We start from the raw sequence: 70,348 nt of genomic DNA, 5'->3' as shown, positions 1-70,348 counted from the left end.
GCTATAATAAATCAGAACCAAAGTCCACTTCAGTTACAATTTTGAAATGTGCTGAGTTATGTTAAAGTTCTCTCAGTAACTCCAATACTCAGGAAAGCACCTTTGGAAATGAAGCCTCTGAATCAATGTTAATCGTCTCTAAAGAGTAAAGATGTCCTTTGGCTTAACGTGATTTTTTTTCAATATTCTCTTTTTAATCAATCAGCCATTTATTTCTCTCTTCCCCACCCCACTCCTAACTTGTAAACAGAGAATGGCAAAATGGCCCAATTAAATGCATCAAGTTATATAGGCTAAATCTGAATTTAAAGATTTATAAGAGACATAAACTTCCTGTGAGTCATTGTTCTTATAAAAAAACTATAAGGAGAACAGAATATGGCATAAAAATCTATTCACTTTCATGAAAGAGGCCATTCATTAGGACAAGATAAAAATATATACTTCATTCCCATTTACAATCATTGAAGTTTAAGCATGCTGGAGCTAAGTGAAAATTTTCAGATGCACAAAGAGACTTAATTGGTCTTTAGTTCAATATTTTGGGTTTTTTCTTCTTAAGAAATATAGCTGCAATCTTAATTGAACTCTAAGAGACATGGCAATTTCCAAAACTGCTAGCATGGAATAATCTTATGGTGGATTGAATGTATGTAGCATGGTTTTAAGCAAGCAAGCAAGCAATAGTTACTGATTGAGATTGTTACTGTATCTAAGATTGTGGATCAGATATAGGAAACTTGTGGCTCTCCAGATATTTCTGAACTTTTAAGTCTCAGCAGGCCCTACCATCACAGAGAGGAGCAGAAAGTGTTTGTTCAGTTACAGATTCTGAAAGGGTACAGATGCCCCAATCAAGGCAATCAAAACCAAAAAAGGAAACAAAAAGACTAACAAAAAGGAACATCAATACTGATAGGGCAGTGGTAACGAACCCATGGCACGCGTGCCAGAGGCAGCACTCAGAGCCCTCTCTGTGGGCATGCGTGCTGTCATCCCAGCTCCACCTCCACCCACAGCCCCCTCCTCATGACCAGCCCCCTCGGTGGAAAGTTGCCCCTGGGCGTGGCCCATGCAAAGCAGCACAGTCAAGGACATGGCAGCCAGGCAGCAGGGACAAGACTCCACCCTTGCGCCCCATCGCAGGCAGATGATGCTGCGGGGCACGGGTGGAAGCCGTGGCCATCATGGTGCTGCTGGGCTGCCTGGGCAATCTGCTGCAATGGGCCCTGGAAGCGGTGGGTGGCCCCGTGGGTGGGGTGGGGGGTAGAGTGGGGGGAGGCCGGGGGGCAGGGGTGGAGTGGTTTTTGGGCGCTTGGTCTCTCAAAGGTTCACCATCACTGTGATAGGGCAAGCCACTAGTACATAAACAAAGAGCACTCTCTTTTAGCACTGATGATATTACCAAGTTGGCTAATGAAATGTCTGCAAGAAAATCATCAAGCTCAGAGAGCACCAAGGACCCCACAAAAGGCAGTTTCATGTACAAATTGGTAAAGGAAGTGATAGATTGCATAGAGTGTTGTGTGAAAATATAAATATACACTTTATGCAATCTATGGCAGTGCTTTATTAGTGGATCACACTCTGGATTTGCTAGTGCAGCCTTAGCAAGATGTGTGGGACTTCAATTCCCAGAATTCCCCAAACATGCTGGCTAGGGAATTCTGGATGTTGAAATCTACACATCTTCAAGTTTTCAAGGTTCAGAAACACTGTGCTAGAGAGTAGCTCAGAAGTCTGAACGGCTGTGTGTGACTTCTAGTGTCCCCATTCCTTATATACAGGAAATTGCTTTTGATTGATGTATGTGTTTATTACTGTGACTTAAATGCTCCTTCAATTTTATGACTATGATTTAATTAGGAGAAAAGCCAGCATGTGCAAAATCCGAGTCCTCATTTCTGGATCACGCTAAATCTAGCCTTCCAGGACAGAAAGGAGTATGTAAGTCAAGTTGTGCAAAGGTAGAACTTCCAAGCCTGCTAAAGTGTTCCTAATCTCACATTTTAAGGACATAAACATAAATGAAGGTCATGAATTCATTTTTCTGATGATGCCAGAATGGCAATGCCTGGAAAAGGTTTCGGAACATCTTCTTTAGAGAGAAGGCTGATGACACTTTTAGATTTGCTTGCAAACTGAATTTTGAACATGCAAGGGACACCTTTGTTGGCAAATATTAAAAGCAGGAACTTTTCTCGGGATCTGTGGTACCTGTGGAGGTGTCTGCACAATCATGGGGAAAGACCTTGCTTTTTTAAAGAGCTGCAAAAAGCTGCTGTGATCTGTGTACTCCAAAGCAGCTCCAGTATGAAGCCCTGCTCATCTCTCATACATACCGTTTGTTGTGTCAACAATGAACAAATGCAATTTATTTCAGAGATGACATTTGGTGCTGTCAGAACATGTAACTTGTGCTGCTCTGTACTGTGAGCTGAATATTCAGATTGTGTTTATTGGATATGATTGCTCTTACTTACAGCCTAGTCACCTCAATCTTTGAGTTGCATATTAAACCAGGAATTTTGCAGCTCAGTGTGTGTTTGGAATAGTCAATGAAAGTAGGAAAACATGCTTTTTATTTGTTTTCTTAGAGAAAAATTTGACAGGAGTATATCTTCCTTTATCTGGTAGTCAAGATTAAGGGTTAATAGTTAAGGGTTGTGGGACTAAACTTCCAGAATTGCCAGCCAGCCAAAGGTCCTAATAGCTAAGAACAGTGGTAGGATTCAGCCGGTTTGTACCACTTTGGCAGAACCGGTAGCTAATTTTTTTGTTGCCCAGACCCAGAACGGACTTCTGGAAGCGGCTTCCACACAGAGAACCGGTTGTTCACATATTGCAGGGGTAGGCAACCTTGGCTCTTTTATGACTCGTGGATTTCAACTCCCAGAATTCCTGAGCCAGCCAGCCAACTCTTAGTGACTACAGATAGATGTTCTTCATGAACTGAATTGGGGGGCTGTATAAATTTGTTAAAATAAATTTTAAAATTCATCACCCCTGTAATTGAATCCATCTATATTGCTTCTGTTTATCCTCTTCTTCAATTTCCTTTCAGATCCCAAATTCAGGTGTTGGTATTAACTTCTAACACCCTTCATAGCTTACAATCATATTATCAAAAGACCTTTTTACATATATTCCTACTGATATCCTAAGGTCAACTTTAAATGATCCTTTCCCTGGTGTCTTCTTATGCTGAAGCGTAGTAAAAAGACTATTCAAAGGTGGATCTTTTCATTGGCAGCCTCACTACCCTTTTAAATATGGTGCCATCTTGATGATCAAGAGTTGTAACGGTCTCCTCAAAGTCTGATAAAATTCATTTGACAGTTTGCAAAACAACTAGCAGGAGAACAGACACATTGCAAATACATTTTAAAAACCATTAGGAAAAGACTGAAAAAAAATCAAATAAGCTGAAAAATAAATTTGGTTCTAAAAGGAAAGTAATCTAATTGTTGAGATTTCCATAACTATAATACTATGTTAACTCCCTCTGATATTTTCAAATTCCTTACTGCTGTTTTATTATCTAATAGTTTTATTATTTATCTTGTTTATTTTGTATTTTACCATGTTGTCAGTATTAATTTGTTTAATCGTTTTTAATTTTACTATTAACTTCTGGGGGTTTATTTGAAGAGGGAATAGTATATTTATTTATTCAGAGTTTTTTTATAACCATCCAGCTCCAACATATATAATTTTTTTATACATTATAAGTATATAATTGTTTTAAAAAATAAATAGCCATCAGATCATCTTCTCAGACCAGTTCTGATGAAGTAAAACCTGAGGGAATGGATATGAATCATAGCAAGGCTGAACTTGCATTGCAGCTTAACTAGAGTTTTAATATTAACAACAGAAAAGAAGACAATAGTTTTATAAAATGAAAGGTCTGCACTGTCAAAGTTTTGTGGGGTTGGTATAAAGTTATTGGAAAGGCAAGTTAAGCAGCCTGTTTTTGGCAACAGATTTATATTTGCTTTGTGGGAGTAAATGTGAACTTTGGAGCCACTTGATACAGTTGTACTGCTCTTGAATCAGTTTCTGCAGCCATGCAATCCCACGAGTTCAATTTTCCTTTGGCAATTCAGCCCAAGTTCTAGCTGGCTGGCAGTTCACCAAAAATCACCTTGACCCTACTTTTTAGGGGAAGCAGAAGCATCATGCACAGTTTTGGAAAGTTATTCCCATTGGCAGAAACTCTTACTTTTCTCTTAATTTTCCTGTGCTCTCCCTCCTCTTTGCAAAGACTAAACTGCCTGGTAAAACCCCAAGTACTTTAGACTGAGCAAAGAAATGGTGTGTTACAGTTTTGATTCCCTCCTCTCAATGTGAAAGCCTACATTTCCCCAAAGCACAAAATGATAAACAAAGCATGAATTATAAACATGGAAGAGGAGGAGATAATGGTAAGATATCTTTGGTGTGCATCCTTCTCCAGATGAAAGAAGCACTATGGAAGTTACCTTGCATGCTGTTTCCTGCAATCCAGCATTGGAAAGAGTGAGGACAACTGGGTTGTATTGAAACAGGTTCTGGGCCTTGAGGAGAAAAAAGGGGTATAGAATTCCAGAATTATAAAAGCAGAAAACTTAAGAGACCTAGAGATGTAAGTAGCGATAGATTTTGTAGGATTCCAAATCATGATCCAGATACTCCATCAACTAACCAGCTTCTCCTACCTTGGCACCCTCTCGGTGGACCAGCTTTCAGTGCCAAACATCCCCAAGAATCAAAGGCAAAAGAAAGCAAACCAAGGCTGTGCTCATAGTACCACTGTTCATTATGAGTTCTATAAAAATAATAAAGGTGGGATATAAAAAAAATAAAATAAAAATTCTGGGTTTGAGAAGGACTGCGAATAGTCCTATGTTAATACACTTTAGCTGACTGTGTTCAGCAGCTCAGCAGTTCAAATCTCACCGGCTCAAGGTTGACTCAGCCTTCCATCCTTCCGGGGTAGGTAAAATGAGGACCCAGATTGTTGGGGGCAATGTAAATATATATATACATTGCTTACTGGTGTACACCGCTTAGAGAGTGCTTGCACTTAAAGCGGTATATAAGTCTCATAAATAAATAAATAAATAAAGTCTGATGATCTCCTTCCAAACAAATCCACACAGGATTGTGCCATTAGAAATCTGGGAAAAACTGAGGAGAATTTGATATTCATTCATCCATTAATTTCATTTCATTTCATTTTCTATAGCTGCCCATCTTGTCAATGACTTTGGACAGCTTAAAGGAGTCCCTGTGGATTTTGCTCCATTAGCCATTGCTGATTCTAAGGGGTGGTACTCATCTCTGTTTCCGGGCCATTGAGCCAGTGCTGTCCAAAAACATTTCTAAGTTCATGTGGCCAGCACTGTTACCTTCCCCACCAAAGTGGTACCTGTTTTTATCCGAGCAACTTAAGAAGTCATAAAATATATTATAATTGTACAAAAACAGTTTAAAACAATATGGGATCATTTCTTGATCGCAAACAGAATTTTCAATCAGGGCTACTTTCCATTTAGGCTTCTAAATTGTCATAGAAATCTTACCTTCTTACTCTTTCAGTGTTATATTCTAAAAGAAAGATGCATCTTGTGTTGTATGCTGATCTTTGTACAGTCCCTCACTCTCAATGGCACTGACTCTGAATTTTAGTACTGACCTTTCTAAGGACAGCTGTGACAAAATTATTGCCATTTCTCATTGAACTGTGCATGAAAAATGTTCGTGGAAAGGATTATGCTTTTTTTTAAAAAAAAAAGTTTTTTGTTTTATGGAAAAAAAAGAATAGAGAATCATGTTGCTGACCTTTCTTTAGTCTTAATGAGGTATTTTCAGAGCAGGAAAATAATCATGACAAAAAGAGGATGTCTACTTGTATTTGGCTGCAGGGTGATTTCATTGTAGAAGATTTGATAGATTTCATATATTAGAGCAACACAAATATGTCTGTGGAGAATTCCATTATGCTCAACGATATATACAGTACATTAAATCATAGCAGCTAATCTAAAAACAAAAGGCTAAGCCTGATTAGTATTTAAATGTAAGACTACCTGAAAATATCTAGATCAGACAGGAAATCAAAAGACATATTGGAGGAAGGCAATCACAAGCTACTTATTTACTGCTGCTAAGAAAGGTATTAAAGATTTATCGTTTTCCTTCCTCAGTATGGGGAATGATATGAATGCATTGGATAATTTTTTTATCAACACTTTGTCTTCTTTTGTTGACTCGCTTTGTTTTTCATTTCCATTTTATTGGATCTTATTGCTATTTATTGATAATGTATGCCCACCTAAGTCAGGTGCCAAGGGGTGGCTATAAGAATCAAATAAATAAATCAACCAGCACAAACATGTCTTTGTAGTCACCAAGAGTGAAGCTCAACTCAAGGATATTTTATTTAAGTATACTAAATAGCAGAGCTCGGTGCTGGAGGAATACTGCGTTGATATTATCACCCCTTGGTTGAAATTGAATTTATTTAACGCTGAGATTGATCTAAGTGCTGACACAGAAATGGGTGATTCAATTTTGAATTAAGGTATTCAATTTTATGTCAATAGCATCATTTTCCAGAAATGTGTTACACACCATTTTCCGTGTCCATGAAAAAAAAAGAGTTTAAGTTTGCTTGAAAGTTAGAATCAAGTCACGACTGCTGCTACGTCATGTCCAGGTGCTCATCCTTAGCATTCATAGTTAATATTATATATTTTGTTCTCTTCTCAATACCCAGCCCCTACAAAAGCTCACAGAAACCATGCCTGGTCAAAATCTTTACAAAATCATGAAATCCTGAATGCTCAAACCAAATTGCATTTTAATCATGCCATCTTCAAGGGAGATGTTGGATTAATTTATAAGCAAAAGTTAATACTAACTGGGAATGCTGGGAATGAGATAGATAGATAGATAGATAGATAGATAGATAGATAGATAGATAGATAGATAGATAGATAGATAGATAGATAGATAGATAGATATAGATATAGATATAGATATAGATATAGATATAGATATAGATATAGATATAGATATAGAATTCCCAGCATGGAATTAAGCATACTGTCTCCCACTTCAATTCATAGTAAGATCCCAAAATCTTAGTAATTTGTATTTTTCAAAGAAAGAAATATTGGTTGATTTCATCATCTGCATTAAACACATTCAAGAGGACTTGCACAACCGTCTGTTTAAAAGAGTTTCATCTGACACCTTTAATTAGATTTGTGGCAGTCACTCCACTCCTATGTAATAATCAAAATGATTATTAGCATTTAACTACTTAGGAAAAAACCGGTAAATGTAGTAAAGTGTGTGTTTAAAAAGCCAAAGGTCAGGTAGTGAATTAAAGGCAAAGTTCATATACTAAGGAGAATGTCTAAGGCAGCACAAGATTGAACTCTAGTGGTTCCTTTTAAACACTGCAAACAGCTTTGAGCATTGTCTCCAACAACAGATATTCCAGCTCTTGAGGAACACATCAGGCTAGTAGTCAAAATGTTTGTGGAGAGGAGTAACATATGTTTTCCAAAATAAAGGTAATGAAAGAGAGGTTTTCTAGTGCTAGACAGAAATCCTCTCATTCAGAAATCAAAATCAAAGAAGCCTCTGTTCCATTTGGGCCCTGTTGTCTTCCTTTGTTCTCTCCAGGTGATCAAAAAACAATATTTTCCCCTTGCATGCATATTAGATTAATAGCTAGCAGGGTTCTTTAATTTCTCATCCCCAATTTTATTGACTCGGCTTGAATTAAATAAAGGCACGCCCTTATTTACAGCTTTCAAGCTTGTGATTTATTTATTTTATTGATATCATTTTCCCAAGAGCTATAGCTAGCTTATACTGGTATTAGGGATGTCTGCAGAATGTGGTTAAAAAAATAAATCCAAAATGGCAACCACAACAGTGCAATCAAACCGAATGATACACATAAATGAAGCAGTGGAGACATTTTGAGCTCAATGGCCAAGGTCTACTTTTCCTAGCAGCCCAGTCAGCCAGTCTCATTTGCCTATGACTTGGCCAAACGTAAGCTACAAGTATACTAATTCTAGGCCATGGGCCTATAGTATATTATACTAGGCCACAGCCCTAGCATAACAGCCAGGTTTACAGGGCTCATTTGAATGTGAGGGTAGGGGAAAATGGGTATCTTGGAAGAGATGCTATTCCAGAGACCAGGTGCTACAACAGAGAACGCCCACTTCTGGAGTCCTATCAGATGTCACAACAAGATCAAAGCTGACAACTATGTTAGATCAAATACAGGAATACAGGGGACAGATGGTCCACAGATAGCCATAGATACCCCAATGCCATGTAAGGATTTATAAGTGATAACCATCACCTTGAATTGTACATGGAAGCATACCAGTATGGCATATCTATAATATACCTATAATAGTATAAATACAAAGATGGTTAAGGGGACTGGAGGCTAAAAAATACAAAGAACAGTTGCAGGAATTGGGTATGTCTAGTTAAATGAAAATAAGAACTAGAAGTGACATGATATCAGTGTTCCAATATTTAAGTGGTTGCCACAAAAAAGAGGGAGTCAACCTATTTTCCAAAGCACCTGAAGGCAGGACAAGAAGCAATGGATGGAAACCAATCAAGGAGAGAAGCAACCTAGAACTAGGGAGAATTTTCCTGACAGAACAATTAATCAATGGAACAACTTGCATCCAGAAGTTGTGAACACTCCAACACTGGAGGTTTTAAGAAGAGATAGGACAACCATTTGTCTGAAATTGTATAGGGCAGAGGCTCTCAACTTTTTGGGCACCAGGGACTGGTTCTGTGGAGAAAAATTATTCCACGGACTGGAGGGAGCGTGGTTTCATGTGCTGCCTGCATCTAGCAGACGGGGCTTCACTTGTTTGCGCGGCTTGGTTGCTAGTAAGCCACGGCCTGGTGCTGGTCCATGGACTGGGGTTTGGGGACTCCTGGTATAGGGTTTCCTGCTGGAACAGGGAGTTGGGCTAGAAAACCTCCAAGATCCCTTCCAACTCTATTATTCTGTTAGTATGCCTTAACATGCCTGTGATACCACATTCTGTATCAGCTGTAGCTTCTGAATAGTGTTCAAGGGGAGTCCTTTGCAGAATATGTTTCACCAATTTCAATGCAACATGATATGTTGGATTGATATGAAATCTGGAGGGCTTCTCGGTACAGAAATGGCACAATTGGCACACAAGATGGAAAGGTTGCAAGAATGTACCCTTGTTATTTTAAAAAATTGGGTACGGTGGCTATCTGTGTGATCCAGTAGTAAGAAAATTGGGGTTTTGCTCTGTTCCTTGAATACCAGTTGTAATAAAAAAGCTAACATTTTATTCTAGTGTAGTCTAATATTGAAACTCATAAAGAACATCAGCATGCTATTTCTTTGATGCTTGCATAACAGCTGTTGCTTTCTTTGAAGTCTCTTACCCAATACTTGCCCAGGTTCTGTTCCGTTAGCACTCAGAAACATTTGCATAAAGAAGGGGGGGGAAGATTGATGTATACATTATCAAGAATATTCCACTTCTTAGACTGGGTGTGGTACGTGAGTGTACACATATGGATTGCATTTTTATTTAGGTCAGGCCATTATGTTATAATGCAACAAATGTAGGAGCCTCAGTAATATTCTAGTACTGACAGAATCACCCCTATACAAATTGCACAACTCCTGGGAAGCCATTTATAAGCTACAGCTGGCAACCACTTAGAAAAAAAAATCAGATACTCTACTTGAACAGCATGTATACATTAGATGGTGAAGTTTCTTCACATGAGGGAGATAAACATCATTTGCCAGTATACCTTCACCTCAGCAAGCCCTAAGATTTAGAACTACAAGAGGTTTAAACCCCCTATAGGGAAACTATGTATTTACTTTCTTTGAGATTATTTTGAAATGCTTTGTTTTCCTGTTACAGATTGTATCTGATTCTGATTTTTCATTCTATACAAATACATCTATTTTCCGGTCACGTCAGATGTGATGAGTACTCAGTGAGTATCCTAGGAGTAATTAAACATTACAAAGCATGGAAAGAAATCTCCAATAAAAAAGAAAGCTTGCAGGAATATATTTATAAGAGAGTTTAATTTGAACAAGGACTCTCAATACTCAGAATTAATTTTGAATATTACAAAAATATACCAAACAGTTAAAAATAATGACAATATCAGCAAATGTGTAGGGAATACATTTTCCTGCTTTGGGATAAGAAGACAAATTCAAAAACTAAGGGCAGATCTTGCAAATTTTAAGCCAAGTGAGATTCTAACTATTATTATTCCTCATGGCAAAAATATTTCATAAAATTCAGCTTCTATGTTAATATCATAACAAAAACCTCCATAATAATAAAAACCATAGTTGCATTAAAAGTATATTTCATTTGTAATAACAATGTTTATAATTTGTAAAGTTACATAAAACTGTTCTGGAAAAAACTCAGTGGAATGTATATTTTGCAGACAAGATTTACTATAAAACATATAATGGAGTTTGTTTTAGTCATACTATAATAATAGGACAAATTGTATTAACCAACTAGAACTATGTGCTATTCCTCACTTGTACCTACAAGTGATAGAATATTAATCTTAGGTGGTGAAGGAAAAACACCAGCCTTCTCATAAGTAAGCCACGGTTTCTGATTGTAAGTCCTCAGGCTAAGCTTGGCTAAATTGGCTAAGCTTAAAGGCTGCTCTGCTGAAAGGCCAGATGTGGGGCTGGAGAAACAGACTGAGTAAAATGATAAATATCAGAATTTAACAAAGCTTGCAGAGGAGGTACTGGAAATTCTCTTACTGAAGCCTGTATAAACAGACTTTTCCATCTGTCCTTATACCTGGTTGGGACCCAATTTGTCAGGCACTAAATATAACTGGTTCCTTTTAATGCAGCGTTTCTCAATTTTGGCAACTTTAAGCTGGGTAGACTTCAATTCCCAGAATTCCCCAGCCAGCATTATTGGCTCAGGGAATTTTTGAAGTCCATCCAGCTTATAATTGTCAAGGTTGACAAACACTGCTCTATTGGACTTCCTTATCAGAGTTAAGGAAGGGGCCAGTCTTCCCGAGTGGGGAATTACCTGTTTGCTGAGGATGGGGGGTACCCATTTAATCTGCCAGTGGAAAGGAGTATAACAAGTCTACAGCTACTGCTACCTATCCCATTTGTCTCCCTTGCTTTGAATGTTTTGTTTGAGAATTTTTCTTTAGTATGCTTGGCTTGGATTGTTGACACACCAAAGAGTGAAGAAAGAGAAGAAGAACAAACTGCAGCAGGTTTTCTACATCTTTGGAGTCCAGTGTTTGTTTGCTGGCTCTCATGAGTCAGCTATCTGTCTACAAAGAATTTCGCCACATCTTGATAATCATTTTTTTTTCTGCCATGTCCTCATAATGTTGACTTGGTCTCTGTCCCAGGCCACACCTTTCTTAAGACTTAGGGCCACTTGTGCTATACAGGACATGGAGCAACAATTGTTCTCCAACAATTTTGATCTGCTGATCTTGTTTTTTAACAGGGATGAATTGCTAGCCCAACACCCAATCTTGCTCTTTCCTGGTCTGAGTATAGGGCTGGCAATGACAGAGACCATACCTGAAGCAACTTTAAGTCATCCTTTAAAGATTCTAGCTTTAGTAGAATGGAGAAAAATAAATTTTACTTTGAACAGAGAAGATTTTATCATGGTTATATCAATCCAGTATTAATTGTTAATTCTCTTATATTGCTAAAGAAGCTACTGGATCTTTTTTTTTCATATTTGGTGGCAATGTTGTAAATTTCAACATTTCTGGAAAATAAGTTGTACTAGAATGAAACAAAATTTAAAAGCTGAATTCCCATTTTAAACTGAAGTAGTCTTATTAAAGCTTACTAAAACATATATTCCCCCTAGCTATACTGAATTAACTTTTATATATTAGGCAAGGTTATTATGTTTCTTATTGAAAAGGCTGTCTAATTCCTTATTAACCAACATGAGGGAGTATGCTTCAACGTCCAAAATAATTTTAAATCTGACAAAAATTTAATTGAAATAAGACACCAATTCTGGACTAACTCAATATAATATCCAAAATTTGAATTTTTCTATATATACAGTCAATATTTCAGTCCTATGGGATATTTAAAGTAAAACAGATTTTTAGTTTTGATTGAATATATTGTAATTTATGATTTTATTTTATTTATACTTGATCATTGTTATTAATTATTCTTGGTTAAAGCTTAATTATGATTTTAGTCATTTTAAAATGATATATTCACTCATTCAAAATTCATTTACACCAGGAAACTACCATTTCTTTGATATTTTTAGGTCCCTTGTTCATTTTGCTTTACTCTTTTCATTCTCTTTGTGTTTGTTTTTATGTATATTTTTTCTCAAAAGCTTAATAAAATAAGTAGAAAAAAATTAAGATTATAGCTTCAAAAAGCTTTCTCTCTTCTTCCAACTCAGTTTTTGTGGTGGATTTGATCTGCAGGCTTCACTGATTCTTTGGCGGCTGATGCAGTCAGGGGTCAGACTCTGCCCAGCTTTTAATGGCCACAGCCCTCCACTAACATTTTGGCTTGCAAAAAAGAAGGGATAACACTTATCTGTGTCATGCCATCTGGCATATTCCATAACACATAGCCTATCCTACATGAGCACCTTATAAATATCAGTATAAGATTTCTAGTTACAAATCTTACCTAGTTTCAAAAATAGACCATCTGACAGGTAGTAGGCATAGGTTATCAAGAGCAATGGAAAGCTTTTTGATTTGCCACTTCCAGTCCCTTAGCAGTTCACACTTGTTTGTTAGGTACCTTGTCAAATACATAAACCACCATTTTAAGCATCTGTCTACAATCATCTAACCCTGCTGCAGCTGTTAAGAAAGAGTGATGGTAGTTTCATCTCCACTGGCAGATGACGATTGGTAGGATGAAAAAGATGCTAGGAAAATCAACTAATCCCTTTCTTTAAAATGCCTCACAACAAATCAGTAAGAATAAAACCATCCACTGACTTAGTTGTAGCTGAAGAGAGATCAGCAGTAGGGGCTGCACAATTTATGTCACCTTTTTTTTCCAGTAAGCTGGAGGATTGATGGTTAGCACTTCAGCTATCTTGAGAAACAGCTGTGTAAAATATCTTATTAGGACAAAGAATCACTTGGAACTTTTACCTTTGCAGTTATCCAAATATGTCTTCTTTTAATTAGAAATAACAAGTTCTTTACAACAAATATCTTATTATAGAAATAGCAATAGCACTTATATACCACTTCACAGTGCTTTACAGCTCTAAGCGGTTTACAGATTCAGTATATTGCCCCCAACAACTTGGGTCTTTATTTTACTGACCTTGGAAGAAGGCTGAGTCAACCCTGAGCTGGTCAGAATTAAACTCCAGGCAGAGTTAGCCTGAAATACTACATTCTAACCACAGTACCACCACGGCTCCTATTATTATGGTTAGTGACACAGTCAGCCAGATGTTTACATTTAACTTGGCATTTTTGTTCACCGGTCATCATGTCATTCTTAAAGACTGGAATAGACAGATGTTGATGTTCAACACTATTAATGCTTTTGTCACAGGATGTAAGTTGTTCTGAGTCAAGTTGCTTTCTGCAATTGACTGGTGGTGCTTCCAACATTTTGGGATTGCAGCTAAGACACCTATTATTATTGGTACTATCTCTGCTTTATTTTGCGACAGTAGTTCTACTTCAATTTGCAGGTCTTTGTATTTTGTGATTTTCTCTATTTTTCTTTTATACTGCTGTCTTCAGGTACTGTAAGATCTACTATACAGTCTTTTTTATCTTTCTTTTCAACAGTTGTTAAATCTGGGGTGTTATGGGGAAGTTACTTGTCTGTCCCAGAGCATTTTAACTTCTTCGTTTTGTTATTTTTACTATTTTGTGGTCTTACCAGTTCTGGCTTGCAGGCAAATGGTATTGACTGATGATGCAAAGTAGAATCATATCATACATAGATGGCTAGGTATAAGATTCACTCCTTTGAGAAGTGAAAAATTGGGGGGGTCCCTTTTTTAATCTGCAGTTCCTGTATGCTTATTCCTTAAACCAGAGGTCCCCAACCTTTTGGGCACCAGGGACCGGTTACATGGAGATAAGTTTTTCTGTAAACCGGAGGGTGTGTGGTTTTGTGTGCTGCCTGCATCCCACAAATGAGGCTTTGCTAGTTTATGCGGACTGGTTGCTGGCATGTCACGGTCCAGTACCGGTCCACAGACCAGGGGTTGGGGACCCCTGCCCTAAACTATGTCGCTGATTTTGTGGCAACTATGGTTGATGGGGTCCTTGAAGAGTTTTAATTTTGCCAAACCCACCAGATAAAGTCAGAAGTAAAATGGCAAATGGTAAACTTAGTGCTTAGACATGAACATTTGATCTTTTTTTAGATAAGTGCATTATATTAAGTTTTTATAGGCTTTGATCTTTATGTGTTTGTTCAAATCAGTAGACTTATTAATATTCTCAAAAAGCAATTGGATATGTCTCTGAGTTCTCTGTTAGCAAGCACATCTCATTATTTTATTCTATGTATCTTCAAATACAAAGCAAATAAAAAATACCTTGAAAGAAAAATATTTTTTTTTACTTCTCTTGAGATTATTCTTATAGAAACTTTTTGCTCACGTGATATTTTTCACTGGAATGTTGAGGAGCAAATCATGGACTCCGCAGTGGAAAAAGTGCTGTGGGTATTTATTGCTGTGAGTTTTGTTAAAAAAAAATTGTATCTTCTATTATACAACAATTTTCTACTCTTCTATTTTTGCTAAATAGAAACAGGAGTACAGGTCAAAAATTCAAGTATAAATTACCCTAAAAAAAAATTCATCAGCTGGGACAGTTTTTTAGTCAAAACAAGATAAGATTTAAGTGGATTTAGATTTGCAGTTCTGTAAAGCCAGCTCTAAGAAATTGTCATGTATCCATATAAAATGTGACTAATTATTTTAAAATTTGATTTCATACTACAGATAGTCCTCAACTTACGACCATAATTGAGCCCAAAATTTCCTTTGCTAAGCAAGGCAGTTGTTAAGTGAGTCTTCCCCATTTCACAACTTATTTTGCCATGCTTGTTATAAGCAAATCACTATAGATTTTAAATGAATCATGCGGTTATTAATCTTTCAATTTGGCTTCCCCCATTGACTTGGCTTGTCAGAAGCTTCCTGGGAAGATTGCAAAAGTCAACCAAAGGACCCTGAGATGCTGCAACCACTGTAAATATATGCTGGTTACCAAGCAACCAAAATCTGATCACGTGACTATGGGGATGCGTGAGAACTGCTCATAAGTCACTTTTTTTCAGCGGTGTAACTCTGAATGGTCATTAAACAAATGGTTCTAAGTTGAGGACTACCTGTATATTTTTAATCATTTTAAGGAACAATTTTCCATTCAGAAAACTCTGAATTAGATTTAGGCTTCAGTTGGGATGCTTGCCCCATTCTTTAGTCCATTCTCATCACTCTTCAAAGGAGCTGTTTCATTAACATCTTGGATTTTTTCTACTGCTTTTAAGTTTCCTTCGTTACTTTTTGTCCTTGCAGGCTCATGATCTTTCTTTTCTCCGTCTTCCTGCATCCTTTTCTTCTCTTCTTTTGCAAGCATTCTGTAGTTATAGTAATTCATAATGAAGAGGAATATCCCAGCCAAGACCATCACTGCCCCACATTTAATGAACATGTATTTGTAGTCTCCAAAGGTGTCAATAAGAGTACCTATGAATGGAGAAATGACATTTTAATTATTAGTGACACTTACTGATCAAAATAGAATAAGACCATCATATGAGAGAGAAGCAACCTAGAACTGAGGAGAAATTTTCTGACAGTTAGAACAATTAATCAGTGGAACAACCTTCCTCCAGAAACAGTGAATGCTCCAACACTGGAAGTTTTTTTAAGAAGAGACTGGACAGCCATTTGTCCGAAATGGTATAGGGTTTCCTGCCTGAGCAGGGGGTTGGACTCGATGACCTCCAAGGTCCCTTCCAGCTTTACTATTATTATTATTATTATTATTATTATTATTATTATTATTATTATTATTATTATTCAATCATCGCACAGTCAGCCAGATGTTCAGACTGGATTTGGTATTTTGTCTACCTATCGAGTCCTTACCCAGGACCTGGGATAGGCAGATGTGGATGTTTGATGGTATTACAGATATCGTCGCAGGATGGAAGCAGTTCCTAATAAGGCTGCCTTTTGCAATTGACTAATAGCGAATTTGTCAATACCAATGGTGTTCAAGTGGTGCTCCAGTTGTTTTGGGATTGCACCCAAGGAGCCTATGACTATTGGTACTACCCTTGCTTGCTTTTGCCACAGTCTTTCTATTTCTATTTGTAGGTCTTTGTATTTTGTTATCTTCTCCAGTTCTTTCTCTTCTATTCTGCTGTCTCCAGGCACTGCCACGTCCACTATCCAGACTTTTTTGTCTTTCTTATCGACAATTGTTAAGTCTGGGGTGTTATGTTGCAGGTGCTTGTCTGTTTGAATTCTGAAGTCCCAGAGCAGTTTAATTTTATCATTTTCTATGACTTTCTCTATTTTATGATCCCACCAGTTTTTGCTTACAGGCAAATGATATTTTTTGCAGATCTTCCAATGCACCATTGTTGCTACTTTGTCATGCCGCTGCTTGTAATCAGTTTGTGCAATCTTCTTGCAACAGCTTACCAAGTGGTCCACTGTTTCTTCAGCTTCTTTGCATAGGCGGCACTTACTGTCTGTTGCTGTCTTCTCAATTTTGACTTTGTATGCATTTGTCCTTAAGGCTTGGTCTTGTGCAGCCAGAATTAGTCCCTCGGTCTCTTTCTTCAATTTTCCTGCTCTTAGCCATTGCCAGGTTTTATTATTATCTGCTTTCCCAGCTATTTTTTTTCATGTATTGGCCATGTAGTGCTTTGTCTTCCCATGCCTCTATTCTGTTCTTCATTTGGTCTTTCTTGAAGGCCAGTTTGGTCTCTCCAGTAGTTAGTAAGCCTTCCTGATATACTAATTTCAGTGCATCTTCATCATTGTTCTTCAGATATTCTTCCAAAGCCATTTTTTCTTCTTCAACCATCTGATGTACTTGTAGCATTCCACGCCCACCTATTTGCCTTGGTAGATAAAGTCTATCAATGTCACTGCGTGGATGAAGGGCATGATTCATTGTCATTATTTTTCTGGTCTGCCTATCCATTGCTTTTAGTTCTGCTTGAGTCCAGTCCACTATTCCAGCTGTTTTATTATTATTATTATTATATTCCAGGAAAATTTTGAATCTAGATTGCTAAAATGGTTAGAGAAAATGGTATCTACTCAATTCCACAATTAAGGATGGGCTTTCCTTAAAATAAGAAATATCAGCAAATCCTAGGCTAATTTTGAATCAATATTTTGCCACCTTCTTTGCTTGCAGTCCATGCATTTCATCCTCTGATTTAATGTGCAATCATGGGTTTCTTTGACAATTTTCTTGTCTTTGAGATACAATGCTTTTAAAAACCACCATGGTGATAATTTATTAAAAGTATGATACTTAATTATTCTAATGTCTAATCAAACAAACTACACATTTTGTAACAAAGATGAGATGCTTCCAGTTTGGTTGGATAAAAATACTGCACCAAGGAGCAACATAGCCCACATCCGTGCTTTAATATGGTGGCATTAGCAAAAACATCAAGCAGAGGCTAATTGCAGCTATTCTAGATTTCTGCTAATCAGGATGACCTTAAGATCTGCAAAATACATTTCAATGAGAGTTTTAATGAGAAGAGTACTGGAAAAATTAACAGTAGAAGAGTCTTTCCACCTCCTCCTTTGAGAATAAGAGAAAGTCATAAAACACACCAGGAAAAATTACTTAGTCCATTAAAGCAAAACCCAGTAGTAGGTTGTTAAATGCCAAAGAACCAATCAATTTGCCACTTATTAAATAGGGAGCAACACACTGAACTCATATTGCAAACTATTATAAAGCACTTTCTAGCCTCATTAACAATCTTCAGCAATTAGCCCTAATCTGCTTCTTAAAACTGCATGCTGAAGAAAACATGCATGCTGACCTCTCACTACAGTATAAGACAGGAAGAAAGAAGTGAAGTGCTCTGATTAAAAAAAAAGGATAATTGAATAATAAATATATTTTTCAAAGCCCTTGAAATCTGAGGTTCCTTTTCACTTATTTGACAATGGTCATCTGGTATAAATTGAAGTATCAACATCAGTATTTCAACTATTCTATATCACTTATACCACATGCATTTAAGGTTACAGCTTTTTGTCCAAAGCCATTTTAGTTCCACTACAGTCAACAGGGTTAAATCAAATTAAATCCTGTGGAGCAATTATTTTCTTAACAGCAAACAGCAATAGCTTAATGTAGATTGCAGTAATTTTGAACCTGCCACATATTGCCCTTAACTTCCTGGATTCATAAATACTTTTCTTCTAGAATAGAAACAACAGATACATCCCGTATCTAATAATTGTGTAAGGATTTAAAATCTAGCTAAATCATCCTAAAACAAATCAAAAGGAAAATGGGCACATGAAAGCTGTTAAATAGTGGATTCTCTCTTGCTGACAGTTTTCAGATAAGGATGGCTATTGGGGATGGATTAGTGGATATCTACATAAGTAGATCTGTAACTCAAACATTCTATAATTTTAAAGTGATGCTGTTACCAGCAGTGATCTCCAAAACTTTATTAAGAAAATCAAACATTTGTATTTTACCTGGCTACATCTATTTTGCCTTATCTTAGCAACATCGTCTGATAAAGATTTCAAATGTTTTATGAAATTGCTAAACATGTATTATAATAATTATATTTCTTCAGGATGTGAATAGTATTATTGTGAATATTCACATATTTATTTGAAAGCCACCCAGATTTGCCTTATCAGTGATATGGGAGGCATATACACGTAATCAATAAAAATAAATGAACTATAAAAATCTGAATGATTGCTAGGTCATGAATAATTAGAACTATCCATATATTTTAATGTCATCCAATGTTCATCTGGGTTTTTCCATTTTAGATATGGAAGCACTACTTCCAGGATAGCGGGTGAAATTATTGATTGTATTTAATTTTCTCTTTTTCTCCAAGAACCCAAGACAACTTACATGAGAATCTCTTTTCATTTTATCTCTCCAATAGCAACCTTGTTAGATTTTTTTGGGCTCAAGGAGAATGGCTGGCTGAAGACCTTAAACATACTTCCATGATGGTGAACTATGTCTGCTCAGTCCTAATCTAATACCTTAGCTATCATGAAGACAGGTTTTAATCTTATGACTGCTGTTTGTTTGTGTATTTTGTATGTTTAATTTTATATTAAGGACAATTAACCACTGAGCAGTACAGAAATATAATGAACTGAGATCCTTTTTATAAATTTACTAAAAGAAATTACATGAATATATTATGTTAATCTTTATCCAAAATCTAGCCAGCCAAGAAATTTGTGGTTTTGTAAGGCACAGAACATTTAGTTAGCAAGGTTCATCTAGACTGATTTTTAAGCAGCCTTTGGATAGTTTTAACAGTTTAGTTCTGCAACATCCATTTTAATGAACAGAAAATTTCAAGGGACTGAATTTTCTTGTCGGGTGATAATTTTATTTCTTCAGGCATACTCCTGATGAACCTAGTTTAAATGAAAATTGAAAACTTCGGTGAATGTGGAATTGAGCAGGGCAGTGAAGAATCAAGAAATCAGATTTTAAGAGTGGGAGGGGAAAGCATTAATATCTGATGCTTCTTCCTTGAAATTAAAAGTAATGATTTTCATTATTGAGCAGACTAATGGAAAGAAGAGTATAAATGTTCTTACCCCCAATAGGTGGCCCAAGTAATATGGTGCAACATTCCACTATGGTAACTAGTCCTACGGCACTTGTGAAACGGCTGGCACCAACAAGATCCATGAGCGTTTCGAACAGCATTGCACACACCATACCAAAGGCCAGGCCAAAGAAGATAGAATAAATCACTAGGCCCACATAACTTGTTGCCAGTGGGCACAGCAGGTGGCAAACACCATTAAAAGCAATGGAGAAGCTGAAAAAATACTGAATTTTTGGCCTCACCCATTTGCTATTTGCAATGAGCCCTGTAGCTGGCCTGGCTATCATGTCAACTATTGCTAGAATGGAAAGGAGAAAAGCTGCTGAATATTCATCAATCCCACGGTGCTTTGCATAAGGAGCCAAAAAGACAATCGGTGCAAAAAATCCTAAAAACATCAGCACGTTCCCTATCAGATAGATCAGGAAGCCTCTGTGCTTAAAAAGCGATAAATCCAGGAACTTGTTGAAGTTTTCACAACAATCTCTGTCTTCCTTTGTTTCCATATCCTTATCCCCCATTTCGGCAATGCCTCCATCTGGTTTTTCACTTATAGTTTCTTTTGTGTCTTTATTTTTTTGCCTCTCAGATGTTGGTCCAATTGGTCTGAAGAGAGCTCCAGCCACGCAGCAGTTCAGCAGGATTGCCCCAAGAATAAAAAAGCTCCCCCTCCATCCAAAAGTGTCAAAAAGAAACTGGTTCAAGGGTGCAAGGGTGCAAAGCATGACGGGACTTCCTGCCATGGCAAGTCCATTTGCAAGGGGACGTCTTTTCAGGAAATACTTCCCAATGATGATTACTGAAGGCTGGAGGTTCAGGGCAAGACCGAGTCCTGTGGTGAGAGAATAAGAAAGAGGTATGTTACTTCATTAGATTAAAAATGCATGTTCTGTTATTATTGAGACTAACATGAGCCAGCAATGTGCTGTAGCTGCCAAAAAAGCCAACACGGTGCTAGGCTGCATTAACAGAGGGATAGAATCAAGATCACATGAAATGTTAATATTACTTTACAATGCCTTGGTAAGGCCACACTTGGAATACTGCATCCAGTTTTGGTCACCACAATGTAAGAAAGATGTTGAGACTCTAGAAAGAGTGAAGAGAAAAGTAACAAAGATGATCACGGGACTGGAGGCTAAAACATATAAGGAACGGTTGATGGAATTAGGTATATCTAGTTTAATGAAGAGAAAGACAAGGGGTGACATGATAGCAGTGTTCCAATATCTCAGTGGTTGCCACAAAGAAGAGGGAGTCAAGCTATTCTCCAAAGCACCTGAAGGCAGGACAAGAAGCAATGGATGGAAACTAACTAAAGAGAGAAGCAACCTAGAACTAAGGAGAAATTTCCTAATAGTTAGAACAATTAATCAGTGGAACAACCTGCCTCCAGAAGCTGTAAATGCTCCAACACTGGAAGTCTTTAAGAAGAGATTGGAGAGCCATTTGTCTGAAATGGTATAGGGCAGTGGTTCTCAACCTTTTTAATGCTGCTACCCCCAACCGGTCGTAAGTCGAGGACTACTCAACCGCTCGTAAGTCGAGGACTACTCAACTGGTGCAGCACCGTTTGCAGAATGGGACTTTTGGCGAGCTCAGCAGGGCAAAGACAACCTGGACAATTCCTATTGGCTTTTGAAAGCCAATAGAATTAGACTCTATTCAAGAGAGTCTATTCTATTGGCTTTCAAAAGCCAATAGAATAAAAGGGAGTAGCACAGCTAAGGAAAAGGGGGGAAAAATGGCAGACTGTGTTGTTTGGCGACCCCCGTGAAATGGTCATTCGACTCCAAATGGGGTCCCGACCCACAGGTTGAGAACCACTGGTATAGGGTTTCCTGCCTGAGCAGGAGGTTGGATTAGATGACCTCCAAGCTCTCTTCCAACTTTTTATTATTATTATTGTTGTTGTTGTTGTTGTTGTTGTTGTTTAAGTGCATCCCAAACAATTCTGTGGCAGGAGTATATTACTAAATCTACTTTGTCCTAACTCAAGATTCCTTAATTTAGTGGTCTACATTATGGACTGAAATTATAGATTGCAAAAGTCCACTCAGCATTGCCAGGTCTGGGAAGGCCATTCCATTTACAAGTCATATATTTCTAAAAATCATCTGCATGAAAACGGATGTGCAGATTTATTTTTAATAAAGTTTTCAGAAGGAAACAATAGGTTTGCTAGCAAAATCTCTAACAAGAGTCTTTACACAGAGGCTGTATTCTGGACAGCCCTATTTGAACAGTAAACTGTTGTGAAAAGGCATTATTTTAAAGCCATGACAAGAGCCAGAAATACATATAAGCAGATGAACATTTTATAGGAGAAGGTTTGTGACTGTGCTTTGAAAACAAAGCAAATCGAATCTATTTTCTGGGTCTGTTATAAATCATGACCAGCATGTGAAATAAAGAGGTCTGGCAGCTATTCTTGCTCTTTATACATTTCTGAACTTGTTCTGAAAAAAGTAAATACTGTTATAGGGGATTTTGAGGACATAGGAGTCAGGAAATTAAACAGGTTTTAGAACTTCTTTTAAATGAGAATAGTCAGTTCTTGATTCCACTTGGTGCTTTGGTGCCACTGAGTACTAGGGGTTATTTTTTTATTTTACATTTATACTGCTTCTTTTCTAGGAAGAGCCCAAAATTACATGCCAATAAGGACAAGAAGCTGATGAAGAGAATGATGAAAACCATCAAAATATGCTACTGGAGAAAGTGATCTTCATCAGCACAAGATTCACTTCCCTCCTTCCAAGGTCAGTAAAATGAGAGCTCAGATTGTTGGGGACAATATGCCGACTCTGTGAACCATTTAGAGAGTTTTGTAAAGCACTATGAAGCAGTATATACAGTAGTGGCCAAAATTGTGGAAACCTTTTGGAAAAAGTGTATTTTTGAGGTTTGATGGCTAACAACACCACTTTTTTTGGAGTAGTACCATAAAATTATGTATCAATGGAAAGATAATTTAATCAAGAATGTAATGCAACAAAATTTGTTCAATTATCTGTACTGTATTCTATGAAAGGTTATAGCCAAATAACCAGAAAAAGGAAGCACAACTTGCTTAGGTTGATATCTGGTAGCTTTCCTTCATCTGATTGTAGCCAATGAGCATGAGTGTTTAGAGAGCCAATTAGGTGTCATCTTGTTTTGGCAATGAGCCAATCAGATCACAGTAGGATTCAGTTATTGATGTCATGTATTGAAACTGAGAGGAGGACATTTGTCAGTGTGTTATATGATCGCTATCAAGTTGGTTGGGGTTTTTTTTGTGTTCTTTCATTTAGTGAGCTTGTAAAACGTAATAAAATTAAAGTAATGGTACAAAGAGTTGACTGGTTGCCCAGAAAGCGATGTAAAATAGTATTATTAAGTGAACAAGGCTATAGTTATAAAGAAATTAGAAGAAAAATGGGTGGAAACTTAACCAAAGGTGACATTTCTACTGTACACTTTTCCCAAAAGGTTTCCACAATTTTGGCCACTACTGTAGTCTAAGTGCTATTGCTACAGAAAAGAAAAAGAAAGAAAATTACCTGTGATGAATCCAGCACAAATGTATAGTTGAAAAATGCTGGTACAGAATGCTGCTGAAACCATTCCTACGCCACATAATAGCCCTCCAAATATGACGACCGGCCGGCTACCAAAACGATTCACCAAAATACTGCTAAGGGGACCTAAAAAATGAAGGGAGGGGGAGGAGGGAATGAATCATTTTCATAAATATGTCTCTGATGTCACATACTTTAAACATCAATATGGGTTGAATTATTCTTGAAATCAGAATAAGGATTAATTAAGGGGTAGGAATGACTCCCAGCTATGTAGGAGAAGAAAGATGCTTGTACAAAGTCTGTCAAGTCTGCCATTCTTGGAAGCATTTGTTTATGTAGCCGGCTAATTCAATCACTAGTCATAGCATTTGAAAAGAGAAGCTAATATTTGACATAGGGGCATCAAGCAAGAAATTGGAGGGAAGAGAGAGCAGAGGGAAAACAGGAAAACAAAGCTTGCTTAGCAGTATCATTATCATATGATGCACAACTACATGCAGTGACACAGAAAGATCAGAGCAGATTGTAGCGTCTGATGGTGGCGTCTGATTGTAGCGTCTGATGGTGGTATCAAGAGAAGAGAAAAGAGAGGAAGAGAGAAAAGGAGAAAGAAAGGGGGAGGGGGAGGGAGGGAGGGAGAGAGAGGGGGGGGAGAGAAGAGTTCCTACTATTGGATGAGAGATTACTAGGAAATAAATTGGAAAAATAACTAAGAAGGCAAAAGCAAGCCACTTTTATATTTCTGTCCAAAAAACTTACCAGAAGGGAGTCAAACTTAATTTGAGAAAAAAAAACCTTCTTTTTCTTAAATGCAGAAAGAGCATAATCACCCAGTATTTTTCATAGGTTCGTGACACTCATTCTTTCTATTTCAAATGCAGTCAGAGCTTGTCTTTCCTTTTGTAGGCCAGAACAGGATACATTGGTAAAGACATGAATGCAGTGTTGACTTTTTTTTCATTAGGGCTCTGTATATAGGCTGCAAAACTCTAGATCAAGGGTAGGCAACCTTGTCCACGAGTCATAAAAGAGCCAAGGTTGCCTACCCCTGCTCTAGATGATTATAAATGTTAATAGATTATTTCTTTTCTGACAGCTAGTGACTGTCAGATCTGATAGCCATAGCAGAATATTGGTCAGATCTGATAGCCATAACAGAGTATGGACCAGAAGTTAATGCAAAATAAAAAAAAATAACATGGGAACTATCATAATTCACTAGAGAAGCACAAGTATGTTTTATCACAAAGATAATACAATGTTTAGCACTATATTGTTAGATGCATTAGTCTATCAAAATGAAAACAACAGACATTCTGGGAGTTGAAGTCCACATGCCTTAAAATTGTCAAGTTTGGGAAACACTGGGGTACATGATCTTACTTCCCCTCTTAGCAGCTTCTGATACTATTGACCATGATATCCTTCTAGATCAATTCAGAGGGTTAGGAGTGGAAGGCAAGTTATTCTGCTGGTTAACTTCCTTTCTTCAGGGTCTAACCCTAATCCTGATAGTAATGATTGGGGAGGAGAGAGATCCATCCTCACCTTTACAGGGTTTGGCACTTTCTCGTGAAATTATGATTTATGGCTATGTTTATTAGGGAAAAAAATAGATAATAGAAAAAATAAATAATTTTGTAGCCATAGTTACATTTGCTACAAAACTAAGATAATTTTGTAATTATATTTACTTCAAAGGAAATTGGAATCTATTTTCTATTTTTTTATTCTTTCTTTTTGTCTTATTTTCTCTTTCCCTTTTCTTTAGTTCTGTTAAGGTTTATTTTTTTCAAAACCCTTAATAAAAACATTAAATTTTATATTTAAAAAAAATAAAAGAAAGATCTGAAGGACCAAGTTATGGATAGATCATGGACAGAATTTATGTGGTTGCTAATAGTTTGACCCTGAATTGATGGCAAATAATAATCAGACCAACAAAAAACAGAACAGCCTACAATGTTCATCCAGTTCAGGGGTAGGCAACCTTGGCTCTTTTATGACTCGTGGACTTCAACTCCCAGAATTCCTGAATTCTGGGAGTTGAAGTCCACGAGTCATAAAAGAGCCAAGGTTGCCTACCCCTGATCCAGTTCAAGGACTGGAGGAGTAAACATTCATGAAGCCATGAGAAAAAGCCTTTTTAGATTTTTATTTCTAAACTCTATATATAGTCTACCAACTGAAAGAATATATTTCAAATATCTGATAATGATTTCAGGCTTAAGTGGATGAAAGGCACTGTACAATTCTTTATTTTTAATTGTTACTTTATTCTTATAATTCTGTATAAGAGAACTGATACTCTCTGACAATATTTGGGATTGTCCTTCACTGATTAGTCTCTGTGAAGCGTCCCCTTGCTTTTTTATGAAAGGCTTTAAATTACAGAGGTTCTCAACCTTGGCAACTTTAAGACTTGTGGACTTCAACTCCCAGAATTCCTCAGCCAGCAAAGCTGAGTTGACGTCCACAAGTCTTAAAGTTGCCAAGGTTGAGAACCCTTGCTTTAAAAGGTGTTTAAATGTCTGCTTCTTAATTAAGAAAGCAAGGTGAGAATGAAAGCAGAAGAAACAGCTGGCAAGGATCTTTTGGTATACTCATAAAGCTGCTCTTTACTTATCTTGACCTTGCTGAGGAAGTGATGGTTGTGTTGATAGATTCCCATGAAACATTTCAGAACCTGAGGAAGTAGCCTCAGAGGTCCAGTCAACAGCTGCTGAAAGTTTTATCAATATGGCCTGCAGCTTTTAAAACATGGGATGAAGGGAAGCCACTGGAGAACAATAATTACTAGTTGCTATGTGGAGTCAAACAAACAAATGCCTGGCTCTTTATAATAGGGAGCTTGGAAGACTCTGAATTGACCCTTTTATCTATTAAGGACAGCTGTCTACTTGACCAGCCAAATGCAAGGTTTTAAGAACAAATATTTCAGTGATCAAATTAGACCAATTATTTTCTTTTAGCCTCCAACCCAAGTCAGAAAAACAATTATTTATGCAACTTTGGCAATCTTTCAAATGCTGCCCGTTATGCTCTACATATTTTATGCATAGTCTCTCTGTAAACAAAAGAGTTAGTGAAAAACCCCAGAAAATAAAAAACAGGCTTCTGATTTTTGTGCTGCAATTAAATTATGAACCAGAAAGTACCAAGATGAAACACAGTCTAGTGACAGACTTCACAATTTTTGTATGAACTCTTTTATATGAATACAACAGGGGCTCAAATATACACCAACCTCATTTTAGACTAATACATTACATGAACCCAGCTCATGTGATTTGGGTTTGAATAAACCAAAGTTAATAAGGGTGTTACAAAAACTAAAATGTTGGGAGAAGCAGATGAATAGAACAACCAAAGTTTGACCACAGAAAATAATGTGTACGTGTAAGAAAGTGAACAAATAAAGATGTCAATTTTGACATCAGACAAGGGTGTTACCTGCCATGTAACAAGGAACATTTGACTTAGTAACCTAATGTTCAACAAATGGATAGCTGATAAATTACATTTGTCAAAGAATGTAAAGGAAGATGGAATAGGTCAAAAAATCCTATTACATGGACACCACTATGTATACAGGGCACTCTTCTCTTTCCCAGTCCCTGTACATCACTTGATCAGAGTACAGTGAGGCAACTGAATACAAATGTGTGAGTAATGCTTACACAATTGTAAACTTTTATAGGTGTATAAAAAGTAGGAATAGGCAACGCTATGGCTTCTATTCCTTCCTTCCTTCTATTCTCTTCCTTTCTAAACATGTTGCAGGAAGAGAGTATTCCCACAAATGTGGAGGAACTGAATATATCTACGTGGATGGCAGTCACTGCTGCCTGGAACTCTTAGGGTATGTGTGAGAAGGTCTATTGATAGCAATCCAGTTGAACTTCACCCACTTTATTTTTACATACCTTTGTCCCATAACATCATATAACAAGCCAAAGGGGACAACGCTTGGGGAAAAAAAAATCAACATACAAGCAGGCATGTTCCACCTTGGAAAACAATCTCAAATTGACAATAATTTTGTTTTATTAATAGCATCCTAGAACAGTGGTGGCAAACCTATGGCACGGGTGCCAGAGGCGGCACTCAGAGCCCTTTCTGTGGGCACACGCACCTCTGCTGCCAGCAGCTTGCACAGGTCCATTAGGCCACCACTGCTATCCGGAGCAGCAGCCCTCACCCAGCACAAAGGAGGCAAAGTGGCCAGCTAGCAAGCTCGAGTAGAGGTGGTAGAACACACCCACACCCAGCAAGCCAAAGGCCACCCTGAGCAGGGAAAGCCGGATCCCCATCGGCACCATGGCTTCCCAGTCCCAGCTAGGATTGTGTGCTTTCCCCCATCTATTCTGGACCTCCTGCCCACCACCCCACCCACCAGAGACCCCCTGGATCTCCCCCAACCTATCCAGCCCCCACAGGCATCTCCCCCATGAGCAACATCAAGGTGGCCATGCCCACCCCAGCCACACACACCCAGTCTGCGATGACCACCGCAGCCATGCACACCCAATGGGCCATGCCCTCATGCTCCCCCTGAGGGCACCACAATGCTGATGTGGCCCTGGCACTTTGCGATAAATAAGTGGGTTTTGGCTTGTGGTTTGGGCACTCGGTCTCTAAAAGGTTCGCCATCACTGTCCTAGAAAGAAGCTTGTGTTTTACCTTTCCTTCCTCTTATACCGCACTGAATCAGGAAAGATCCAACCTGAGTCTCCTCCTAACACTATCCTCCTAACACTATCTCCTTTCCCAGGGCTGAAGGAGTGTTTCTGCCCTTTTTGTTTCTGTAACAGCTTCTGAGTATTCCCACCAAGGTTATCTCTATGGCTCTCTACAGTTAATGTTAATAAGGATGGCAACCCTCACTCTGTAAGGAATTTTCCCAAACATGAATATGCTTATTATCAGAATAAGCTTCAAGCTGTAGGTGAAGGATCATACAAAAATGTTACTACTACAGAGCATTCCTCCCTTTCTGAATTCTCAAACATCACTTAGCTAGAATGCAGCAGACTAAGCAAGTAGATGCTTGCATTTGATATGAGAATATTGCTTAAGCAATTGTAATTAATAAAACACTTCTAGATTAACAGAGATTCTCTGTCTCCCTCGAGTATTTTGATATGGCATAAGCTCCTGAAGTCCAAATCGGTAAGAGTGGGTATGTATGATGTGCACATAAAGCCAAATGCTCTTAGTATGATATTTTGTATGTCCACCAAGAGAGCTTACAGCGAATGCTACCTTGGCTAAATGAATGTAGCTCGAGAGTATAAAACAGCATCATATGCTGATTTTGGCTGGGTTCATACATCCTGCCAAGCCATCGTTTCTTTTAACCATAGTGTAACAGATAAGCCAGAAATGGCTAAATTCACACATCATGCTAAGCCAAAGTACACATGATTAATTGAAGAACAATTTTCTATTTGGGGCATCAGGTATTTCTTATGTAGGTTTTTAATCTCAAGAATTAATAGTTTTATAAATTCACTGTTTGAAAATATTTATTATTAGCTGCCCAGATTTTGTAGAAGCTGGTTGTATACAAATCTTTTAAATCAATATACTCTCAATGCCACTATACTTGAACATTTGCATTTCATTTTAGTATTATTTAATCAAGCGAGTGTGTTTTGACAATGGATCCCAGAATCATGAGATGAGCAAGAATTCACTCCTATGACAACAGAGACTACTTAATGATGCATAAAACAATGATTTGGTGTTTCTCAAGTACCATTTACAATATTTCCCTAAACAGGAGTTCTCTTCCATGCCATTAGTAGAGGAATAGGACTGACTTTGAGAGTTTAGAATTTTCCAGAGCAGGAATGATAGCTATTTTAAACACTGACATATAGCATCAAGACTGAGAGATACAAAAACAAAGGAAAGTTTGTTAGGTCTTGGGAACAGTAGAAAAGAAAAAACAGATTTTTAGAAATAATTGATAACTCATACAGACAGTGAGCAATTAGCTGCTTAAAATGGTTTCCTTATCTAACTTTGCCATGTTGTGTCTTTGGATAACTTTTTCCAATTTGTACAGGAGCTTGACACTTGGGTTAAAATTCCATGTGATCTTCAGCGATTGGAGGACTCGTATCATTGTATTGTTTGAGTTGTACTTTCATCTGGAAATTGTTTCACTACAACTGTTCTTGATTTGGTACAGGGAAAACAGGAAGGACCTGTACTGCTTTAGAAATGGCACCTATAGCTTATTTAGAATACAATAGAATAACAGAGTTGGAAGGGACCTTGGACGTCTTTTAGTCCACCTTCTACTCAGGCAGGAAACCATATACCATTTCAGACAAATCTCTTCTTAAAAACTTCTAGTGTTGGAGCATTCACAGGTTGTTCCACCGATTAATTTTCTAACTATCAGGAAATTTCTTCTTAATTCTAGGTTGCTTCTGTCTTTGATTAGTTTCCATCTGTTGCTTCTTGTCCTGCCTTCAGGTGCTTTGGAGAACAGCTTGACTCTCTCTTCTTTCCTACAAAGATATATGGCCTGTGAATAACTACGGAATAGTTAGCTGGAATGCCTTCTCTGTTTTCGCAAAAATCACCCGTTCAGAAAATAATCTCTAGTCAGCAGCTTTTAAGTCTCAGGGTAATATTGTCCTCAGCTGGTGCCATTTCTAGAAACATTAGGAGATTCTGAGAAACCTGGACAAGTCTCTGAGAGGAGGCTATGTAAATTCCATCTTAGTTTTCCCCAAGCTGGGTGTCCACCAAACATGTGAACTTCCCCAAATTCCCAAATTTCTCAGCAATGGTCATGCTTGCTGGGAATTGTCACCCATATCTAAGAACCCTGTCCTGTCTGGTACAAAGGGAGACTCTCAATCCATAAATGCCAGGGCCAGAAAACATTCAACACATACTCTGAGGCAGGGGTTCTCAACCTTGGCAACTTTAAGACGTGTGGACTTCAACTCCCAGAATTCCTCAGCCAGCAAAGCTGGCTGAGGAATTCTGGGAATTGAAGTCCACACGTCTTAAAGTTGCCAAGGTTGAGAACCCCTGCTTAAGGATCTTGAGAGTAAAATTGTTATCACAGAACACTAGCTGTTAATTGCTGCTGAGCTCTATCCTGGAACCACAGATTAGGCCAGGGGTCTCCAAACTTGACCCTTTTATGACTTGTGGACTTCAACTCCCAGAATTCCTCAGCCACAAGTCATAAAAGGGCCAAGTTTGAAGACCCCTGGATTAGGCTAACAGTCTTGATGGCTCCCTTGTGGTTGGACTTAGATAGACTTTGCTTCCTTGTCCAAATTTGTATTATCTCAACTCTACCTATGTCAGCCTTCTCAGATAGGCCAGGCAGGAAAAATGACTAGATGAGCCATATCTACTTTATTATAAGGCTACATTAACAGAATCTTGCAAATTTGAAAGTCCCGCCTGCACATTTAACAGCTGGATTCATTAGGGCAGACCCTTCCTAAGCTTCGTTCTTTGACTATTAAAACAATTGTGATTACAGGCTCCTGTCTCTCTTGACAGATCATTTCCTAGGCAGCATCTCCTCCCCCTTTCCTCAAAGTTATCTATGCATTCCATTACATCAGTGTTTCTCAACCTTGACAATTTTAAGGCATGTGGACTTCAACTCCCAGAATTCCACCGCCAGGCTGTGGAATTCTGGGAGTTGAAGTCTACATGCCTTAAAATTGTCAAGGTTGAGAAACACTGCATTACATCCTCTTTCAAATTATGCTTTCAACTTCACTCAAGATTCTCCTTAAGTTATTGACTTGGATTCACACATTACACTAAGTTGTAATCTGGGACTTTTAATTATTTCTATCATAAATAAATATTTATCATAAATAAATAATTGAGAACTATGTTGCTGGAGAAGACTCCTGCGAGTCCCTTGGACTGCAAGGCATTCAAACCGGTCAGTCCTAGAAGAGATCAACCCCGACTGCTCTTTAGAAGGCCAGATCCTGAAGTTGAAACTCAAATAATTTGGCCACCTAATGAGAAGGAAGGACTCACTGGAGAAGGGCCTAATGCTGGGAAAGATTGAAGGCAATAGAAGAAGGGGACGACAGAATGAGGTGGCTTGATGGAATCACTGAAGCAGTAGGCATGAAGTTAAATGGACTCCAGAAGATGGTAGAGGACAGGAAGACCTGGATGAACGTTGTCCATGGGGTCGCGATCGGTCGGACAAGACTTCGCAATTAACAACAACAAATATTCTTAGTTAAAAGATTTGCATGGCTCCTTCCAGTTCCTGAAATGTTTGCAGTCTTCCAATTCAACTAATGCATTAATGTAGATTTATTATGTTTATATTTTGTAAACCATTTATTTACATTCTACTGAATTATTAGAGCAAATATTATTTTATTAGCATCTGAGTCCAACCTAATTTCTGTTTTTGTGTATAACTGAGTTTGTCTTTTGCCTGATCAGACTAAACATGTTTCCAGCATTTTTCTTTGACTTCTATCAAAGGGTTTTCCAGAGATCCATTCTGTTTCAGTAATTTTATGCAAGGCTTGGTTTTAACATATAATCCTCCCTCTCTCCAACTCCAGATCCTCCTTGGTAATGAGATCATCAGGTGAAACCTCTTTGTGGACAAGTCTGTACATAGGCAGACTATTGCAATCATTTCTGTGGCACACTTTCCAGCCTCTGGAAATCCCAATAAAAGAGAATATATATGTAGCTCAGGGTTGAACTGTGGAGTCCACAGTGCCCTCTGAGCTTGGTTGTATGCTTGCAGACATTTCATTACCTGACTAGGTAACATCATCAGTGCTTACTGACGTTACCTAGTCAGGTAATGAAACATATGCAAGCAAACAATGAAGCCCAGAGGGAACCATGGACCATGGACATTTCAACCTTAAAAAGAAATATTTCAAACACATTGCAGAGGCCTACAAGAAACATATGTAACCTTGTGATCCATCTCTTGGCTGTTATAATACAAAGCTGGAACCCTATGGAAAATGTAATTTTCTTAAGAATGTAATTTATTTTGCTAAAAAAAAGTAAAATAGGAAAAATAGAAAACCACATACTGGTTTTTCCCCAAAGGAAAGTTTTTCACCATTAAGAAGATAGATAGAGAGAGAGAGAGATAGAGAGATAGAGAGATAGAGAGATAGAGAGATAGAGAGAGAGAGAGAGAGAGAGAGAGAGAGAGAGAGAGAGAGACGGACGAAAGAGGAATGATTTTTTTTCTGTATTTTTTCTTTCTATAAGGATACTTGGCTACATTTCAATATAACTTCTGGAAACAATTCTTTTTCCTGCATCAAAATCATATGGATACAAATAAACATATATAACAGGCAAATAATGTTACAACGTATGGTGATGGCTGCTTCTCTTTATTCAATAGTACCAGTTACCCTAGCATTATAGCTCTTTGCTTTAGATTCTGTGCAAAATTTTCGGATCCAGAGAACCTGCAGACCTCCAGTATCATGCCATTTGTCTTCAACTTAAGTCACTTAAGTATTATTAATAAGGTAATATAATGTTTATAGGAATAGGTAGAGCAGAAATAACACAAATGGTAATGTCACTGACAAGTTAATGAGCTACTGTCATCTCTTCATCACAGACACAGCTAATAACTGTGACAGGATGTTTTTTCATCCAAAAATGTGAAACTGGATATTTCATTAGGAACTTGCTCAGGAATTAAAAACTGGTTTTAAGATGCTAATTTCTATGAATCTATGATTTTGGTGCTCTTTACTTATCTGATTATCTGCTGTGAGTTGCAACTGCTTCTCTGTAATCTCAGGCTTTATTTATGGCCCAGTCAGAATAGGCTTTCTGTATCTACCACTGTAATTTATAATAAAAGTTGGGTAATAAAAGTATACAGATTTGAGTATACTGAAAATATTCAAGGTCAGTTCCCTACTAAACTTCCTAAGTGTAGTGCAATGACCTACAGGTCAGAGATTTACCAGTTGAGAAACTGCTGGCTGAAGAAAAAGTTTGCTGATATCACAGTGATTAAAAAAAAAGCTTCAAGGTTATATATTCCAGAGTTTAATCCAATACTTTCAAAGAATAAATAATGAAGGCCAGTAATTAGGAAATCTGTACAGTGTCTCAGATTCATGATATTTCAAGTACTTTTGTACATATGTGAGCATAATGAAACATGGGTATTAATTTTGTAAGCCACCCAGGGTCACCTCATGGGGAGATGGGTGACAAGCAAATTTAATTAATTAATATGCTACCCTAGAGGATTTCTGCTTGTCTGACTCAAGACAGGTGAGGATTTGGACCTATCAGGAGGTAAAGCAAGAGGCGATATAGTGGTAAATGTTCTCTGCTAAAACTTCTTTCTATGGACAATCTGCACACCGAAATTAGAACAACTCCACTCTTAGGAGTTTCCCAAAAGTTAGCAAAAACTGGTCCTTCTAACTGGCCCGTAAGATGACTTGCAAAACCACCGTTGCCTATTTTACTGAATGTGTTAATATATTGTGATTGTTATTGTCTGCAACTAATTATATTTTTCTCCCAAGACTATAGGCTGCCCTCCACTGCAGCTGCAAGCCTTAGGAAAAAAATAGATTTGGAGTAAGATGTTGCAGAGATGTTCTCTATTTATATTCTTTTTTGTCACAGAATCCAAAGCATAGCATAGTCCTAGTAAAAGTACATTCCTAAAATATCTAAGTATTACTGTACAGGGAACATCTGCAGTTTTATTTGAAAGTAGGCTCTGATCAACAAATATTAAGCTTGCTGTAGATCGAAACAAAAATATAATTAATTTCAGAGGAACAGCAGGAACTGCAAGGGAAGGGAAGCAGAAACAGAACAAGTAGAACATCGACTACAGTGGTCCAAGCCAAATTGTTTCTTTTCTCCTTTATTTAAAAAACAAAACTACACTTACACTCAGAATCTTACAAAAGGAAGGGGAGGCAGAAAGATGCCTGGATAGGTGGACTTAGAAAAATGGGGATCAACCTCAGAGAGCTACTTCTGGGAAATAAATGTGTCTGGATATCCCCACAATGGAAACCATTTTTTAAGTAGACGAGCCTATTCCATCCCCCTCTATGTTTCCCCAGGCAGTCATTGTATAATAACATTTCACTTCTCATCCAAGAAGCTTCTTCAGTTCTGACTGTAGGCAAATGGAAGGATTTATATTTTTGCAGTTATCTTATGATTAGCACTTTGAGAGCTAGTCATTAGCTCTCTGAGAGTCGTTGATGCCACTTGGGGGTTTATCTGCATCCTCAAAGTCATCTTAATCAAAGTGCAAATGGGTGTGTAACCTTCTTGGGACTGCTGAAAGGACTGTATTGTAAACAGGAGATATCCTTCACTCTCTGTTGAGGGAAGGCTGTTCAATTTTGATATAGATGGCTTCTTTGACTCTTGTTTCAAATGAAAGAATGCTAACAACCAGATGACTGCAGAGAATATAAATCCTACCATTCCCCTCCGGTCAGTTAGAACTGAAGAAGCTTCTTGGATAAGAAACAAAATGTTTTCAAAGAAAACCCCCCAGAAAGTCCAGTTGTGTTTTGGAAAAAGCACCATTGGAGCAACCATGACCTGGATGTTTGAGAATCTCAATAGACATTGTGTAATAACATCCGCAATGTGTTCTTTAGATTCCAACTTATAAACTAACCCTAAGAAAATTGTCTCATTTTAAATAACACAATGTTGTAGCATATAATTTTTGAACTCAGGTTCAAAACTGCATGATACATTACTTCCTTTCTTCCCAATTCTTTACAAATGTCCTCTCTTTACTGGTCAGTTTTAACCAGAATATTTTACTATTTCTTAATATGCTTAATTACAACTAATTCTCCTTCAACTGAGAATTGGTACGGTATTTCCAATTCTACTTGGGATGAATGCCTACAGATTAAAACCGCTTCAAGAATATAACTCTTCTGTTTCAAACATCAAACAGAGACAAAATTGAGTGGAGCTGATATTCTGTCCATCACAATCAGAAAGAAATTATGAAGAACAGCACATTTAAAGAAGTCTACCAATCAAAACTATTATTGTCAGAATATCAAAGGCAGCCAAGCATTAACTAACATAAATCAGTGTAAAATCACATTACTAAAAGCATGGTATTGATATACAGCATCTGGTCATCAAAGTTATTTTTCTCCCAAATAATCTATCTGAAGTAAATATTTTCATTGCTTAAAGAAGCCTGTTATTGAAAAATTGTACCATAACTTTGCAAATTCAATTTTACACAGATGGAAATATGTTAATATTTTGCATAGTCATTCCTATACAGATGGAAATTTATCAATAATGAGGCATCCCCTTATGTCTTCATTTTACGTAGAATTAAGATGTTTTATAGTTTGACATATGATGTTACGAAAAGGCAAATGATGGAAAACTGTCCCATATTTCAGGGAAAAGCAAACAGAAACTCACTGGTTATTTATAATGAAAAGTTTGGTCTAAAATCTGTAAATCATTGTCACAGGACTTTTTGTTTTTTTATTTATAATATATATGTTTAATTTTTCAAACTTATGTATTATGTTTGTGCAACTGCCCACCTTACAAAAGCATGCCTCTAGGCAGTGTACAACAATTAATTAAAAAGAAAAACCAATACATTTACAAAAGCGGTCATCTTTTAAAACTACAAAACTATAAGTATCTCTGAAGGAGATGGGCAGCTTAGAAATAGGAAATATAATGAATAAATAAATCCTATAAAAGCACATGAGCAAGAGAGGAGGATACTAACTATAATAAGGAAGACATTGAAAGATCTCCCGAGTCCCCATACCCAAACTATTCAAAGAAGCAGGTTGCCTTTTATTTATGATGACAGCTGGCATCAGAGTTTCCATTGCTAGGCAAGACTATTGTTAAATGATTCACACCTGACATTTTTGTCATGGTTGTTAAGCAAATCACTATAGTTGTTAAGTGAATCATGCGGTCATTAAGCAAATCCAGTTTCTCTCATTGACTCTGCTGATTGGGAAGTTTGCAAAGGGCGATCACATGACTCCAGGACATCTCAGTCATTGTGAATACATGCCAGTTGCCAAACACCCAAATTTTAATCAAGAGAGAGTGGTGATACTGTAACGGTCGTAAGTGTGAGGACCAGTTATAGACCAAATTTTAAAGTGCCGTTATAACTCTGATCAGTTGCTAAATGAATGGTTGTAAGCAGTGGTGGGAGTCAGCCGGTTCGCAACATTTCGGCAGAATCAGTAGCTAATTTTTTTGTTTCCCAGGCCCAGAATGGACTTCCGGAAGTGGCATCCACACAGAGAACTGGTTGTTCACATAAATGAATCCCACCACTAGTTGTAAATCAACGTCTACCTGTAGTCACAGAAGTGGACATGCCTCCCCCATTAGAGATATTGGAAATTTCTAGACATTTGTGAGATTTGGAAAACATGGAATCACGTTACCTACTTTTGCTATTTATATAAACTATGTTTTGTTGATAGTCCAAGTACTCAAAGCACATGTCAGCTGGATCCAAAGAGCTAATAACAGGAAGCCTATTAGTAAGGTTGTACTTAGTTCTGTCTCTCTGGGTTTTCCTTTTTTTCCTGTTGACACTCCTTCCAGCATTTCTGGTTTAATGCTAATGTAGCCTGACAGCAATACAGGCATACAGACAATGGTCAAAAATGCTATGGGATCTGAATGCATAACATACCTCAGGAAGTCTAGGACTGCAGCTAAAAGTGATTATGTGCAGCAAATCGCCAACAGTAATATAAATCAGCCCCCTAAGTTCTAACATATTAGCTAATCATTGGGCAAGGGATAAAAGAATAATGCCAAGAATATATGCCAAAAATATATATACCCAATGTTATCCAAGAGCATTAAGGCTTTTTCAGCTGCCCAGCTAAAGAAGCAGGCAGCAATATAGGAAGATGCCAGAGGCAGATGATCCCTTTAGTGGCAATAGCAAGGTTCATTTCATATTGTATAAGAAAAGGCACTCCTTTAATTGATCAAGAAAACTCTTTGTACAGACAATATAATATAGGAGCCCTGGTGGTGCAGTGGTTAGAATGCAGCTAAACTCTGCCCCCAGCCTAGAGTTCGATCCTGATGGGCTCAAGGTTGACTCAGCTTTCCATCTTTCTAAAGTTGGTAAAATGAGGAGCCAGATTGTTGGAGTCAATATGCCCTGGGGTCGTCTATAAGTCTGAGTGCTATTGCTACTGTACCATACATATAAAGTGACTGTCTTAATATATAAAGTGACTGTCAATACAGCATTGGATGATGAATCTCTCAGGTCAGATGGCATTCAATATGATACTGAGGAAAAAAATCTGAGATCTTTCAAAACACAGCTGTACTTATGATACAGCTAGATTAAAACTTTCGAGACTTCCAGGTGCTGATTGTTGCCATACAAGAAAAGAAAATCCAAAGCTGCAAAGATAGAATTATGGTGAAAACGTAGAATGTAAGAAGCACAAACATGAGAAAACCCAACATAATGAAAAATTAACTCATTCTTCTACCTATTAGGCATCAATGAATTGAAATGGACTGGAATTGGGCGGTTTCTGTCAAAAGATTATACTCAGGACACAAAAAGGTGTGTGCAATTGCTTTCATAGGCAGGAGGGATATAGCAAATACAGTACTTGGGTATAATGCAGTCAATGAACGAACACTATCAGTGGAGCTTTGCAGACAATTTAAGTTGTCTAAGTCTGTATCACAACCACTGTAAAAAAACAGAGAAGGTTGCTTAGTTTTCTAGTCGAGTGCAATCTGAAATTCACAGAACATGCAAAAATGGTGTGCTGCTCATGAATGGAGACTGGCACAGCAAAGTTGGGAACAGTAAGAAAGAAACCCCCATTATCATATTTGGTTGTGAATGGGGTTGCACTGTCCCAGACAGACCTGGTGTGTAATCTGGGGGTTTTCTTGGATTTACAACTCCTGGACTCACAACTCCTGACTTCATATTGTGCACCAGTTATACCCATTCCTGGACCAATGGGCCCTTTTCACAGTCACCCATGCCCTGGTCATCTCTGTTTGGACTATTGTAATGCACTCTACCTGGGGCTGCTCTTGAAGACTATCCAGAAGCTTCAGTTGGCTCAAAACACAGTGGTCTGCATAGTTTTACACAAGCCCAAACTTGCACATGTATCACTGGTTGCCAATTTGCTTCTGGGTACAATTCAAGCTGCTGCTTATCACCTTTAGAGCCCTACATATCTTGGGGGCAGGTTATTTGAAGGACCGCCTCTTCCCAGTGACAGGAACTGAAGGGGCAGGTTGGGGACAGATCATTCTGGAGAAGGTCTATTGATCTGATTGTTAAAAGATGACACTGACTTGATAATTAGATCAGTTCTAAATCACGCATACAAAAAGTGCTGAAGATTAGCCACACAAGCCCCTTCATGCCATCAAAGTAGGCAGGGATCCAAAATGTGGCCTTTCCTATAAGTTTTAGAGGAATTTTAAAAGGCCATATCAGTATTTGGCACACATTTAACCTCTTAAAAACTCAAGGCCTCTCCCAGAAAATTGTACTCGTTTGGGGTCCAGACTATTTTTTTATATGTGACCCTCGCTATGCTGGGGTCCTTCAAGCCAACAGGAACTGCCAATTCTCAAACTTCATATCTAAAAATATAATTCTTGTAAGTTTCCACTTTCTGCTTTTTCCCATCCACTCTGTAAGGAGGTATAGGCTTAAACCAGTGGTTCTCAACCTTTTTAATGCCGCGACCCCCAACTGGTCGTAAGTCGAGGACTACTCAACCGGTCATAAGTTGTGGACTACTCAACTGGTGCAGCACCATTTGCAGAATGGGACTTTTGGCAGGCTCAGCAGGGCAGAGACAGCCTGGACAATTCCTATTGGCTTTTGAAAGCCAATAGAATTAGACTCTATTCAAGAGCCAATAGAATAAAAGGGAGTAGCACAGCTAAGGGAAAAATGGCAGACTGCATTGTTTGGCGACCCCCATGAAGTGGTCGTTCGACCCCAAATGGGGTCCCGACCCACAGGTTGAGAACCCCTGGCTTAGACAAAGGAACAGGGCTCTCATGTATATAACAGGAGCACTCTTGGAAAGAGTATGAAGATCTGAATTACGGTAGTTGTTCTTTGACCCCTTGTTACTTCACAAATACTGCAGAGGGAAATCTACTTTCAAGGACAGCTACTTGTCATTGGCTCAGAGTAAAATTCCTGTGGTGAGGGAGGAGGAATAAAATATATACCCTCCATTATTCTTTTATATGCGGTATACATGCAATAGCCCTATTATATATGAAGCTATATTGTTCCAGTTTGCTATATTCAGCATAAATTTCTGAAGAGCACTGACACGACAATATGTTTCATCAAACATTAACCCTGCAATTCTGTCTGAATTAGTGCAATCCTCTCTGAATTGGTGGCTAATCACTCTAAAATAAATGGTATTCTTCCCTTTCACAGAATTATAATACATATCTACCTATATCCTGCAGTTTCATGATACCAGGTAGTTTTTTTTCAAGGTTCAAATGATTAGCAGAAATACGGAATATTAAATATTTAAAAGTAAAAAGCATGAGAAAATTAAGTCTTCAGAGCAACTTTTTTCAGAAAAGAACCATTAAATGCCTATTTGTAAATATTTAATTTGAATATATTTCAGTATTATCAGTGGTTATAATATGGTTATCTGTAGCAAGATGATACGATGTAAATTCATATATGAGACACTATTGTGCAAATCTTTATTTCTATCACCCTCATTCATAATAATACCCTATGTGCAAATGAAGAAAACAAAAAAAAGTTAGTCTAATATAAACTATTATACATTTTCATGAGGATACAGCGGCCTTGGTGATATATCAGTCATGATTCATTAGTTAAAGTTGAGAATTCTGCCTACACAATTACAAAATCAAGGCAAAAACACAAAGTGATTCTTTAGAAAAGGAATTCAATACTCTAAATTTTTAAGGATTTTTCACACATATGTTTGCAGCCAGATAGCACTTGACCTGTATTTACAAAAGGAGACTCCTCCAGGAGTATCTGGGAGACAGCATACTTCTCTTGCAATTACACTGAGTTACCCATCTTATATTGCTGCACAGCAGTATATCATTGGTTTATATTGCTTTATAACTCAAGTTATAAATTGTTTAGAATGTATAAAGGCACTTCAAATTTATAGTGGAACATGAAAAAGAAGAAACATTTTATCATGTTTGTAATATGTGCAAAAAAACGAGAAAATTATGAGTTCAAATGTGTACACTGATTCAGAGGGCTTTAAAGATTAAGATCAGATGTTTTTCTTTTGGGATCAATGGATAAACAGTTGGAAAAAAAGTTATGGAACTTTATTCTCATACACAATAGCAGTGAGATTATTGTACGCACAAAGATGGAAGGTATTCAGCACTACCCACAATGGAGGAGTGATTGGTGAAGTTGATGGTACTTGCTGAGATTACTAACTTGAATTCTTTGATCAGAGAAAAAAAAAATCTATGTTTATTGATAATTACGAATTCCTTATGGACTTTTTGCATGAAACAGAAAAAACAATTCATTTATGATTGATGGTTTTGATTATTAGACAGGATAGATTATAGAAAGAAGAAAGTTATGTTATGACCACCATAGAGTAAGAAATATACTTATAATTATACTTATAACTGCTGTAAAATAGATCAGAAGTTATAGCTTTGTATCTTTTTTTCCTGTTTTTCTTTTTTCTCCCTTTTATGCACATTTAGCTTTTTTCATTTTTTTCTTGTTTTGCATGAGTTTGTATTCATTTTAATCTTAAAATAAATTAGTAAGATTAAATAAAATAAAACTTAATTGTTTTCCAGAACTACTATTGCAGCAAACACAAAACATTTTGCACCCAACCTGATTATATAAGATCACATTTGAAGAATTCAAACATCTGGTTGAAAAACTATTTTATTCTGGTACAAACCAGTACCATGGACTACTATGACTGAGCAAACTGCACCTGCCAATTTCAATAGCAGCCACAGTTAATTGGGGGATGTGTAACTTCTAACAAGTCAAAGCCAAGTTAACAGATTACTCTCTTCTACTTACCTCCGCCATATGTAGCAGCCAACATAATTGAAGAAACCCATGCAATCTCACTGTATGATGTACCAAAGAAATCCTGGATTTCTTTGAAGAAGATTGCTATTCCTTTGGGGAAAGCATATGAAAATCCAATGGAAATGAACGCTCCAAAAACCACTGCCCATCCCCACTGGCCATCTGGAGGGGTATGGGCTAGACCCGTGTCTGCTGGAGGTGGCATGTCAAGACTAAATTAAGTTCCTTTAAGCACTTTTCTGGAAACCCTGAAAAACAAAGTGTACACCCATAATAAGCTAATGACACATTCTCATAATTAGCTTGTTACTTTGGCATAACGTTTTCTTTTCTCTCTATGCACTGTATTTCTGAATGGTGGCAGCTCCTCTAATACACAAAACAATGGCTAGAGATACCTCTAGAAAACTTATTTTCGATAAAACGTTTATTCTGCAGCATGTATCTGACTACAGGTATTGATGGATTGTTTCTGCCCTTTAGCTAGCTTCATGTAACTTTTAGGATTCTCAAAATCATAAAAAATAATCTACAAGAACATGAAATGATTTATCTGTGGAGTTTATCTGATACTTTCAATGCAATGTTCTATTCACATCCCATATAATATCCTAAAAAACTATATTGCAGTCATAATCACAGATTGGTTAGAACACCTTCTTCTGGTACAAATCATTGATATTTTTTTTCCTCTTGGTGCCTTCAAATCAACAGTGATCTCAGGTAACAAGTTCTGGACAAGTTCATTAAGTTTTCTTGGTATGGTTTTTCAGAAAACCTGGCTTGCCATTTCTTCCTCCCTAAGGCTAAGAGTGATTGGCCCCAGATCATCCAGATGGTTTTGTGCCTAAGGCTGAACTAGAACTCCCAGCGTCTGGTTTTTAACCTGATGCCTTAATCACTACAGACTGTGATTTTTAGAGCATGTGAATCCTGCTTACAGACTGAAATTTGTCATATGAGTAAGGGCTAAGGATTTAAAACATATCAGAACTGTACAAAAAATTACCTGCAAGACTAATTTTAACATCATGTGCCCATACAATAACAATAACAATAGCACTTCTATACCGCTTCACAGTGCTTTACAGCCTTCTCTAAGTGGTTTAGAGAAACAGCCTATTGCCACCAACAATCTGAGTCCTCATTTTACTGACCTCGGAAGGATGGAAAGCTGAGTCAACCTTGAACCAGTGAGACTCAAACTACTGAATTGCTGGCAGCCGGAAGTCAGCAGAAGTAGCCTGCAGTGTAGTACTGCATTCTAACCACCAGAATTCCAGCTAAGTGGCATAGAAATTATTCATCGGAAAACAAATTAATCATTAGCTTTTAAAATAAATGGAAATGCCCGGACAAAAACGAACAAGAAGACAAGTTACTAGCAGTGGGAATAACTCCTCTAGGATGGCAACATTTGAAAAGTATTTATATTAAGAAATAAATGATAAGTAATAAATTGTCCTAAGCATTAATTCTCTGATATTAACCATGCACTTGATTAAACTGTACAATAGAGAGAGCTTGGGAATAATTATGACTTTTTCCAATTAACCCTTACACAGAAAATCCATACATGTAACAAAAACGCCATCCATATCAACAAGGGGCCTTCAGAACAGGGACAGGCAAAAATCCCTTCGGCTATGTGTCCTACTCCAAGCTCCTCTGACCACAGGCTAAGGTGCTCCAGATAATTCAGTTTAATTTCCAGAGGTGGGCTACATTTTTTCCATCTCTGCCAAAAAAAAGACAATTCAATCTTCATGAGGGAGTAGCCTGAAAACAACAACCAACTTAATAAGATCCCTCTCCTCCCAATTCAATACCATCTCACACAGTCACAAATATTACTTCTATACTGTGTCCTGCAGAATATATCCAGCTGATGACAGGCTTATAATAAGTTAAGACATTGTCACGGTTGTCACTGTGGCCTGAAATTTCAGTTGGTGGAAGCATGGGGAATGAAATAGTTTGGGATAAATGCCTTGCGGGTTTCTTTTAGCTCTGTCATATAGATTAATATATGGGTTTGCTGGATTCTTTTCCACTTTGTTTCTTTGTGTTGGCACCTAATTAAAAACATTCATACTCATCTTTGGAAAGCTACATAGATTTCTTATTGATGGGGGGAAAAAACATCCCTGCCCTCTTTTTGTATTGGACTGCATACTTATGCAGACAAGGTTAAGAGAGTTTTACTCTATCCATTTAACTATTCCATAAATCAGGAGCCAAAACTAAAATAAATTAAATTAAACTGGTTTAATTTCTACACACACACACACGTGTCTTCTAGAGCTGTTGTGGCACAGTGGTTAGAATGCAATATTGCAGGCTAATTCTGCCAACTGCCAGCAGTTCAGTTCTCACCAGTTCAAAGTTAGTAAAATGAGGACCCAGATTGTTGAGGGCTGACTTGCTGACTCTGTAAACGGCTTAGAGAGGGCTGTAAAGCACTGTGAAGCGGTATACAAGTCTGAGTGCTATTGCTATTCTAGTAATTTGGAAACCCATACCATCTTCTTCAATGATGACCATTGAAAGCTATGGGAAAGGATATAGAATTTTTATTTATCTATTAAATTTATTTGATGCCCATCTCACCATAAGAAGACTATTTATAGGCCTTACCTATTTTTTCCCCTTTTCAGCACTTGTTTGCTTTTCTAAAAGTACTAGTTTAAAAATGATAGATTGCCTTATAGAAATATTGTACAAATATTTTTAAAACTTGATTACGAGCATAGACATCCACTTCTAATTACCATGATAAAAAAATGATGACACTACACACAAACACAAAAATCACAAGCTTTGCATCACAACGACATGATACACTTCTATCAATTGTTCTCCTGCCCCCAGTTTGGATGCTGAAGTTTCACTAAATTTTGAGATCAATTTAATTGGATGTTTGGGGCTTTTTTAATGCAACAATTCACTTCAAAGGATGTGGCTAGAACAGTGGTTCTCAACCTTTTTAATGCCGCGACCCCCAACCGATCATAAGTCGAGGACTACTCAACCGGTCGTAAGTTGAGGACTACTCAACTGGTGCAGCACCGTTTGCAGAATGGGACTTTTGGCGGGCTCAGCAGGGCAGAGACAGCCTGGACAATTCCTATTGGCGGACTGCGTTGTTTGGCGACCCCCGTGAAATGGTCATTTGACCCCAAATGGGGTCCAGACCCACAGGTTGAGAACCACTGGGCTAGAAGAATGTACATTAGGTAAATAGAAAGTCTGTTAGCTCAATGGTAGAACATTTGTCTAGTTTTAGGGTACTGAGATCACTTTCTATACATGGGGCTTTCAGAGAATCTATAGAAAGACATTCCAGATTTCTATTGGCATCATAATAGCTTATGTGAACTAACATCAACAACAAAATGCTATTAATTAACTTCAGAATCAGTTATTACTTAAGACCCAAAGGCCATGTTAAAACTAGTTTTGAGTCTCTAGGCAACTGCTCCTGAACAAAGGAAACTGACCAAAGATGTAAATCAAGCTGAAACCTGATGCAATCAATTTGTGTTTTCCCCAAGAGCTGCTTCTATAACTTCTTTTTTCATACTCTTACCTAAACATCTGTGCAATTTCACAAAGGAAGATGACACATGAGCTGAATTTCATTGTAAATATTCATGTTTAAACAAGTGTTTTGCAAATATAACAGAGACCTGATTTTCATGCACAATTACCTGCATGTTATTTATATTATTTAAATATAAGTAACTGGATAGTAAGACACAACAGCTAGTGGCTGATTATGACACAAAATTAATCAAAGTATGACCTGCATAGTTCTTGGATGGGAGACCACTAGGAAAAGCCTTGTGAGACAGAATGGGAAGTTGAAAAAAGCATCCTAGAGCAGTGATGGCGAACCTTTTAGAGACCGAGTGCCCAAACTGCAACCCAAAACCCACTTATGCATTGTCAGGTGCCAGGTAGGTGTGGCCCATTGGGTGGGCGTGGCTGCAGTGGTAATAGCAGACTGGGTGGAAGTTGAAATTGACTGATTGATTGAATCTTATTTTTTTTGTACACGGAGGCGGAGGCCTAAAGTGAAAAGGTTTTATAAAACCCAGCTGAAGGCCTAGGACTGGGGCGACGGCGCGCGTACCCACAGAGAGGGCTCTGAGTGCCGCCTCTGGCACCCGTGCCATAGGTTCACCTATAGCTGACTGCATCCATAGACAGTTAAAAACTATTCAGCTAGTCTCCAGATTCTAGCTTTACTTTCTAAAATTGAAATCAATAGAGGTCATAATCCTAAAATAACAAGATTTTTGTATTTCCAGATATTTTGGAGGAATACCTACACAAAAATGCACACAAGTCACAAGCTGCCTTTCTTTACTAACAACATGGTTTCATACCAAAACAACATGGTTTCATACCAGTTTTGGCCTATACTGCTATACTGCTATATTGAGGTATTGAGGCGTGTCATCTGTTGCCTGTATTTGGAAATCATTACACATGGGTAGATTTAAGCAGGTAAAACAATGCAGAGTAGCTTATGCCTCTCAACGATGCTTCTACAATGCAGCCCAAAATCAACACATAGTTCCCTTTCCCAGATAGAAATAGTTGTTGCCAAAGTGGCTAGAAAAAGACACTTTGGGGAAACATCGCTGAAAGGCATAAACTACTGTTTATTTATTTTCATCCTGCCTTTATTATTTTGTATAAGCAACTTGGGGCAGCAAATATATCTTAATACTCCATCCTCTTCCTATTTTCCTCCACAACAACCCTGTGAGGTGGGCTGGGCTGAGAAAAAATGACTGGCTCAAAGACACCCAACCAGCTTTCATGCCTAAAGCAGGATTAGAATTCATCATCCCATGGTACTCATCCTCTAGTTCAGGGGTAGGCAACCTTGGCTCTTTTATGACTTGTGGACTTCAACTCCCAGAATTCCTGAGTCAGCATGGCTGGTTCAGGAATTCTGGGTATTGAAGTCCACAAGTCATAAAAGAGCCAAGGTTGCCTACCTCTGCCGTAGTTGCTAGCCTGGTGCCTTAATCACTAGAGTAGAAGACCTTTACATAACTTGCTCAAGCTTGATTAGAATTGGTTAAATGTTCTGGTGATTATATAACTCCAAGCCCATGTAGCTAATTTATATCATCCAAACTCAGTAAATATATCAAGCAAGTTATCTGAATTGAAAAAGGATATGGAAAGTAGGAACCCTCGTTTGCAGCAGCAAAGTTGGAATCCTCTACGGAGGTTTTGCAATCCAGTTTAGCTGGTTAAAGATGGGAGTTGATCCCAACCCCTCTGGGGGCTCTCAACTTGGCCCATGCATACAATAATATCAACTGAATTAATAATTAATAATTGGATGAATTGCCTGTTAGGGCAACCTGTGGATAAAATTCATTTATCCCCTCTAGACCAAACATGCCTCGATGTGATGGGCACATGCTACTCTGTAGCAGATGGCGCTGTCAAAGGTTGAATCGTAGCCTCTGTATGCCCTAGCCATGGTAACAGACCACGCTGACGATGTAACAGTTCCTTCGTTTCTCGAGACACACCGAGTACACACGTAAACGCGCGCTCTGCACACCCGCAGGACAAGCTGGCTGATGACGCTAGCCCACGAGTCCCGGCCCCTCCGAGTTCCACGTGTGCATAAAGCGCTCCAGCTGGTCCGCAAAGCTTCCTCCGCTTTCCCTGACTTTGAAACTGGGGGGAAAGTTGGGCGACTGTGGCGCGCTTCTCCCTCCCCACCTCTCGCAGCCTCTGCTTGGAGCCGACAGATAGACGGGCGGGCGGGCGCGCGCGCGGCAGGAGTTCTTACCTCTTTCTTCAGGCCAGCCAGAAGTCTGCCTGAGCGCGCTGGGGACCCGAGGAGCCCGGGAGGGGGAGGGGCGGAGAGCCGGAGAGGCGGAGTTTGAGTGGGCGGGGAAGTCAGGGATCTCCCCTCGGCTCTGCATCTGATGCAAGAAGGGCGAGCTCCTCGTGTTCTTTCGCCTCCTTGGGGAGAAATCTTGCCGGGTCAGCGCGCACGCCGTGCTGCCTTTAAAGATCACGTGAGGTACTAATATCACTCTATAAAGCCTTAGTAAGACCACATCTAGAATACTGCAATCCATCTTGGTCTTCACGCTATTAAAAAAAAGGATGTTGAGACTCTGGAGAGAGTGCAGAGAAGAGCAACAAGGAAGATTAAGGGGCTGGAGGCTAAAACATAATGAAGAACGATTACAGGAACTGGGCATGGCTTAGTCTAGTGAAGAGAAAGACCAGGGGACACATGATAGCAGTGTTCCAATTTTGGGCTGTCATAGATAGGAGGGGGTCAACCTATTTTCCAAAGCACCTGAAGATCGGACAGGAATAACTGATGGAAACTGGTCAAGGAGAGATGGTTGGAAAAAGGAGGCTGCAGGGGAAAAAAGAGGAAGGTTGGCTGTCCCAAAGGGTGCATTTTCTAAAAAGTAACTGGACTATCTTGGGGTTTTTTTTGTTTGTCTGAAAGCGTTTCGCTTCTCATCCAAGAAGCTTCTTCATTTCAGAACGTCTTGGATGAGCAGCAAAACGTTTTCAAAGAAGAAAAACAAGAAAGTCCAGTTGCCTTTTTTGGAAACTAATTGGAAACTGGTCAAAAAGAGAAGCTACCTGGAATTAAGGAAAAATTTCCTAACAGTGAGGACATTTAACCCGTGTAAGAGCTTGCCTTCAGAAATCGTGGGTGCTCCATCACTGAAGATTTTTAAGAAGAGACTGGACAGCCATTTGTCTGAAATGGTATAGGTTCTACTGCTTGAGCAGGGGACTGAACTAGAAGACCCCAAGGTCCCTTCCAGCTTTATTCTATTCTATTCTTTTGGAAAAAGCACCTTTGGGACCATGACCCTGGATGATTGGAAATCTCCATAGATAGGCTCTTTGCCTTCATTTCTAGGGGTCCCTGCTGGTGCTTTGCTGTTGGCTTCAGTGGAAGTCTTGCTGCCTTCTGTACTTTCTATAGAACTTGAAGATTTGTGGACTTCAACTCCCAGAATTTCCCAGCCAGATTGCTGGCTGGGGAATTCAGATGGCTGGCTGGAGTGTTGGAATCCAGACACCTTAGAGTTTCAGGATTGAGAAACGCTGTAAGACCAAATTCCCTTTGGGAATGAGAAATGCCTTCTCAGTGGCCCAAACTTAAAGCGATAGATCTCATTTCCTGGTTGGTTCCTCAAATGGAGTACTATCACAAGAGAAGAAGAATTGTAAAAATAGAAGCAATGCCAATAATGACAACAACATCCAAATTTTGGAATAAAATGTAGACGGCAAACATTTAGCTGGTTCTATATCATACTTTACGTTGTCCATGGGGTCACGATGGGTCGGACACAACTTCGCAACTAACAACAACAACAAAATATCATACTTTGAATCAAGGATTAAGTATCTTCTAAGGCAGGGGTCTTCAAACTTGGCCCTTTTATGACTTGTGGACTTCAACTCCCAGAATTCCTCAGCCAGCATGGCTGACTGAGGAATTCTGGGAGTTGAACTCCATAAGTCATAAAAGGGCCAAGTATGAAGATCCCTGTTCTAAGGAATCTGCAGTGGTTGCTAAGAGTCCACAACAACTTAATTGCAGGATAATTATTGTTTTTTGAGAAACAAAATATAATCACGTTACCTTCTTTACATTAAGCAGGGAGATATGAGCAATTCTGCCTTTCCATTTTAAGATGCATGAACTACAACTTCCAGCTTTTTTTTTTTTTTAAATGATTTGGAGCCATTTGTGGATACCTGGTGACTGCCTGAATAAATCTCTGTAGTTTTCTTGGCAAGCTTTTTCAGGAATGGCTTTTCCTTGCCTTGTTCCTAGGGCTGAGAATCAGCTGGCCAGCTGGATTTATGCCTAAGGTGGGATTAAAACTCATGGTCTCCAAGCCTTAGCCTTAACCATTACCCCGAACCGATTCTTGAATGCACTAAATAACTGCTTTTTATCTTTTTGGGAAATTGGGACAACAAACTAAAAAAAATTAAAGAGGTCAAAACCCTGAAACCAATGTTGTTGTATCATAGTTTAGCTCAGGTTCTAGGCGTAATTTTTGAGGTTCACAATAAAATAAACAAGTGAAAAATTTGCACTGCAGAAAGATGGCAATTATCATTACAACATCAAGATACATACATATTTGTGTGATAGAGAAGAATGACATTTCTAAAAACCTGAACAACTAACTGTAGGTACTCTATAACAGTGGTCCCCAACCTTTTGGGAATCAGGGACCGGTTCCGTGGAGAGAGGTTTTTCCATGGACTGGAGAGAACAAGATTTTGTTCTCGGGAAGAATTAGCACAAGAAAATTTTACTTATTCTTGGTTCCAATATAGGCAACTACTAGATAGATGGAAGATGGATTGTAAGGTGGGTTTTCTTAGAGAAGATGAAAATCTTATTAAGCAACTGAAGGATCAAAGACAAACCCACATTAAGAGAATTTATGGGGTTTTAGTTGAATTGGACTCAGAAACGGAACTAATTAAAGATTGTATGATTAGATGGGCGCAGAACTTTGGTGAGCCAGTTTCATTGGACACCTGGGAAATTATTTGGGTGAGAAATGTCAAATTTACTCAAGCACAGAATTTAAGGGAGAATTTTTATAAAATGTTTTATAGATGGCACCTTGATCCACAAAAAATGTCTTACATGTACCCTGACGTGCAACCTAAATGCTGGAGATGTGGTTATAAGGAGGCTTCCTATTATCATATTTGGTGGTCATGCAGAGAGATAAAAGCATTTTGGATCAAAATATGGTGGAATATCCAGAGAATTTTTAGAAGGAGGGTAAAATTTACTCCGCAATTATTTTTGTTAGGTATTGTTACAGATTGTGATACAAAGGAGGTTGTATTGATGTTAAATTTGATCACAGCCGCGAGGCTGTTAGTTGGACAATATTGGAAGAAGGAATCTTTGCCTACATTGCAGGAATGGTTTTTTAAAGTAGCTTATCTGGCGGAAATGGCAAAGATTTCGGCTTTCTTAAAGCAACAAACGCAAGAGAAGTTTTTTGCTATCTGGGACAAATGGATAAAATTTATACAATTTAGATTGGGTATACAAAAATATCATATAGCTTTTTCATAAGTTTTATTTTTATATATATTATAGATATCTTTTTTATATATATAAATATAAAGTTTTTAATTTAATTTTTATTTTTTTTTTATTTCTTAAGCCTATATTCTGCTCTGGGAAGCTCAGGGGGGGGGAAGGGAGGGTTTTTGGGAGGGGTGTGGGGTGGAGGTTTTTTTTTTTATATGTATTGTTTAATTTTTTTTTCTTTTGTATATGTTGTTTTTTGTTCTGTATTGTTCTTGTTTTTCTTGTAAAATTTATAAAACTTTTAATAAAAAAAAAAAAAAAAAAGATTTTGTGTGCCACCTGTATCCCACGAATGGGGCTTTGTTTGTTTGTGTGGACCGGTTTCTGGCATACCCCAGACCAGTGCTGGTCCATGGACCAGGGATTAGGGACCCCTGCTCTAGAACTAAGGATCATGGAACCTCATCTTTTGAAACTGATCTTGGGCTTAATCTTTAAGACCCTGCACCAAGAAGTTCATGAAAAGGCAATTGGTACATTGTCTAGAAACAGTTATACAAATATAAATTATGTAAGTGAAAAGTTAATCACACTAGAATTTTAATACTGTCACAGTCAAATGTATAAATGAATCTATTGTGTTTTAACAAATAAGAAAAGTGAGGAAGGAAAGTTGAAAGGAAAATTCAAACTTCTCAAATTGCTTGAAAATATCTTGGAATTATTTAAAAACACAGAAGTTACATATAGAATGTAAGTTACTGGTAAGTTATTGTTAGGATACATGTCATGGTTAATAAAAAAAATCAAAATCTTTAGATTTTGGAAATGTTGGCCAAATGAGAAATACAAAAAGGAACATAAATGTGCATAATAGAAATGGAAGGAAATGCTGAACCAAGTGATGGATTCAGGGGCAATTCTATGATTCTCTGAAGTCCTGCAAAATAGGACTTTAAGAATGTCATTAGGGCAAACATTACAAAATTATTTCAGGAAGCAATTCTGAAGAACTTATTTAATGGTATCTTCAGGATCTCACTGCATCACAAAGCAAGCTTGATCTTTGGGGTCATGTCTGTAATGTCACAATGCACACAGTAAAGAGGTGGGCCTTGCATTGCAATACTGCTTTCATCAGTTGGACCTTGCTTGCCTCATTCCACATACGTATGGTCCTGAACTTAGATAAATACTGTTGTATCAACAAATGAAGCCAGCCTGCAATTCCTGCATTAGGCAAGAGATTGGATTAGAAGATTTTCATTTTCCATTTACTTTCCAGTCCTCTGACTCTTAGATTTTACTGGCAAACAGAAACCAAATCACCATGTTCAGCTGATATCTGTCAAACTCTTAAAGAATTTATCATATGAAAATTGCTCCTACCCATCCCCATGTAAATGTAAACCTCAGTACAAGATGACTAAAAATGTGCTTTATAATGATAATTTTTAAACAATGATTGGATGGCAGGAAGAACTAGTTGATTACAGATCACTTAGCATAATATTTATTCCAGGCAAATTGATACAAAATACTATTGTTGTGTTTCTTTGAAGCAGATATGGTTGTTAGAAATGTTCAATTCATGAAAATGCCTCTGTCTGAATTACAGTATCTGCTTCTGTGTTTCCTTTTTTCCTCCCCACACCTTTGCTCCAGTTCTAACTTGTGGATTCTAAGAATAAACAAAGACTATTGAGAAAGCTGAAGCTTTGGTTTATCTTTGAGTTGAGTAAGGTTTACCATTCTTACTAGTTAGATGAAGGGTTATACAGCAAATGTTTTTTACAGATAAAATTCTTAAGCACTTGAAAGGCTTTATAAAGAAGCATCACTAAAGATAAATTCTTTCTCAAGTCGACAATTACTTAGATAGCAGTGGTGTGGTAGAAATTATTTATTTAGTTTTCCAAAAAGCTTTTTGACAGAATCAGATTTGGCAATTAGGGTAAAAGAGGAGAGGTCCCCTTATGGATCATTGTTCTCTAAAGCTTATCAGTAGCAGCCTGTACCCTTCCATTATAATGAAAATCTTCCTAGGGTAGCACAACATATATGTACTCAGAAGCCTTCACATCCAAAAAATGTCATTGTCTTTATTCCTTGCAATTGGGTGGTGTGATGGCTCAGCAGTTAAAGACACTGGGCTTGTCAGCTGGAAAGCTGACAGTCCAGGTTTGAGACCAGAGCACAATGTGACAGGATGAGCACCCATTGCTTGCCCCAGCTCCTGCTCATCTAGCAATTTGAAAGAGTGAAAATGCAAGTAGATTAATAGGTACCATTTTCGGTGGGAAGGTAACAGCTTTCTATGTGTCTTTAGCATATAGCAATGCTGGCCAAATGACAGCATTGGCTCCCTTGGCCAAGAAACTGAGATGAGCACCTCACCCTAAAGTCAGATACAATGTTTATTCCTTGCAACTACTGTTAACAAGTCAAGAAAAATAACATTCTGATCCATTCAAGAATATTTTAATTGATTGGCACGAAATCTACTTAGGCAAGCCAATAGCTCAAAGCACCTTCTGTTTTATGCCTTTGTAAGACTGGTATAGCTAGTTTTAGCCAGCTTAACTCCATTTTGGTGTTGTTGTTTTTTTTTTAAAACCAAAACCCTTCATTTTGCTTTCAGGTGTTTAGGTTAACTTTCCCTTTCCTGTTGCAGATAAATTAGCTAAAAATGTTGCATACTTAATTATCAGCCTTGTCAGGTAGGAAAAGAAAGGGCATTTTAATAATGAACCGAATTGGGAGAATCATCCTCTGCAGGGCTGAGAATACTTTGCTGCTTGTTGCCTGTAGTTTGCTAATGATTGTGTGCGTTTGTTTTCCAAAAGTGTATTAAAACTATGCCCATTTGTATGCAGATTGTCTTGGACTTGCAACTGTTTGTTTAATGACCATTTTTCACCTTTTTGACCAGTGCAGTATCCCTATGGTAGTGTGATCAAAATTCAGACACTTGGCAACTGTATGTATTTATGACAATTGCCATGTCCCAAGATCATATGACCTTCTGACAAGCAAAATAAATAGGGAAGCTAGATGTACTTATAAGGTGACCAACTTTTTTACAATGAAAAGGAGGACACAAATAAATTGAAGAAAAAAATATTGTAAATAAAAGAAACATTTTATTCATTGCAACAATAATACAGACAACTTGCATGTGCAAAGTTTGCCAGCCGGGTGTTTTGGAGCGCTCAGCAGCAATTCCTATTGGCTTTCGAAAGCCAATAGTGGGAGTAGCACAGCTCATGCAAAAGTTGAAAAAAAAAACCATCAAACAAAGGTGCCAGAACACCATTCTGAGCATTCTATGAGGGGAAAAAAGCCCTGCAGATTAGTCTTCAAATATCGAAAAGGAGGACATGAAGGAGGACACTTTTTGAGGGAAGACTTACAAATTACAAAAGGAGGAAAATTACAAAAGGAGGACTGTCCTCCCTAAAGGAGGACGGTTGGTCACCTTAGTACTTAACAACTGCAGTGATTAACAGCTGTGGCAATAAAGCTCCTAAATGGGGCAAAATTTCTTTTAACAACTGTCTTTATTTTAGCAACAGAAATTTTAGGCACAGTTGTTGTAAGTCGAGGATTATCTGTATTAGGGGCTATTGATTTGTGGTGTAGTCCCGAGAGCACCCCTGTTGCAGGTTGCAATTTCTCACCTTGTGTGATAATTGTCTTCTTCACAGCAGGGAAAATTTGGCCTTGGCTGGGCCAATTCATGGTTTGGCACCTTATCTACTTGCAGAAAAGTGAACTGGCCACTTTTTCCTTCTGGGATCCTGAGTTTTGATGCTGTCTGAGAAGGAGGATTAAAACAGCCCCACCCTCTCCTTAACTGGAGAGTTTGATTTATAAAAAAGGGAACTGAAAGCAAGTGTGTGTCAAGAAAAGAGTTAAGCTGGAAGATCAAAGAATAAGATGAAGAGCTTGATTTTGTAGAGCAAAATAGCGTTGCTTGGGGGAAAAAACAGATACAGGTTCTGGATTTGTGTTCTGTACCCTATTAAGAAAAACACGTCAGAATAAATATGCTAGCCAAAATCCAAAGCATTGGGTTACCCTATCTGATGTTTCCCTCTGGGAGGGACCTCAAGCATCAGCGAGTTTATCCCACTTGATTTGGTATATGGCAGACAACCCAGAGGAATATTAGCTATACAGTAATTAAGAGAGCTGGCATTGAAAAAGAACATTGTGGAATATAATCAGTGAAACATTAATAAAACAGTACAGAAAAACACTTGATAGCTGATACATTGTTCCTTCCAGGATACATATCCAAAATAATCAGTACTGTATTGTTGAAAATGATATGCGTAGTTATATAGTAGATTATTTATTTATTTGTTTGTTTATTTGTTTATTGAATTTATATGCTGCCCCTCTCACTATCTTGAGTGACAATGGGCAGCATACAATAATACAAAAACATAGCTGTACAAACATTAAAAGCATTAAAATTAAGATGAGCAATTAAATAAAAGGTTAAAATCAAGCACATGGACGGTATGAGGCCGGATTTTTATGAATATATGTGTATATAGAATGTAGTGTGCAATATACAGTACAGAAAGAAAACCCCTCTGGTGTGAAACTGAAGCATAGTTACTGATTACTGCTAGGAATTTCTTCAGACAAGATAATCTGTAAGTATTAAATCTGTGTTTATTATAATTTCATTGTTTTTTTCAACCAACACAGTAGCTTACCGGTTATGCAGAAACATCACTTTCATGTTTATCATCTAAAAGCACTTTACAAAAAGTGAAGAGAAGAAGGAGATGGGTGTTCCGTCCCAGCTCACAAGGAGAAACCCCTCTTCCAACAAGCAGGCTGGAACCGCAGGAAATCCAATCCCCTTTTATTATTCACAGACCTGAGTCAATGTTCAAGGCAAACAAACACAATTCACAGAAACTCAATCTCCAACCCCAACAGTTGCCTTTGGCAACCAGCACCTCCCACACCTTCCCTTTTATTATGCAGCCAAGATGTGGCTTCCTAATACCTTCTCCTTTGCCTTTGGAGCCGCCCCATTGCATTCTTCTGTCCTGCTCTCTTTTATTGCCAACGTTTTCATGCATCCTGGATATCTCCCAGCTATGATTCATCACTGTCCAACTCAGACTCCCAGCACAGCTGTGTCTCAGCCTGAGCAGGAGTAGAGGGCCCAGGCTCCTCATCAGACTAAGTCTTGGAGCTCCTCAGAGCCTTCTTCTGACTCTGATGTCACTCCAGGCCCCTCCTCCTTCTCTGATTCCTCAGACTCAGCTGCTGGGTCCACTGGCTGGCGAGGAATCACAACAATGGAATGCTGATGCTAAAATGTTCAGGCGCTAGTTCTTGAAACAAATATCATGGGTGGAAATAATTCAGATAGCTTGATGGAAAATGGCTAAAATACTTATTTCATAACAGTGTCAAAGAAAAAGCTATTTTTCTCTCCATTTCCTTGCTACATTCTGAAGGATTAACTAAAGGTAAGCAACATTGTGGAGCTTGGAAAAACATCTGTCTAAATAGAGATATATGGTGGTGAAGTCTGCCAATCCAAACACACCAGGTAGATAGGGCTGATTTTAATCATATACAATTTTGCCAAGCAAGAGTGCCAAACTTTAAATACTTTTAAAAAGTGTTTCAGCAACACTAAAGCAATGCAATTCCCTTACAGTTTCTTTGACCCCACAGTTTCCTATTACTTCCTATCTAGAAGATTTTTAAGTCTACTATCATTTCCCCGTTAAACAGAGACATTTATTATATTCAGACATAATTTTGAATTCAGTACCATCTCACCTCATGAGGAGAAAAGACACAAAAAAATGTCTTCTTTTACAAACATTCTCAGGAAAATCAAACAACCTTTCCATTATTTTTGTTGGTGATATGTGCAGACTTTATGTACAGTATGTTATATATAAAGAAAACCTTTCATTAGATTTTAAACCTTCTTAGGCTAGATTGTTCAGTTTCTCTCAAGCATAATCATGTTATTTGGAGTCTCTGAGCTGGCCAATAATCAGTTCCTGGGCACGATTCAGATTGCTGCTTTTGGCTAATGCAGCCCTATCAGCTTGGCACAAAGATACCTTCAAGATGATCTGCTCCAATCAGAATTAATGTTGAAGTTCCTCCTAGGTGAGGAACTATGGTGATATGGGGAGGTCTGAGGTTTGAAAAATCTTGGTTTTCTGTCTCAGCACCTACATTGTGGAACAGCCTCTCCTTACAAGTGAGACTGGACTCTACTGTAATGGTTTTTGAAAACTGGTGGAAACTGAGCTTTTCCAGAGAGCTTTCAGGGAGTGCTAGTTTGGGTGGTATTATTATTGTTGTTGTTGTTGTTAATTGCGAAGTCGTGTCCGACCCATCGCAACCCCATGGACAATGTTCCTCCAGGTCTTACTGTCCTCTACCATCTTCTGGAGTTCATTTAAGCTCACGCCTACTGCTTCAGTGACTCCATCCAGCCACCTCATTCTCTGTTGTCCCCTTCTTCTATTGCCCTCAATCTTTCCCAGCATTAGGCTCTTCTCCAGTGAGTCCTTCCTTCTCATTAGGTGGCCAAGGTATTTGAGTTTCAATTTCAGGATCTGGCCTTCTAAAGAGCGGTCAGGGTTGATCTCCTCTAGCACTGTCCAGTTTGATCACCTTGCAGTCCAGGGGACTCACAGGAGTCTTCTCCAGCACTATAGTTCAAAGGCTTCAATTCTTTGGCGCTCAGCCTTTCTTATGGTCCAACTTTCACAGAATTCATTATTCATTATTTAATTTGGTTTTTATGTATTTGTTGAGGAGTGGTATACTGTGGCTGGAGCTTTACATTTTTATTCCATGTTCTTTCATGTTTGTAAGGGTTCTCGAAACATTTGATGGCCCATAAATTCCATAAAAACACACTAAAGTTTATAATGAGCATTCCACAGATGTCTCAGATGAATTTCAAAACTTCTGTGCAAGTTATCAGGTCTAGTAAGGACTATTTGTTCCTTGTTCAGCTCGGTTGGCAACAGTTAACTATCCTTGACTGATTGCGAAAAAAGCTAAGCAAGGTTATGATTAGTATTTGGTTTTAGCTCATCAGGAAATGCTTGACACGGAGATAAGCACCGCCCCCTATAGTCAGCAACAACTAGTGGAGTAAAATCTGCAAAGGATTCATTTACCTTTCCTTTAGTTGTACATTTGAGCTCACAGTCAGATCAGATCAAAACCCACAGAAAATGTCCAATATAATTCCTTGATTGTACTGAATACTAATTTGAGAGATTAATTTATGTGGCTACTATTGCCCATCAAGTTTATTCTACATCAGGTTGTCAAAGTACTTACTGTGGATCGAGAACACTGGACAACAATTTTTTTTCAGAAGTTTTGTTCCTGAAAAACCTTTGATGATTATGATAGAGCCCCTCAAATTGAACACAAATATAAATTCATGATGACTGTATCACGTAGGAAGTTTGAGAAATACGAAATTAACTTCTAATGACTATAGTATAGTGTATTTAATCATATAATGTTTCCAGCACATTGCATGAGTTCAGTAGCCATTTGCTTCTGATTTTCATTTGTGTTCAGTGTCCGGTGGACCTCATTGCAGTGTCCAATAATAGTCAAGCCAGCATTGATGGATTCCAGTTAACCTGATATCATTTTTCCATTGTAGTAACATCCTGGTGAAACCTTTCACCATGGTCATCCCTGACTCCACTTTGATTAAAGAAGTCCGAGTGTAAATGCAGAAAATGAATCTTCAGTGACATTCTCCACTTTGTGGTCTTGCATGCTGTAAGAAGTTTGTCAACCAGCTGAATGTAGTTTGATGCTCTATAATTGCCATGGAAATTCTCAATGACATCCTTGAATGTTTTCCAGGTGATTTTCTCTGACCACACTAGCAAACCTTCTAACCCAGGGGTAGGCAACCTTGGCTCTTTTATGACTCGTGGACTTCAACTTCCAGAATTCCGGAGCCAGCACAGCTGGCTCCAGAATTCTGGGAATTGAAGTCCACGAGTCATAAAAGAGCCAAAGTTACCTACCCCTGTTCTAACCGTTTGTCATTGATGACTTACTGGATGTGTGGACCAACAAAAATACCTTCCTTAATCTTGGCCTCAGTTATTCTGTCTCACATAAGAAAACTTCACCTTCCTTGTTCATCGCTTTTACAAAATTTTTCATCAGTCCAAGTTGTTCTGGAATCAAATTATTTTGGAAGGGCCGCTTCTTTTTAATGCAATAAGACTTTCTTGCACAGCTGTCCTATTTGCATGTGTAATAACAGTACTTGGTATATCCTAGCTTTATCCCAATGATTTCTTATCTATGATTTATCTGACTTCCCCAAATTTCTACATCATTCCTGAAATCCTTTCAATAGTATGACCATCAATATCAGCACATATGAATATGTGCTGGTATTGATGGTCATGCTAATAAAGGTCATTGATTCACACGGTGTTACTTAGCAACCACTTCACAGAATATGTTCTCTATCACAACCCAATTTTAAACCATTTTATGGGTAGTCCTTGACTTACAGCCACAACTGAGCTCCAAATTTCCATTGCTAAGGAAGGCAGTTGTTAAGTCAGTTTTGCCCCAGAATTTATGACCTTTTTTGCCACAACTGTTAAGCAAGTCGCTGCAGTTGTTAAATGAATCATGCAGTCATTAAGTGAATCTGGCTTCCCCCATTAACTTTGCTTGTTGGGAGCCAGCTGAGAAGGTTGCAAACGGTGATCACATGACCCTGGGACAGTACAACGGTCATAAATACATGCCAGTTGCTAAGCACCTGGATTTTGATCATATGACCATGGAGATGCTGCAACAGTCATAAGTGTGAAAAACTGTCATAAGTTACTTTTTTCAGTGCTGTTGTAACTTCCAACAATCACTAAATGAATGGTTGTAAGTCAAGGATTATCTATATGCTCATTTTTTATAGTATAAAACGCATAGAGTAATAGTAGTAGTAGTAGTAGTAGTAGTAGTAGTAGTAGTAGCAGTAGTAGTAATGTTGGAAGGGACCTTGGAGGTCATCGAGTCCAACCCCCAGCTCAGGCAGGAACCCTATACTATTTCGGACAAATGGCTGTCCAGTCTCTTCTTAAAAACTTCCAGTGTTGGAGCATTCACCGCTTCTGAAGGCAGGTTGTTTCATTGGTTAATTGTTCTAACTGTCAGGAAGTTTCTCCTTAGTTCTAAGTTGCTTCTCTCCTTGATCAGTTTCCATCTGTTGTTTCTTGTCCTGCCTTCAGGCACCATGGAGAATAGCTTGACTCCCTCTTCTTTGTGGCAGCCCCTGAGATATTGGAACACTGCTGTCATGTCCCCCCTCGTCCTTCTCTTTGTTAAACTAGACATACCCAATTCCAGCAACCGTTCCTTATATGTTTTAGCCTCCAGTCCCCTAATCATCTTTGTTGTTTTTTTTCTGTACTCTTTCTAGAGTCTCAGCATCTTTTTTACATTGTGGTGACCAAAACTGGATGCAGTATTCCAAGTGTGGCCTTACCAAGGCATTGTAAAATGGTATTAATACTTCACGAGATCTTGATTCTATCCCTCTGTTAATGCAGCCCAGCATTGTGTTGGCTTTTTTGGCAGCTGCAGCACACTGTTGGCTCATATTTAAATGATTGTCCACTAGACTCCGAGATCCCTCTCACAGTTACTACTATTGAGCAAGGTACCCCCTATACTATACCTGTACATTTGGTTTTTCTTGCCTAAATGTAGAACCTTACTTTTTTCAGCATTGAATTTCATTTTGTTAGATAGCGCCCAGTGTTCAAGTCTGTCCAGGTCCTCCTGTATCTTAAGCCTGTCTTCTGGAGTGTTGGCTATTCCTGCCAGCTTGGTGTCGTCTGCAAATTTGATGAGTTCCCCATCTATCCCCTCGTCCAAATCATTGATGAAGATGTTGAAGAGCACTGGGCCTAGAACACAGCCCTGGGGCACCACACTACACACTTCCCTTCATGTAGATGCGGTTCCATTGAGGATCACATGTTGAGTACGGCTGGTCAGCCAGCTACAAATCCATCTGGTGGTGATGCTGTCTAACCCACATTTTTCTATCTTATCGAGTAGTAGATTGTAATCTACTTTATCAAATGCCTTACTGAAGTCCAAGTAAATTATATCCACAGCATTCCTCTGATCCACTAATTTTGTCACTTGGTCAAAAAATGCAATAAGGTTTGTCTGGCATGATCTGTTTTTGACAAACCCAAGTTGGCTTTTAATAATGACTTTGTTTGCCTCTAGGTGTTCACTGATTCATTGTTTGATTATCTTTTTCAGAATCTTCCCAGGTATTGTGGTCAGGCTGATAGGTCTGTAATTTCCTGGATCCATTTTTTTCCCTTTTTTGAAGATGGGAACTACGTCAGCTCTTTTTCAGTCCTCTGGCAGTTCCCCAGTGCTCCAAGATCTTTGAAAAATATAGATCAGTGGTTCTGAGATCACATCTGCCAGTTCCTTGAGAACCTTGGGGTGTAATCCATCTGGTCCTGGTGATTTGAACTCGTCTAGACTGGACAGGTGCTCACTTACCATTTTCTTGCCTATCTTAACTTGTGTTTCTATACTGTTTTTTATGGCACTATTTTTGATAGGTTGGTCTGTTTTTTCCCTTTGTGTAAAGACAGATACTAGCATTACTTTCCAGAAGATTGTTGGAAGCCAAATAATTCAAATGTTACTAAACTGATGCTAAACAATAAATTTTGTCCAATTGATTCTAACCAAGATGACTTTAGATTCTGCCATCTTTTAAGATATCTTTTGATTTTCTGCTATAATTTAAGATTGATATACTTCTGAATTGTTATCTTTGAAAGACAGATCAAGATATCTAATATCCTTACAGTATTCTTCCTGTAAGAGGTTAACTTCTGCTTGAGTTAAAAAATTTATAATTGGCTTGGATTTTTGGACCTTCATTTTGTATCTGCAGAATTCCCTATATTAAAAAATTGTTTCATAAAATGTTTTAATGCCTTGCATTGTTTTTTGATGCTTAATCCTATACCTCTGCATAACATTTGAGCTAATATTCCTTTCTACCATTTGTTTATCACCTCAAATCTTTTCTGTCAATATTTCTAGAGCAGTGATGAATACAAAAAGAGGAAGCAGACATCCTTGCTTTGCACCTTTACTGATTTGAAAATCTACAGAGAAGATGCCCTTTGACCATGATTTTCTGGACATGTGCATTTGATCCAGCCATAGAACTATTCTTAGCATTGATTTTATTCAGTAGAGCCAGGAGAAATTGCCATTGCAAATTGACAAAGGCTTTTTCCATATTCAAAAAGATTAATGCAGTTTCCTTCCTTTTTTAATTTATGTGTTCTGTTATATTGATTATGAACCTGCCGTTGTCCTTTATATTTCTCTTTGGAATATAGCCTGTTCGATCAATATTTGTTATATCTGAAACACATTTCTTCAATTGATTGTAAACGTTTTGTAATCTATATTCAGCAGCAAAATTTCTCTATATGACCTTGGTTTCTTTGGATAATTTCCTTCTTTGTAATCAGGGTTGTGTATTTCTCTTCCCTTGTTGGTGGCCTTGCTTTTGTTTCTTTAACAGCATTCATTATATTTGTCAATAGTTCTAGCAGTTCCTCCTCAAGTTCTTTGTAATATTGAATTGTTGACCCATTTGAACCCTGTACTTTTCCTAATTTGATTTGTCTTAGTGGGGTCTTTGTTTCTTTCTTTCTTGGATCACTGATCACTGAATTATTTGATAGCTGACTTTTCAATATATTTGTACCTTGTAGCTTCATCAATGATAATGTTAGAATATAATTCTTTTTTTAAAAAAAGCCTACAAGTTCTTTCTGATCTTGAATGTAATGATTTGTTGATTTTATCTGTGTTTGTTTCTTTTTCCTAACTAAAGCATTTCCTGGTTAATTTACATGTTCAAAGTTCTTCTGTTTAGCAGACTTTATTTTTTACTGTAATTCTTCAGTTTCTAATAAGCTTAATTCTTATTTGGTTTCTTAAATTCTATCATTATTTGTTTGGGTTAGTTTCATGCTTTTGTTCCAGTTCTCTTATTTTGGTACTTAATTGTTCCTTTTATTTGTGTATTCTCTTTTTTTTTTTTGCCTCAAGTTTAACTGCAGTTATTTAAATGAATGTATTACCAAAGATAAACTATTTGGCCTACACAAATTTATTGAATTGATTAAAGACCCACAGCAAAAATAATTCAATGGAGGCTAGAACAGGTTATGGAAGGATGAATTTGATATGTTTACCTATTGTTGGAAGGGTAAAATCTGATCTTAAGAATGAGATAGGGATATTAAGAAAAAAGACAGAATTTAAAACACTTACTCAAAACCAATACTACTAGGGCACTTATATAAACTCTTATTTAGATATGACTCAAAGAGAGAACAAATTAAAAACTGTACGATAAAATGGATACAATTTTTTTGAAGAAACAGTCAGAACACAACAGGAAAAACTACGGGCCAAATCTATAAAATTTACTCCAAACTATAATCTAAAAGAAAATTGGTACAAAATGTTTTACAGATGGCACACAACAATAACCTACAAGATATTAAGTCATACAGTAGTAAATGTTGGAAATGCCATGAAACAGAGAGTTTTTTTACCACATGGGGTGGACATGAAAAAACTTCTAAGTACCAGAAAAATATACATAGTATAATGCAGAAAATTTTGAAAGTTAAATTTGAAACTGAATCACACCACTTTTTTAACTAGGTATAATGCTAGAATAACAAAGTAAATATCATAATTTACTGTCAGATGCAAAGGATCAGGACCATATATTTAGTTGCAGTTTAAAAAGGCTTTATTGCTCAACCTATACACAAGAGTCTAGTCAACTAAAGTGCAGTACTAAATTGGCATCAAAAGATCAGTGGAATTCAAAACTTAGATTGTAACATAATGACTCTAAATTGATGATGTGCTTAACTCCATCCCCCAGCTTTGCCTGCTCTTCTACATTTACTGAGATATCTGCTCACAGCAGTGAGAGCAAATTTTATTCAAATTCAGTTGTGATGCTATTGGGAACTTAAACTTGGGAAGCCTGAAGCAATGGCAAAATTAACAGCATACATTCACAACTGAAACCTAATCATAATCAATGAGAAAGGTCCCATATATACAATATTTTTTTTCTTTTTAATATGCATAAACAATAACAAGTAACAGTACAGTGGAGACTGTAATGTTAAGTATTAGGCTTCAGACAGAAACCTTTACTGTATAACAAATAATTTAAAATATATTGTTGCATTTCACACTAGATGGAAATTTTAAACAATTTTATGTTTAACAACATCAACATTTTAGAAATTATAGCTAATATTGATATAGAAATCATTATTTTTTTATCATTAAATATTTGAATTACCTAAATATTAAAGTAATAATCTGCTGTCAACACTTTATAAATAGCACAGAATTCAAATAATCTAATATGTTTCTTGAGTACAATTTTAAAACTAAGAAAGGCAAGGCTTTTTCAGTGCTGAGTTGGGTTGAATTGAGAAATAGGTGTTCTTAAATTTGCAAAATGAGATTCTATCTTTTACTTTGGAAAAACAAATAAAAAAAGAAAATGGTTACATCTCACTCACCTCCTCCGTAAGTTGTGGAGCACATAATGGATGATACCCATGCAACCTGACTATAAGATATATTAAAAACAGTCTGGAGTTCTTTGTAGTAGATTGTCAAAGCTTTAGGAAAAGAATAAGCAAATCCAACTGAAATGAATGCGCCAAAGATGATCACCCATCCATATCCACCATCAGGAGGGGTATAGGCCAGGAGAACTGAAAAAGACATGGCCAGGTTCTAGTTGATAGCTGAAGACAACTAGGAAGAGAAGTGAACAAAATGAATGATTTCCCCCTGAACTTCATCTCACTTTTTATAAAACATTTAAACAAACTACATAAAAATGATATTTTACAGATCATAAATATGCATACACTTTCTCTACAGATAAAAAACAAAGTGGACAACGTGCTTGAAAATTTACTTCTATTTTTGCTATTTTAACACACTCTAGCAGATTTCATAATTGATCAGTCACAACCAGGGGGGAAAAAATATTTTGGATCAATATTTTTTCTCCCTTTTGTTATATTTTACTTAACACATTATTATCTATATATATATTTAAAAAAAGCTAAAAATTGGAATTTTTAGTTATCTTAACTTCATAATATGACATAGACTTCATGGCCGAATGGAAAAGTTGGGCAATTTATGAAAGTATTCTGGTTTTGCACCCAAGGCTTTTAGTGGCCATATATAATCCTGGAGCTATAAGATGTACATGTCTTATAGTCACCTAAATATATTCTTTTGCAGTAGTGTACTAAGCTTGATAATTTTGTTCCTCCTTCATGAAAATCACTGCTTTAGCTTATAGGAAACCAAATTTATCCAAATCATAGACACCAGAACTATAGGTGTATGAGAGACAAGCACACAGATTTATCTATATAACATCTGGTTAAGGAGTCTATTTATCTTTGTGCTAATTCCCCACCACCATCACCATCACCAAAAAAGCAGAATTTTCCATCTTGGTTTCTCCTTCCCAATCTGCTGAAGTTATGCTTGTGCATGTTTAAAACTATGAAAATTCAAATCCAAAACAAAAGTAATTAGGACAAGGGACTTCTACTTGGTTCATATACCTAATGGGACCATCACCATGTCTCCTACCTTAAAATGTTCTTCCACTGAAACGTCCTGGGATCTTTCTTCTTCTGCCTTCACATCTAACTTCTTAAGGGCAAATGCCTTTCTAGAGTTTTCAAACAGCAGTAAAAATGTCTTCTGGGTCCGTATGATCCTAGCTTAAAAGGATAAGCCCATTGCATAAGCAGCAGGTGATCAACCATACAACGTCCAGATCTTAGGACTGAGCACTTAAAATTATAGGGCACTGGAGAGGGTATAGAACACTCTCCAGAAACAACAGCAGAAAGTTCCTAAAAACTTCCTGAGAAAATAATTCAGCAGTTCTTACAAGGTTTGAGAGAAGTTCTTCATATCCTGGTGCCAAGATCTTCAGTTGGATCCAGAAGCCGTGGATGCTATTACAAAACTAATATTTTCTATTATGTTGTTGAAGTTTTAAAATGGAAATTCTTAAGAGCAAGGACAAGTTCCTCCTCTCAAGTTGCAAGGATGACAAACTGAAAGGGATGGCAACAATCGCTTCAGCTATAAAGTACAAGAACAAAAGGAATAAGGCATGTATGGGATCTTCTTGTAACTTCTACATTGTAAAAAGTTTGTGGTATTTTATCTTATAAAGATTCAACAATGAATTTACCTTTAGTAAATATGATATATGTGTAAGAGGGTAAAAGAGTTTAAAGATCAATGTTTTGTCTCACATCTTTGCCAGTCTTTTTATTGCCCTGTTGTATGTAGACTAGCAATTAACAATTTTATAGTATGGAAAATGTGAATAAACTCACCACCCAGAGTGTACATGGTAATAGGAAGATAGCAGAATAAGATAAAAGTTTAATTTTGTATAATAAAACAGTTTTGGGGGTGTATGGGTTCTGAGCATATTAAGGGGGGAAAAACTCTAACAAATGGTATCAGAATTAAAAAAATTCTGTGGCTCTACCCAGATTAGGTAGAGTCATAATTAGGGTGATAAAAAAGGATGTAATAAATGTGGTAAAACTGGGCACTTAACTATGGACTGTAAGACATAAGTACAATGTCATGGTTCCGACAGACAGAGACGAATAAAGCAGAACTCTGAGGCTTGAAAATCCCTCAAAGAACATGTTTATTGCTTACAAAGTATCGGCATGTTCAAAAGTGAAACCAAGTCTGAATACACAAGTAACAATTACCCAATTACCCACTCATAAAACTATGCAAGCAACTACATTCCCCAATATTCTCATTGGGCGGGCTTTTTTATGCAACGCCCAATCCCTGGTCGCGGGAGCAGTAGATGATCTTGGTTCCCACGGGACAAAAGATTATTTTGACTAACAAAGCAACTAAGCAACCCTACTCCCTCCGTTCTATGTGGCAACCTAGAATGAGAAGAAAAAATGGCTGCAGCCATGCTCATTATTGAGTTAGTAAATATATATATATATATATATACTTTGTACTTTGGGTAATTGTTACATGTGTATTCAGATTTCACTTTTGAAAGTGCCAATACTTTGTAACTAATAAACATGTTCTTTGAGAAATTTTCAAGCCTCAAAGTTCTGCTTTATTTGTCTCTGTCTGTTGGAATCATGACATTATACCAAATCTCTCAAAACTTTCATTTTTTCGGGATGCTGGGGCTACCCATCCTTTGGGAGAGTGGTGATGAGTAAAGTGATTGATTTTCTAGAGTTACATTAAAGATTAACTTTAATGTACCCTTGTTGGTAAAGGCAGTCCCTATGGTGAATAAAGATGTGGGTAAGGGAGGACTCAAAAGGTCCCAATAGTGAAAGTCCAAATACAAGTAAAGGGAATTAAGAAGATGCTCTTTGTAGGGACTGTACCAAAACTCCTCTTTCATCTTCTCATTGAGATTTATTTTCTTAGATATTGGGAGTTAATTAAAGAACCAGATGAGATTGAGGAGGGTAAGATTCAGGAGGGCAGTGGAATCTGCATAATGCAGATAATCATAGAGGTCAACCAATCGGGAATTTGTCTCTTCCTTGGGGAATGGGTATTTGCCCAATACAAAAAGAGTAGTCTAATTGAGGAGAAAGGAAAGGACTGGGAGAAGCCATCCATGGTTGAAAAAAGAAATGGAATGTTACATAGAGTTAGAGCACATCCCTTGAGAGAAAAGCCTAAATAATCATAGTGCTTCAAAAATACAGACAACAGATTCTCCAATTATCTCATTAGAATCTCTGGACAGGACACTTAGGCATGGATAGGACGAATATCTATGGAGCTTCTAAGTCATCCAGGTATGGTTGTCCCAAAGGTGCTTTTCTCAGGTTGCCTCCTGAGAAAAAACACCTTTGGGGCATGGATAGGACATTATACAGAATTCTAGAGAGATTTTAATTGATAGGCCTCACCAGAGATATCAATTATCACTATAAATCATGTCCAGAGTGCCAACTAGTCTGGTAAAGAGGGCCACAGGATTAACACCATTAGTGAGAATCCCGGTAGTACCGTTACTGTTTACAAAAGTGGCCATGGATATTGTGGACTCATTCCCCAAGACAAGACAAGGACATCAATATATTCTTGTCCCAAGTGATTATGCAACCTGATACCTTGAAGCAGTACTTCTTTGAAACAACCACAGGTAGAAGGTTGCTGAAGAGTTAGTTAAACTTTTCAGTTTTTAACAGATTGGAGTATAAATTTCCATGAGAAACCAAGTACCTCACCATTGAAAAGGAAGTATTAGCCTTGAGAGTCATAGATGTCCCCAAAGTATATTTATCAGGCCAGAATATACAGTTGTACCAATAGAAAAAAATATTTGCAGCTCAAGGTTGAACTGAGGGGTACTTGGTGCTCTCTGAGTTTGGTGGTTTTCTTGCAGATGTTTCATTACCCAAGTAGATATCATCAGGGCTATGGTTAGCCCCAGTGATGTCACCAAATACTGACAATGTTATCTGGTTGGATAATGAAACATCTGCAAGAAAGAAGCCAAGCTCAGAGGGCACCAAGGATCCCACATTTACAGTTGTAACAGACTGTCAACCATTGATAGGGATACAATGGATGAAAGACTGTAATCCTTGAATTACACATTGCAATCCTATAAGATCACTATCCAGTACAGAGTGGGGGGGGGGAATATCCTTGCAAATTGTCTGTCACACATCTGGAAGAAGACACAGAAACAAATAAAGAAAGGCTAATGAAAGTTGTGTGACAAGAGTACCAAGAAAAGTCCTTGTTACTTAAAGAAAGTGGATTGAACAGGCATTTTTTCTCTCTCTCTCCTAGGATATTACCTGGATAGATAGAAGGCTTAAAACAGCCACACCCTATCTGAAATTGGAGAGTCTTTTATGAAAATGAAACCAAAAGCACAAGTGTGTTGGTATATCAAGAAGGTTTAATTTTGTACAAAAAAAAAACAGTTTGAGAAAAACAATTACAGTCTTTGTGTCTTGTTATGTACCATGTTAAGAAAAAGCCCCAACAGAAAACAAGTGGATTTTTCCTCAGAATAAACAAAATGAAATGCTTCTCTTGTTTCCTGCATCCCCCAGGCTGCTTATACAAAACAGAAAAATAATGGGATGTTTTCCATTACTCTGAGATACAAGCCTATGGGGGTTTATTATCCCCAAACAGTTGCATCAGATGAGATCTATGATTCTGTCTAAACAAGAATACAGATCTTTGATAATCAAAAGATTAGACATAATCTTTTTAATACAAAGATATACTTATTTCTAATGAGCAGAATCCTAGAGTTTTGTTCCAGATACCTGATATGTGTTCCAAAATTGCTTTTACACTTAGATGCTTTTTTTTTCTATCCTGATTTGACTTGCAGAAAGGGGTGTTAAAATTTATATTTACAAAGTGAACTCCAACAAATTTATGGAAATTTTTCACAGCAAGCTTTCCTGGTTCAGAAAGGATATTTTATGCATGTCTGGATATTCCTCTTCATTCCACCCTCCCCAAGGTGGTTTGTTCTATTCTTGGGCAGCTATTACTTTCCAGATTTTTTTCCTGGTACCTAACCAAAATATATTTCCTTCTAGTTTGTATGCCATCTTTTGTGACAACTCTTGTTTTCTATATGACAAGATAGCTGTTCCTATGATAGCTGTTTTTCCATAATCTTCTTTTTTCAAGGTTGAACATACTCAGTTCCTCCAAAGTTCCCTTGTACCTTTTCTCTTCCAAGTTCCTTATCATCTTGACTTTTTTCCTCTGGACATGTCCCAGTTTCGTAATGCCATTCTAAAATGCAGTAATATTCTTATATTCATTGGCCTGAACAGTGCATAATAAGAAGAATGAGGATGTCTCTCTTGACATTATACTTCAGTTATACTGTAGACATCTACTGATGTCAGGTTGTGCATAGAAGAATAATGATGCCACCCTATTCTCGAAAGTAAACTAATTTTGCAGATGCTTTCTTCCACTGAGACCTTGCGAAACTTAAAGGCATTGCTATTAATAATGTAACACCACAGTTTTATGCTTTCATTTTCAAGATGGATGGATGAATGGATGGATGGATTTGTGGAATACATGGATGCATGAATAGGGTAAGAGTAGGTAGATAGATAAGAAGGTAGAAGGAAGAAAGAAAAAAAGAAAAAAAGAGAGAGAGAGAAGAAAAGAGAGAGAGAGAAGGAAAGAAGAGTGAGAGAGAAGGAAAGAAGAGAGAGAGGAAGGAAGGAAGGAAGGAAGGAAGGAAGGAAGGAAGGAAGGAAGGAAGGAAGGAAGGAAGGAAGGAAGGAAGGAAAGGTATATGATGGATATGATAGATAGATGATAAATAGACAGGGTAAGAGGTAGGTAGGTAAGTAAGT

General features: G+C 37.7%; 1 protein-coding gene across 3 annotated transcripts; it reads right to left on the bottom strand.

Moving 5' to 3' along the window:
* Positions 1 to 15,339: 15,339 nt before the first annotated feature.
* On the bottom strand, positions 15,340 to 47,640 carry LOC120301426 (monocarboxylate transporter 2-like). Of its 3 annotated transcripts, XM_039328653.1 has the most exons (5): positions 47,490 to 47,570; positions 41,651 to 41,910; positions 23,485 to 23,628; positions 19,926 to 20,771; positions 15,502 to 15,803 (listed from the first exon to the last, which is right to left on the bottom strand). In XM_039328653.1, exons 2-5 carry the CDS (start codon positions 41,865 to 41,867, stop codon positions 15,502 to 15,504), a joined length of 1,509 nt encoding a protein of 502 aa, XP_039184587.1. In that variant the 5' UTR covers positions 41,868 to 41,910; positions 47,490 to 47,570. The 3 variants fall into 3 exon arrangements, with proteins under 3 accessions (XP_039184588.1, XP_039184587.1, XP_039184589.1); XM_039328654.1 differs by lacking the exon at positions 47,490 to 47,570 and having other exon boundaries at positions 15,340 to 15,803; positions 41,651 to 41,867; XM_039328655.1 differs by lacking the exon at positions 41,651 to 41,910 and having other exon boundaries at positions 47,490 to 47,640.
* Between the last annotated feature and the right edge of the window lie 22,708 nt (positions 47,641 to 70,348).

This window comes from Crotalus tigris, unplaced genomic scaffold, assembly GCF_016545835.1.
Source record: "Crotalus tigris isolate CLP2741 ecotype Arizona unplaced genomic scaffold, ASM1654583v1 scf7180000024383.4638030, whole genome shotgun sequence".
NCBI classification, from domain to species: Eukaryota; Metazoa; Chordata; class Lepidosauria; order Squamata; family Viperidae; genus Crotalus; species Crotalus tigris.
The sequence above is the reverse complement of the archived record's forward strand: the minus strand, read 5'-3'. Positions and strand labels throughout refer to the sequence as shown.

What these genes read in the sequence shown, in the direction of transcription:
- LOC120301426 (XM_039328653.1), bottom strand. Translation starts at nt 41,867, where the DNA reads ATGCCACCTCCAGCAGACACGGGTCTAGCCCATACCCCTCCAGATGGC. An exon ending in GGCTGCTACATATGGCGGAG is followed by an intron (nt 23,629 to 41,650) that starts GTAAGTAGAAGA and finishes TTCATTTTTTAG; the next exon opens with GTCCCCTTAGCAGTATTTTG. An exon ending in ACTTGGGCCACCTATTGGGG is followed by an intron (nt 15,804 to 19,925) that starts GTAAGAACATTT and finishes CTCCATTCATAG; the next exon opens with GTACTCTTATTGACACCTTT.